General features: G+C 35.6%; 1 protein-coding gene and 2 long non-coding RNA genes across 3 annotated transcripts; 2 read left to right on the top strand and 1 right to left on the bottom strand.

The window, feature by feature from the left end:
* Positions 1-14,469: 14,469 nt before the first annotated feature.
* On the bottom strand, positions 14,470-17,980 carry LOC115951436 (inositol transporter 1-like). The gene is made up of 3 exons (XM_031068645.1): positions 17,849-17,980; positions 17,639-17,731; positions 14,470-15,321 (listed from the first exon to the last, which is right to left on the bottom strand). Exons 1-3 carry the CDS (start codon positions 17,978-17,980, stop codon positions 14,470-14,472), a joined length of 1,077 nt encoding a protein of 358 aa, XP_030924505.1.
* Positions 17,981-24,399: 6,419 nt separating this feature from the next.
* Positions 24,400-27,564, top strand: LOC115954169. Its single transcript, XR_004083834.1, has 5 exons — positions 24,400-25,001; positions 25,827-25,998; positions 26,101-26,422; positions 27,045-27,243; positions 27,368-27,564. It is a non-coding gene; the product is annotated as an uncharacterized LOC115954169 (long non-coding RNA).
* A 134-nt stretch (positions 27,565-27,698) lies between these two features.
* Positions 27,699-30,312, top strand: LOC115954168. Its single transcript, XR_004083833.1, has 4 exons — positions 27,699-27,887; positions 27,982-28,826; positions 28,926-29,117; positions 29,842-30,312. It is a non-coding gene; the product is annotated as an uncharacterized LOC115954168 (long non-coding RNA).
* Positions 30,313-72,089: the final 41,777 nt, after the last annotated feature.

Genomic DNA, 72,089 nt, shown 5'->3' on the forward strand with positions numbered 1-72,089 from the left:
TTAAAGAATTTTGGGTAGAGTAATTTTAAAAAATCAAGAGAATCTTCAATCATTTTTCATATTTTTTATTAAAAAAAACTATTTATTTACTTGCAAAACAAGTTGAGTCCAACACTCCAACTAGGTAATAAGATTACCTTGTTTTGTTGGATTGATGAGTTATTGATTTGGATATCACTGTTATCATTTTGTTCTTCAATTTCACAACTCTTCCTAAGAAAAAAAAAAGAAGAAAAAGTCAAAAAGGTCACATTTAGAGGATCTATATGCCAGAGAATATACCAAGGAACTATAAGTAATATAGGTTGTGTGTTGCATCGACTTGGTTGAGTGAAATGACCAATAAGTTCTTTAATTAATTGTTTTTTGGGGCAAGTTTTAGTTTCTCAGTTAAGCTCTCAAACTTCTAATTTATTTCATTTGAACCTTTATCTTTTCTGTCATTAGCTTTTATATCCTACATTATCTTCCTTTCTCATCACTTGTATGTATACGTACTAACTATAATAAGAAACTAAAAAAAAAAAAAAAAAAAACTCAAGCTGCCTTGCCACAAAGGCACAAACAGATTAAGAGCTAAACTGGTTTTAATATCTCTGTCAATGAAGATTAAGCTGTCTTAATCCTTAAAAAATGAATAGACAGTTTCATAATTTCAATTCTATCATAGCCGAGGGCCAAAATGGCAATAAGTTTGGGGTAGAAGATGTTAAACTTTCTCAAGTTGACTAATAAAAAAAGATTCATTTTACTTAAAAGACAACATATATTGTACTATAAAGTAACCTCGTACTTCACATAAATAAAATAATGTTTATATGAAGTAAAAGACTTAAAAAGTCATGTAAAAAACTAACTTTTATGTAGTTTTTATTTATTTATTCAATTTGGAAAACTTTCGTATCTAGTTTGAAAGTGCTTAATAATTTTCAATTTATGATATTAGTGTATAATATATATATATATATATATATATATATATATATTTGAGAAAAGTGTGGTGTATCAATATATGATACACCCATCTCTATTTTTGTATATTGTCAAAGTTGGTTTGCGAAGCACTCATTAGATTATAGTGTTCAGTTTTAATGTTAGCTTTTGTTACTGCTATTTTATGTTGCTACTTCTTGAAGTCAAAAACCATCATAAAAGAGCCAGAAATCATAATGCCAGGAAAGGTAGCACTTAACTACCAAAATAAAAACTTCAACAAAAACAATTAGGATTTGTTGGAATTAATTAAATAGTTGGAGTTGGAATGGATTAGAATTTAAACAAGCTATACTGTTGTTATTACTTTAGTGTTTGAGTAGATTCAATTTTAATTTGAATGTACATTTCAGTATGACGATAGGTACCCCATTGCCTCAAGGTGATAATTAGTGGATACACATACAACCCGTAAAGAAATCATGTAAATATCAAATACATATAAGTGGAAGTGTGATTGAATTTGAATTGAACTCATGACTTGTCCCATAAGACTTAAATTTTAATGTGGTTGTTTAATCCCATTAGGGATTGGTCTAATGGTTCCCTATGCGAAAAACTCAATATTTTTTCAAGATTAAAAACAAAACAAAAAAAAAAAACAAAAAATCTTTTATAATGGTAAATGATAGACTAAAAAAAAATTCTTTTAGTGGATACAAAAAATTATTTTCACAATGATAAATTGTCAAGCTATAAATACTAAATAATAAAATGATATTAATGGTAGACCCAAATAAAAATCAATAATAGTTGTTACATTTGTTGTGAAAAATATTTTGTCTTTAGCATTACTCTATGTTTTGTTTTTGTTTTTTCTTGGATTATTTGATAGTTAGGAGAGAGAGGATTTGAATACTAGATAAGCAGTGAGTGACAATTCATGTTTACATGTCGGGTTCATGTCTTATCAATGCATGAGTATTCAACCATATGTCAACACGAACAATACACGTTTTTAATTGTGACAGGATCCCTACCTTAACACAACATGTTTATTAAACTAGTAACATGCCAAAGGCTTTGTAGCTGAATTGGCACCTCCCCATGTACAAAGTGCTTGGGGGTATAGGGGGGAAAGAGTTCAAGTTGCAGGATTAGCAGCATATTGTAATTATTTCTCAAAAAAAAAAAAAAAAAAACTAGTAACACGACATGTCTTGTATGACTTGTTTAATAAACATGATGTGTTACGATCGACATGACTTGACATGACCCATTTGATTAATAAGCCAAGTTGACATGTTTACCTAATGCAAATAACTTGTTAATAGCAATTCTCATGTTTAATAACATGTATACATTACAACTAAATTCTAAACAAAATCTCCAACAACAAAAATATAATTACAACCATAAATTTAAAGGTGGCCTAGAGAAGATGAAATTAGATGAAAAAATATGTTTATATAGCTCAAGTTTTAAAGGGTAAATTGGTAAAATGATGCTCAGTTAAAGGGGTTAAACAACTGAAAACGTATTTCATGTGGTAGCTTTTTTGTGTTGACTTGAATATTACACGAACCTGCTAAGGCTCAACCCTATCTTGTTAACTTTGTATGTGTTTGTATGTCATGTCAAAAATTATCACCTTAAATCTTGAACATTTTTGTTGAAAAATACTAGAATCAGGGCTGGCCAATGCTTAGGCAAGTTAGGCCTAGGCCTAAGGCCCCACCAAAAATAAAAAATTTTCCTTAGGGAAAAAGGCCTCACTTCCTATGATTAAAGGTCCAAATTTTTATAAGATTATATATATTTTAAAGGTACGTTGTACATTTTTTATTATTATTAGTAATGTTAAGGATACTACAAATTTTACTATTGGTTTACAAATTGTCATGTTATTTGTAAGGACATAGTTTGAGTCCTAAGCCCAAAAGTTAAAAGGATTTAGGCCTAAAAAGCCCAATACAATGAATTTGTAGAGAGTGGGTTGGAAAATTAGACTCTAATGAGTTGGATAATGATTATAGTGGATCCAAATGACAATAAAGTAAAAATAGACTGATTTTATCTAAGAAAATCGTCCTCGGCACAATCCGAGGAGATCAATTCTTATATATAATTCTTGAAGTTGGTCACAAGTATAGTTCTTATTGCTATAGTATTTTTCTCTTAATTCTCCGATCTCTCTCTCTCAGGACCTTTCTTCTATTTTATACTATCTTTTTCCTTTCATCTCTACCCTCCACGTGTAGATTAGATTGTTGGTGTTAATCCCTGTCACATCAACACCTTCCTGAAGTCTCTGGGGAGTAGCTGTAAGGCTAAAAACTACTGTTCAAGTATCACTTCCTCATTAATGCGGTCAGAGAGTTAGCTGCAGAGCATTCAATGCGGTGGTAATAGCTTTTCCTTAGATATTTCACAGCTTCCATTTGTCTTGTATGTTCATAACGCATATCTCTATCAATAGAATTTCATGGAATGTCACCTTGGATGATCGAACACACTTTTTGACCTCTGCTTCGTTTAACCAAGGAGAGACTCCTCCTCGGCTTACCTTCCCCAGCCTTCTCATTCGTAGCTTACTCATGGAGTCTTGAGTCTTACATCTTCATTACTGTTTATCTGTCCTCGGACCACAAAGTGTCCTCACACAAGGCCCAAGACCCAACATATATTCTTGGGCCATTTATCCCTACAATAGCCCCTTAAAACTCCGATTTTTTCCCTCCTGTCCGAGGAGAAAAAATTGAGTTTTGACTTTGGATAATTAATCCCATATGTTTCTTTAGAATGTTGCTTCGCATGTCTCGTAACTGTTCTTGACGCTTCAGAGCCCGCAATGTCTCATTAAATGCTCCAGGCAGTGCTTTGCTCCTTGCATCTTATAGTCAGATGTAGATCCTACGGCTGACATTTCTCCTTGAATTTTGAGCGGGATAACTCTCACTTAATTCTGCCTCCTATATAAGACGCTTGGTGGGTTTACTTTTTTCTTTACTTCACAAATCTGCAAACTCTTAAGAAGCTCCTGAAGTGTCACCTGTTTTTATTTTCTTAAGTCTTTACGTTCTTAAGTTCTTTTCTTCTCGGCCAACCTCCTCGGCCTTCTAATCTTTAGTTCCTTTTCAAAAACATTTCCCTTACTTCCCCTTAGCTTGCTTAGATGGGTAGATTCAAGCACCTTGTAGATTCTTCCATTGGTATAGGGGCTTTAGGGCCAAGTACCACATTCCCCAGAGAGTTCCCCTGCAGTATTGTGCTCCAGACCAAGTGCTCACACATAGAAATGAAGGGAAGGTCGTCATCCCATGATCATCATAGAAGGAGGAATGACGCTTCTTATGGGTAGGGTAACTAGAGATTATTTAATTGCCCATAGGTTATGTCCTCACCAATGCGCTCCTAACCTGTTTAGAGTCTTAGGTAGCATCGATGCTCTCAACGAGCAAATGGGTTTGAGACTTACCTGGCACGACATCGTATATATGTACAAATGCCATTCGCTTACTGACTCGGGGTATTACCTCAAGTCTAGGTCCTCAATCGTTAGGCTTGTATTGTGTCTTCCCAAGTCCAACAAGGGCATGAAAGATGACTGCCTAATCGCTTTTAGGGAATGGCATGACGGTCTTCACTGCCCAACTCGGGAGGGAGAGCTAGGTAGGGTGCCCTAGGATTAGGTCCTTGGCACAAGATTTAGTTCTTTAGTTTTGCTATTCTTATCTTTAGCACTTCATTTCTTTTTTATGATAGGTTTTATCGGTCTGACTGTGATTTTTCTCCTTGGCTGTTTTTTTTGCAAATAAAAGGCACGTAGCACCTAGCCTCAATTTGGTCAACGTCGCAAAACTCAACAGAGTCCTAAGGTCTGAGGTGTTTGTGAGTGAAGATAGGTAGCAGAGAGTGGTAAACCTTATTCTAGACTTCAAGCCACTATCGGACACTTTCCAAGACGTAGGCAACGCACTCAGGGTAGGCGACCCTCGGTTTCGCAGGATAGACATCTCTGTACTTAAGTTCGTTGCCTGAGAAGACGTTGTGCCAGTTAAGTTGCCTCCCAAACTTGCTCTCCTTGAAGCAGCTCCGAGGGAAGAGACTGCTTCCTTAAGCCTATCACTCGAGGAAGAAATAGACCAATTCCAACTCGAGGAAGAGAGGGAAGAGCAGGGAGATCCTGTCATCCACATATCGGACCTAGAGGACGAGTTTGACAGGACTTCAGGTGTTCGCACCCCAAGCCTCGTAGTTACAAAAATAGACGACAGCTTCATGGAGGAAGAAGAAGAGATGGCACTCAACCCGAGGAAAGACCTGAAAGATCTCCTCGCGGGGAGGAACAAGGGGTCGTCCTCTAAGGAGGCCTTAAAGTCTCAACCCCTTCTTACTCTTCCCCCCCTCCTCCTTCTACTACCGGCCTGCTCCTTAGGCCAATGCTTATAAGGCAAGGGTGAGAGGCGTCTCTCCCCAATGTGGGATTGAACAAATCCATGAGGGTCATACCTGAACCCAAAGCGGACAATTCCTTCTTGGGGTAGATTCGTTCCTCCCACATTATTAATCACAAAAAGTGATATAAACATTCATTAGTTAAATTGATGAAGTTCATCAATGAGAGTCAAAGTCACATTATATTTTGAAAATTTTATAGTACTTTTATTTAGCACATTTTTCTTTTTCATTTCTATTAGGACTCTCAAAGTACAAGACCAATAGAACCTTAACCCAATTGAAATCCTAAAATGTTTCAAAAAGATGTTGCAAATGTGTTAAATCATCAATTATAAATTAATCTCTCCTAATAGTTTGAGACCTTAATTTTTGTAAACTGATATCCTACAAAGCCACATATCAAATAATATCTATCTCTCTCTCTCTCTTAAAAACAAGACATAAAAATAAAAATTAGATTACAACTTTACTTAACTATGCATAATCATATATCTAAAATAAAGTATTTTTTTAATCGTAATATATTTTTATTTCTTTTTATTACTATTTATGGTTCAACTATGATATTCAATTCTTTATATGAAATTAACATTAATTTAATTGGTATTATTCATCAAATTATGTATTTAATGTATCAAATTAACCTTGATTTTTTTATAGAATTGAATTAACCTCGATTTAATTAGTGTTAAATCATTTTATTTAATTAATATTTACATATTAAAGGTCCCGCATAAATTTTTTGCTTGGCTCCAAATTATATTGGGCCGCCCCGGACTAGAATACTTGAGTTATGTTCCTTTAAGACAAATTGCAAATGACAAAATCCATGGGGGCCTGATCAAAATTATGCTAAAAACAGGGGCATCATAAGAGCAACCACATTAGTTCATGCAAATTTTCTGTCTATTTTACAAGAAAAAATCTACTTTTTCTATTTTACACATCTATTTTTACAATACACCCATATCGGTTTATCTATTCTACACATTTATTCAATAAAATATTCATTCTTTTTACATTTTTTATTATTTCTTTCCCTCTCCTCCTCTCTGGAACCCTTTCACAGACCCAACACAAACCCAAAATCACCCACACCCAGCCACGAGCCACCCAGCCACCACCATCAAACCTACCCATCAACCCACCCACCCAACCACCACCATCAACCCACAATCATCAACCACCATCACCTCACAGAAAATCCAAACAGAAATTCCAAACCCCATAGAAAATCCAAACCCCTAAACCCCATCATCAATGACTCTCATCGTCTCGATCCTCGGCGGCGCTGGAGTTCGAGACCTCGGCCCCACACAAAACCCCCATGGCATTAGAGGAGGAGCTGGAGCTATCCAGGTAGTAATGAGCTTCACCCTCTATGTCTGATCAATTCTCCGTCACCGTCTCCGTTTCCAAACGGATTGTTGGATCAAAAAGGCTGATTGATGTTCCCAACTCACTTGTCACCCAAACTTGCTAATCGGACTCAGTCTGTGGCGCATGAGATCTCTGCCAAGCTATCGTTCTCTTCGTCTTCGAAGCCTGAGATTTTGATGAAGAAGGAGAAGCTGATCGGCTTTGCAAAGTTGAGATGAGAGAAAGAGAGAGCTGTGATGAAACGAGAAAGAGAGAGTTGAGACGAGAGTTAGACGTAGGAGAGAGAAGAAATTATTAAAATAGTAAATACACGAGCTACAGTGACCGTGCATCTATGCACGGTCACTGTAAGCGTTTGTATAATTATGCACAACTTTACACAACTTTAAACTCACTGATGTGGGTGTTTTTTTGGCAAAAATGTGTAAAATGAAGGAGTTTTTGTATTATAGAAGAGTATCTACCAACTGATGTGAATGCTCCAAGAAACCAAAACCATCTCAATTAGACCAGGGACAATTTCGTCATTTCATCCTCTTTCCCACCAAAACTCACCCCATCACCACCATACCCTCCCATAGTATCACCTCCTTGATACCAAAAAAAAAAAACCAATATATTTGCACCCAAATTCTCTTCTCTTCTCTTCTCTCCTTTCAATGGAGTTGAAGAGGCCACAAACTCAGACCCAAGTAGCAATCTTATCCTTCACCTGCTTCTCTCTTTCATCCTGAGCTCATCCATCCTCTCTATTTTTGAATATTATCAAAGTTGATTTGCCAAGCACTCATTAGATTTTAGCGTTCAGTTTTGATGATTAGCTTTTGTTATTGTTATTTTATGTTGCTACTTCTTGAGGTCAAAATCCATCATAATAAGAGATAGAGAAATCATAATGCCAAGAAAGGTAGCATTTTACACATATACTAACTCAGTATCACTTAACTACCAAAAGAAAAAACCCAAATAAACAATTAGGATTTGTTGGAAGTACATAGTTGGATTGGATTAGACAAGCTCCAATATTACATATTTTGAATAGGTTTAATTTTATTTTGAATATATATTTCAGTAGGTGGGCAATTCAAAGCTCCAATATTACATATTTTGTCAAACAATAATTAGTGGATACATGTATGACCCACAAAAGAAATCATGTGTATTCCAAACACATATAAATGGAAGTGTGATTGAATTTGAATTTGCCTCATGACTAGTCCCATGAAACTAAAATTTTCATGTGTTTGTTTCAAATACTAGGGATTGGTCTAATGGTTCCCACTTCTCAAAGTTATGAGTTCAAAATTCCTAAGTCCCCATATTAGGTGACTTACCATGAACAACACGAGATTATTGTAGTGGGCCTTTTTGGTCAAGTCGGGCTGGACTGTGCCTCCTGCTTTACTGGGCCCAAATATTCTGAGTAAGGGAGTTGAGACTGGTTCAATTGCAACTCAATTTGGCCTGACTTATGCACAAACTATGCCTCGTCTGCCAGGAGCACGCTTATGGTGGGTAGAACTGTTTTAGATGAGTTGCGGTAGGCAGATATGATAATAACAAGATAAAATAAAGTACTTTGACATCTTTATTAAGGTAAACATATAATCCCTACTTAAGAAAAGATAATCACAGTTTAACAACAATTATTTTATAAGAAAAGTAAGGGAAACAAGTGGGTAGTATATGGGTTGATTGAAAGAGGAAAGAAATCAAATTAAATCTGAACCGCAAGACCAAAACCAGAGAGGGAAGAACACCTCTTCTCAAAGTGAATAATCTCCCAAGGAGGTCCTGCCATGGAAATTAATCACTTTAAGGGAAGCGGACCCGAATTGTTGGTACATAAGAGAACCCTTTGTTTCCGGCAGAGAGCAGGACTTTGAGAGGGAGAGAGGAAATCAACCTATTGGTGCATGCCCGCCGTTCTAACTCTCTATCTTTTTCTTTCATTCTCTTCTAATATTCCCCTTTCTTATCTTTTTTCTTACTACTTCTTTTTCTTAATACTTGTTTTCTATTTCCTGGTTTTCAAATTCAGAATACCATAGTGCTTGTGTTGTCCTTCCTCCTGTACACAGTAAGAGCCTCTTTATAGTGCTTGCCGTGATCGGATTTTACTATTTTAGCCCTTAACCACCTTTGTCTGGTCTGAGTGTACTTGCCAACCACCATTGGTTCGTCTGTGTGCCACTCCTCATCGCCAGACAAAAGAAAACTATTTTATTTGTTTGTTTGCCGTGGCACCCTTTCCTACTATGGTGTGGGTGCCTTCTCTCTCCTTATTCCTCATGGCATGCAGCTAGTGGTTCTAACTCAGCTTTGCTTTTTTGGGTAGTATGTCATCGCAGCAAGACACTTCCCCCAAAAGAGCCCGAGCAGGAACCTCAAAAATAGGTTTTTCCCCTCTCTTCACCGCCAAACCATGCCCTCTTACCTCTGACCCATGACCTCACCATGTCCTGTATTGGCTAGGTACAGGCTGGTGAGGTCTGGGCCTTGCGCGTGCCTCTCTTCCATGTATATCCAAAATCTGCCTGCTGCTCATGTGTTTACTGTGGTTGGCCTGCACAGTTTGCTGTTCGTTTTTGACTATTTTCTGGTTCCCCTTTCTTTTATGACTTGCCCCACTTAAGGGCTGGGCCTTGCTTGACGGTGGGCTTTGCTTTCTTCAGCCCACCCTTTTTCCTGCTACCATCTCCTGCCACACCACTCTATAATTTTTGCTACAAAGTTGTTTGCCTCAATCTTGCTAGGCCTCTTTGGGCTTGCCGCTTATTCTTCTTCCAATGGCCTAGTACGGCCATTGGTTCTTTTATTACATCACTGATGGGCTCCTGTGTCCCCTTTGTTTTCCCTTGGGCGTCCTAGGCCTGTCTGCTTTCCTTGGGCTTCCTTGGTCCTTTTCTTAACTTTGCATTTCTATGGGCTTTTACTGAATTCTTTGGGCTTCCCCGGCCCAATTACATTATCCTTCATCCTTGGGGTTCATGGGCTTGCCATCAACCCCTTACTTTCTTTGCTTTCATTACTTTGGGTCTGTTGTGGCCTATTCTTACTTTTCCACATCATATATTGCCCATGGTTTGCTTTTTTCCTCTTTTCGGGCTCCTATAAGCCCATCTACCCCTCAAGACCCATTTGTTTATCTCATGGGCCTGTGATCCATTATTCCTGTTGCTTGGGCTTAATGGGTTTTCTATCCATTTGCTAACTTTTTTCTATCCGTGTTGCTGGGCTTCTCCTTTCCACTTAGGCTTCAAAAATGACCATCAACAATTATTTCATATATGATGTGTATAGGATGTGAGACTACATGATATACACACCCGTAAAAAGATCCATATTATATCATAGGATTTTATGGCCTTAGGTAGTGGCCCTTGATAGTAGAGCAAACACAACTCTGCAACCTAGAAACCCTTAGCTTAGAGAGAGAATTGAAAGAGAGATTTTTCTATTTAATCACCTCCATAATTTCATAGAGATTGAGGAGAGAAAGGGATGCAGCCTCTAATCTAAACAAGCTATTCTGAGTAGGCCACCAAATTGGGCCAAAATGGGTCCAATTCCAAACTTTAACAACCCAATTTTCCGCACATGCTTCTTTGGCTACTAGGCTTTTTGTTTGGTAGCCATTTTTAAAGTCTTTCTTTAAAAAAAAAAAAAAAATACAACATTTTTACCAAGATCAAAAACAATTGCCACGCAAAAAAAAAAAAAAGCCAAAGGTCTTGTAGCTGAAAGTGCTCGGAGGATTAGAGAGAAAGGGTTCAAACGGTGAATTAATAGCATATTGTAATTATCTCCTAAAAAAAATCAAAAACAATTTTTTATTTTTATTTTAAAATAGGTCTCCTCCAAGCCTCATTCCAGAATTACAATATTGCCATCACTAGCAATTATCTTATTTTTCAAAAGCTTGGCCTTGGCGGCACGTTGAAAAAAAAAATTTGGGAAAAAGGGTAAAATACAACAGCTATTCCTAAGCTTTGGGTTTATATATTACAATATATTTTTTCAAAAATATTTAATTTGCTTCCTAAACACAAACGTTCCAGATTTGAAAGATCTTGTACTCTCCCTAATTATTATTATTGTTATTTAATCTATCTATCTATACTATTAATAACAAAATTCTCTCTTTGGTTTTCAATATTTTGCATACTAAAATACCCGCACACAAATTCTTAAATTCTCTAAAATACTCCTATCTTTTAGTTAAATAATTTTAAATGAAAACAAAATTGGTTAAAAAAGTAATTTATTATTCCTAAGTTTTAGGTTTTGTCATTTATCTTCTCCATTCGGCTTAAAATTTAAGACACTATTTTTATCTCATTTTTAAACATTATTCCATATTATCTTATCTCTTTCATTAAAAAAAAAAAAAAAAAACGCAGTTATTTATATATCACTTTTAAATATTACTAGCCTTGTCACACGCACTCCGCACGTGTGATGATGCTTTTTTTATTATTATTTTGCGTTTAATGTAATTTTTCAATTTGAATTTATTTATTATAGAAGAGATTTTTAAGAAACTAAAATTTGGGATTTGAAATAAAATAAACTGCTTGGTTTAGTGTGCGCTAGTTTTTAGGAAAAAAAAATGTATCAAACGTGTGTGAGATATCTCATGTACAAAAAGAAAAAAAGAAAAGAAAAAAAAATCATTATTCTCACTACCCATTTGTATTCAAATGTCTGATTCTTATCTATATTTGTTATATATTTGAATTCAAATATTTCAATTATCTTTGTCAAAGAAAAAAAACAAAATTACTTCTTCCAAAAAAAAAAAAAAACCCCACTAACTCACGTAAAAATTACTCATTCTTATATTGAAATTTCTATGGTATTCTTTTATAATTCTTTGAAACATTCCAAAAATTTTGTTATCCAAATTCTATACAGTTATCACAGATCCCCATCCATCCACGCTAACGTATATCATCTTTCTTTTGTTCAAATCTCAAATTTTTTTTTTTTTTTTTTACTTCTCACAATTCTTATCTCAATCAATAAATTCAAATGGCCTGTTGATTTCAACTTCTTACGATACACGCGATTATTTATATATCACTTTTAAGCATTATAACACTAAAAAAAAAAAAAAAAAAACATTATTTCACATGCAAAGCGCGTGTGATGAGATTAGTACTATTAATAACAGGATTCTTGGTTTGGTTTTCAACTTTTTGCATACTAAAATATCCTCACACAAATTCTTAAACTCTCTAAAATACCTCTATCATTTAGTTTAATAATTTTTAATTAAAAAACACAAACTAGTTAAAAGGGTAGTTTACTTTTCCCAAGTTTTAAGATTTTTCCTTTATCTTCTTTATTCATCCTAAAACTTAGGACACTATCTCTATATCATTTTTAAGCATTATTCCACATTACCTTATTTCTTTATTTAAAAAAGAAAATATACACAGTTATTTATATATCACTTATAATCATTATAACACTAAGCTAAAAAATAAATAAATTAAAAAGAAAGTTATATTGCCCGTACAAAACACGTGTAATGAGCCTAGTCTTTAAGAGCTATTTATCAATTATTCACTAGTTATAATATTCATTATTCACTAGTTAAAACATTCATTACATATAGAATTTCCATTATACAGTTAGTGTATGACATAAAACCTGTACAATCAAAACAAGTGATTGGAAGGAAGATGAGGATTTAGGAAAACAATGAACTTTCAAACAATATTAAATATTATTTATGTTTAGGGAGTAAATTGGATATTTTTTAAAAATCTTGATAATATACATGCTTAGCCCAACCTCATCAGTGGTTTTAGACTTTTTGTATTTCACGGTAATCACAAAATCATTTTTCTTCGTGTTACACTGCAAAGAACATTTTCTTCTAATTTTTTAAAGAATCTTTTTTCAAAATAGTTGTACCAAATGGACCCTAACGAATTTCAACCAAAAAAGAAGAAGAAAAAAGGACCCTAATGAATGTGTGATGTGTGTAGACAAGAAACGAAGGATGCTTGGCCTATTTTACAATCAAAATTTAATTCAGGAGAGTAGACAAGAAATGAATTTGATCTAAAAATGAACAAAGTTTTATTAGAATGTACACTTTGACCACAAGGCCATATAACAATAGTTTTGTTGAAATATACACTTTGTTAACGAGAAACAACTCTTCCCATTATCATAAATTCATAATACATTCGATAACCTTAGATGGCATGACCTGCTCATTAAGTTCTAGTTGGTGTGGCTCCTGCTTCTTGACTGTACATTATAAATGTAATTATAAGTTTATAAATAAGCCACACATCACATGCATAAACATAAGCAAAGTAAACCTTTTAAATTTAAAGGAGCCTAATTTCCAGTTCTTAAAGAGATTTGTTCTTCTTCTCTTGACAAAGAGCCCCTTTTACTTCCACCCATGGAGTCAAAATGGAATTTCAACAGGCATGTTGTTCATGTATATATGCAAGAATCTAGGGAAACAAAAATCACAATGTGGCCAACAACTTTATTTTAACCATTGGATGATCCTTTAACATAAAAACCAAAAATTTGATTTCCATCTCTGTGGGTGCATTTCGCACAAATTATCTAGAAACTCTTTTGACATATAGAAGCTGCTTCATGAGAAATGCAAATTCACGAGGAAGTCTCAATCCATAAGATTCACTAACACGAACCAGTGGAGCAGTAGTTTGAAACAGTAATAAATGAGAATATCTGTAGTTGTGCATCTCTGCATCATGTTCTAGTTCTGAGCTAGACTATAGAGTTCTAGATTAAAATTCAACTTTGAATAAAATTTGCATGGAGTTCTAGTATCAAAGTGAAATTGGAATTTCTAAACTTACACATGGGAATTTCAATAATAATTCAAAGTCTCAGTCATAGATAAAAAATAAAAATAAAAAGCATACATACAGCAACAAATATATTTCTCAATAGTAACAAATTCCAATTTCAGAAATTATTATTAAACTAAGAAGCATAGTAATGTTTCAATGAAAGAAACTAAGAAAGTCATAATCTTTATTGCCTATAAATGAAAGAAAATGATGATCTTTGGTAAAAAAATCAAGGGAAGAAAAATAAAATTCATAAATCTAATATCAAAATGTTTAAATGGCAAAGCCAAGAGACCCATACATACAGTAACCTACAAGCATGCCACTTTTCATGTAATCTAATACACTATTACAATCATTATAAAAAATAGTGCTTAACAAATACCAAAATGGTAAAAGATATGTCGCATTACAGACATTTATTATTTAACAAAGAAAGAAAAAGGATTTAAATAGAATAAATCCTATTGTTTTCCAAACATTTCCCAATCACTCCCAGCTTTTAGTAATTGGTACTCTTCCACATCCTGAGGAATATATCAAATTTTGCATTAGACGTGGATGCTTAGCCAGTCATGCACGTAAACAAATTTGCTAAACCATATTTTATCTTCTATTCAGTTCATAAAACTTTTTGTCTTGCCTTCTGTCAAGTTAAGTACACATATAAGCATGCATATGTACATGCATATGTACACATATAAGCATGTATATTCATCTGTAAATATACGCACATAACATAAATTCATGTAAGATGACTTATCTATAAGCAACAAGCATATGCATATATATACATAAAAAGGTAGACGTCCCTCCATAGATTCTGGATCGAAATTGGCAGTCACTCAATATGTTGATGCGGCTGAACATCATGCTGCAGGGCCTTGTAAAGGTGGCTTTGAACTTTGATCCGTTTACCCATCCTAATTTTCAAGCCCAAGGCCCTTTTCTTTTCTTTGGGTTTTTTGTCCTCTGGGAGAAGAAATGATATTGACATTATCCCAAGAATCGACAACATACATACCATAGATAACACCTTAACTTGACTAGCATCCTTCGCATGAGGCAACACGAACAACAATATCACTCCGTGGATGAATTTATTCGCTGCTCCAGCAACTGCTGATCCAATTGGTCTGAATTTAAATTGAAAGTCTTCAGTGTTCACTAGCAGTGGAATGACTCCGAATCCGGGGCCATACATAAGCAGATAAATATTTATCAGGACTGTGGCCATCATGTTCCTCGAAGGAGTCTCAGGAAAGACGTAGACCAAGCTGCTCATTAATGCTAAATCCGTAGAGATGGTCCAAAGGGACAATAGAAGGACCCTTTTCCTCCCCACTCCTTCAATAAACATAGACTCCCAGGTGAAGCCTATTACAGAAGCACTAACTGATATTCCAACTTCCACACTCTTTGAAACTTTAGCATCCTCCAGAGCCAGTTTTTTTATGTATAGTATATACTGTGGAAACACCATTTGAGAAACTATCACCGGAACTAAACCTCTCAAGACAGCTCTTCGGAAGATTGTGCTAGAAAAGGCCATTTTTATCTTTTTCCAGACAGAATATCTAGACCTGAGTTTTAGCTTTAAGACCAAAGTCTTCTGAGTCTGTAGCTGTTTATGTGCTTCCTGAACGGTAACAAACTTTCTTTCCAGGTCTCTCAAAGCCTCATCTTCTTTGTTCTGTAATAAAAGAAGGAAAGGAAAAGAATGTGATTCAGAAATAGAATTCAACTATCAGGTAGAATAAAAAAACAAACAAAACATCAAGAAGCATAAAGACATTGCCAAGCCAAGAAAGAAAAAAGAAAAAATAGCTAAGATGTATAATGGGGAGACCGGGAGAGTGTTATGTATCACATTTGGTAGAAACCTGATTCACATAAAGAAACCTGAAACAGATTAGAGCTCAAACCAATAGTAATACCCCTCTCTCTCTCTCTCACTTTTTTTTAAAATTTTTTATCTGAATCGGTTTGTAGGGTTAAAAGGGTTAATAGGTTTTTTAAATAAAAAAATTGGGTTGGGCTTGGGGTCTCGGTCAGGGTTATAACTATTTTTTTGGGCCAAGGGGGCCCGGGCCTCCTTGGGCTCCTACTGGGTCCGTCCCTGTCATAAACACATGGGTGCCAATCAAGCACACAAACCCACAACCATGTTAAGCCACGCCAATCTCAAGCTCATAAACACAAACCCATAAACACATGGCCGTACTGACCAAACACACAAAAACAAACCCACGACTAGGGATGGCAAAATCAACTCAAACCCACCCACTTAAATGAGACTCAAATCCACTCAATTATTAATTGAGTTAAATGGGTATTAACTAAATTAAACCCAATTAATATTAATGTTTATTTAACTGGGTATACAATTAGACTAATTATGATATAAATATCATTTTCACGAATCACTCAACTCTAAAATACCTAAAACCACTAAAAATGACCAATATATATATAAAAAAAGACCAAAATATCATCTAAACCTAAAAATGACCAAAATAACCCCCCAAAAACCTATAAAAAAAAGACCAAAATACCCCTAAAACCTCCCCTAAACCTAAAAATTGACCAAAATAACCTTAAACCTAAAAAATGACCAAAATACCTCTGAAACAATAAAAACTGACCAAAATACCCTCTAAACCTAAAAATGACCGAAATACCCATGAAACCTAAAAATTTATCAAAATACCCCCAAAACCTAAAAATGACCAAAATACCTCCGAAACCTAAAAATTGACCAAAGTACCCCTAAAACTAAAAAAAAAAAAACAAAATACCCCTTAAACTTGAAAATGACCAAAATACCCCCTCGAAACCTAAAAGTTGACCAAAATACCCCCGAAACCTAAAAAACGATTGAAATGCCCCCCCAAACCTAAAAGTTGACCAAAATACCCCGAAACATATAAAATGACAAAATATCCTTGAAATCTAAAAAATGACCGAAATACCAACTAAACCTAAAAAAATGAATGAAATACCCCCTGAAACCTAAAAATGACCAAAATAACCCCAAAACCTAAAAATTGACCAAAATAACCACGAAACCTAAAAATTGACCAAAATGGCTCAACCTAAAAAATGACCAAAATACCCCCTAAACCAAAAAATGTCTAAATTACCCCCTAAACCTAAAAATTAACCAAAATTCTCCCTAAACCTAAAAATTGATTGAAATATCCTCGAAACCTAAAAATTTTATGAAATACCCCTGAAACCTAAATATGACCAAAATAACCCCTAAACCTAAAAAATGACCAAAATATCCTAGAAACCTAAAATATGACCAAAATACCTCGAAACCTATAAAATGACAAAAATGCCCTTTAAACCTATTAGATGATAAAAATACACCCTAAACCTAAAACTTGACCAAAATCCCCCCTAAAACTCAAAATGACCAAAATACTCCCTAAACATAAAAAATGACCAAAATACCCACTAAACCTAAAAAATGACTAAAATACCCCTAAAACCTAAAGAATGACCGAAAAAAAAAAAAAAGACTAAAAGACCTCCAAAACTTGGAAAATTACTGAAATAACCCCAAAATCTAAAAATTTACGAAACACCTCTAAAACCTAAAAAATTAGTGACAATCCCTTGAAACCTACAAAATTACTAAAATACCATTTGGGTGTATTTTGTTCATCTTATAGGATTAGTGGTATTTCGATCATTTTATATATTTGAGTGGTATTTTGGTCGTTTTGTAGGTTTAGAGCTATTATGGTTGTTTTAGAGGTTTCAAGGTATTTTTGGTAATTTTAGAGGTTTTGGGTTTATTTGGGTCATTTGAAAGGTTTATGGGTATTTTCGTCATTTTATAGGTTTGAGGGTATTTTTGTCATTTTAGGTTTCAGGGGTATTTCGATAATTTTTGTTAAATTTTACTATTGTTAAACATAATTTGATAATTTTTGTTAAATAATGTTTATCAAAAATGGTTAATTAACAACTATACATGCGTTAACGTATTTGAAGATTACCTGGTAGAGCAACCAAACAGCGTTTTCCTTGATGAATATCAACAGAATCAAGAACTGGATTATTGGCAATGTCGTCACCACCACACCGATCAACTATTTAATAAAAAAATAAATGAAAAAAGCAAATTAGATAGTATTGATATATATATATGTATGTATATAGTAAAATATAAGAGAGAGAGAGAGAGAGAGAGAGAGAGAGAGAGATACCTCCTGTCTCAAAATCAACCTCAGGAAATAGAGAAACGGGGTGCCCAGTGAGTTTCCTAACCCGGACAGTACAACTAATCCCCCCCTAAGACTCTCTGGTGATGACTCCACCACATACAAAGTACTAGTCATATAGGTTAAACCCGTCCCAATTCCCACACAACCTTTCCCCAGAATATTAAAAACATTTAAATTAGACACAATCAGAATTGTACCAATTAAAAAAACCACATCAGAAAATAGGAGGGTCCATCTGGGACCCCTCTTTTCAGTGAAATATCCTCCTAGAAAAAACCCAAATATTGTACAAGATGTACTTATGATTATTTGGAGTTGCAGATTGTCCACCTTATCAGAAATCAGACCTGTCGCAAACATATGTTTTAGTTTTCAAAATTGTAAAATTCATCAAATAAAGAAGCATCTATAACATATTATAAAAGTTGAATCCCCACAACTAAAGGATGCATGCAATGATGACATATATATCTTTCTCAAAACTTATTACAATGACACCTATCAATTATTCTTAAAGCTAAAGATTCACAAAAAAAATATGATTCAAATGACTATTCATTTATTACTAAAGGTGTGTGTTAAAAATACTTAGTATTTTTTTTAAAAAAAATCTACTACTAAATCCATTCATTTTCTTCTTAATTAATTATTTTAGGCAATGACCATTAATTCTTTTTAATTCACATTTTTTGACCAATTAATATTCTTAAAATCTATATATATATATATATATATAGAGAGAGAGAGAGAGAGAGAGAGAGAGAGAGAGAGAGAGATTATATCATACTTTTAAAATCATATTCAGGTCATACCTAATTATATATCTTTATAAATATATAAATAAACATTTTTTTTTTACTTCCTAATAAAGTATGAAATAATATTGGCAATTTAGTCTCCTAAACATTTTTTTTAGTATGGGTGGATACCGGTTTCAAGATTCTACTTAAAAAAAAAAAAAATATTAGGATTCACAAAGAGAATAGGATTAAAATGACTATTAAATCTATTCATTTTCTTCTTAATTAATTCTTTTTAATTCACTTTTTTTTTTTGTAACCAATTAATATTCTTAAAATCTATTTTTTGTCATTTCGCATATTAATACCCCTCTCTCTCTCTCTCTATATATATATATAATCTATATATATAATAATTGGTAAAGCTGAAAGAAAATCTAATTAGATTTTAAATTGGAATTAAATTAGTGTCAAATTTTATGTCATGTGTCCTATCTAATCTGAGTTTTTAAATTTTTGTGTCAAGTGAGTTAATTCAATGTAAAAATTGGATTTCAATTAGAGTTTAATTTTGTGCCATGTGTCCCATCTAATTTAAGGTTTTTTTTTTTTTTTTTTTTTTTTTTTTTTTTTTTTTTTTGTGTCAAATGAGTTAATTTAGTGTAAAAAAATTAAGAGTCCAATATAAGTAAACCATAAAAAAAAAATTTTTTTTTGAATGATTTTATATTTATGAGCCTTTTTTTTTTTTGTATAACTAAAAACAATTCAAGTTAATAAGTTTATATATATATATATATATTTTTTTTTTAATAGTCAAAACTAAGAGAAAATCTAATTAAATTCTAAACTAAAATCTAATTTTGCGCCATATGTCTCATCTAATTTTAAAATTTTTGTTTCAAGTAAATTATTAGGTGCAAAAATGAAAGAGTGTAAATTCAATTAGATTCTAAATTGAATTTTAATTGGAGTTCAATTTTGCGCATGTGTTCCATTTAATTTTTGTGGTAAGTAAATTATTGAATGAAAAAACAGAAGAGTCTAGATCTAATTAGATTCTAAATTATATATATGTAATTGTGATTGTTTTTAAATGTATCTGTGCATATGCACAGAGTTACACACTAGTAATAATAATAATAATAATAATAATAATAATAATAATAATAATAATAGGTGAAACTGAGAGAAACTTAAATTAGAATTTCAAATTAAAGTTCCAATTTTGAGCCATGTGTCCTAAATTATTTATTCTTAAAGAGTTTTATTTCTTAATTTTAGAATAAAATGTGAGATCACATCATTATATTTCATTCAAATGAGTTATTAAGTACAGAAATAAAGGAGTCTAGAATAAATGAATCGTAAAAAAAAAAGTGCTTCACAATAATTTAAAAAAAAATTGATAATTTACATTTTATACCTAATATTATCCTTACAATTTTTTTTTAGAGAATTAACAAAATATAAAAATGACAATCAATAATATTTAAATTATATATATAGAAATTATATTATGCACCTTAATACAGAGTATGATTGGAATTGAAAGTTTCGATAAAGGGATTTTAAGGATTGCAAAACTTTAATATTAGGGGCTATGCAAATGTTTACAAACTAGAATTAGAATACCTGTCAAAATGGCCTGGATAAAGCCGCTCATGCCGCTGGTCAAGGCATGAATAACGTTAAAAGGCTTATGCCAGCAGTAGCTTAAAAATGGGTGGTCAACCATTTTCTCGGACAAAAAGGATTTAGAATGTGGAAAAAAAGAGTGTACCCTTCTCTCTCTTTTTTTTTTTTTTTGGAAGAGTGTAGCGCTCTGTTAATCAAGCTCTGTCTCTCTTATCTTTTTTGGGATTGATATGTCGATATATAGAGTTGAATAGAACCATATTTAAACCCGTTTAAAAATAGCTATACAGCCCTCTACATCTATATATAGAAATCTTCTCCTGTTTGATGGCCTAGAACACTAACCGCTATAATGCTATTTTATTACACAATTTTTTTTTTTTTTTTTTTTTTTGGGACAAGAAAAAGGGGACTCGCCACGGTACAGTTGGGTAAGCCTATGGGTACCACCAACTCACACACACCCCAGGCTCTGGGTAAGCCTATGGGTACCACCAACTCACACACACCCCAGGCTCTATTAGTTTCTGGGACTTCCAAAAATTGTAATTACAGTCCTCGTGAGAACTCGAACATAGAATGTGGTGAAAGCCTTAGCAGTCACCTACCAGTTGTACCACACCCGTTGGTGGTTTTTATTACACAATTTTAATTACTCTTTTTACTTGAAAAAAGTGTTGAAGTGATTATGAGTTTTATTAAAAAATGCTTACAAAAACTAATGTGACAAAAAAAAAAAAATTGGATAATAATTATACTATTATATATGTATTGAGTACACATTTCATCAAGTAGAGAGGAAAGTTTCTATTAACATTTTCGGGAATACACTAAAAGTAAATAAACTAAATATATATTAAAGCTCATAGTAATTTCATTGAACTTTCTTTCCTACTTTTTTTTTTTTTTTTTGTTAATATTAAGTATTTTAACACATATACGGAGAGAGAAGAGAATATCTTAAAGAAACTGGTAGTGATGTATATATATAATAGAATAATTATTATCAATTTTATTACAAAATTTTAATAGAAACTTTCCTCCCTACTTGATGAAATGTGTACTCAATACATATATGATAGTATAATTATTATCAATTTTATTACACAATTTCAATTACTCTTTTTACTTGAAAAAAGTGTTGAAGTGATTATGAGTTTTATTAAAAAATGCTTACAAAAACTCATGTGACAAACGTATAATTTGTGTCACATCAACCACATATTAAATAAATTTCTTAATTGTAGGGTAAAATCAGGACAAGTATATTAAGGCATATTGGACTCTTCAATTAAATTCAAACATATAGTTAAACCATTTAATGAAGTATAAATAATCTTCTCTGTTTTTTTTTTTTTTTTTTTTTTTTTTTTTTACAAATAATTAAAGTTAATGAAGTTTTGCATTTGAATTTAATTAGTGTAATGTCAACCAGTCAACCACGTAATCTTTGAAGCTATTGTAATAAAATATGTACTAACTTATCTTTTTTCCCTCCCTTACCTTGATTCTAGAAAGATGTGAAAAGTTCAAGAAGATTAAACCGTTGAGTATTGCTTTGTCATGCACATAAAAGATCCAATAGAATTCAAGATAATTTACTTTTTAGACCCTACAATTTAGAAGATGTAACAAAAAACCCAAAATTTCAATCCAAAAAAAAAAAAAAAAAACTTTTGCATAAGGTTTGAAATTGAACATGTGTTAAAACATAGGGGTTTAATTTACTATACTCATAAATTATGAGGTTTAAAACATAAAATTTTCAAAGAATTTATTAATCTCTTAATGGTGAGGGCCCACCTCAACTTCTCCATTACACTTAACAAATTCTAGATTAGTTAAGACTTAAGAGCCTTCGTTTGTACTCGTGTGTTTCTGGTCGTGCAAAAAAATCTGTACATTTTAGTATAAGAATCTATTTATTTTACACTATATTTCATTAAAATATCAAATTTTCTTGATTTTTTAAATTATTTCTCTTTCTTCATACATAACAACCACTATTCACTCTCTTCCTTAGGAGCAGACCTAAGATTTCAAGCTAGGGGGGCCAAAGTATAAGAAGAAAAAAAAATATCCAAATAGGTATCCTTATAGTACTAACAAACTATCAACTAAGATCAATACACAAAATCGTTGTTTCTTAATATATTAAAATGCAATCATTTACCAACAAAGACAAAAAAATACAAAATAATATTGTTTTTTAAGAGCTTCAACTGTTGCAATATATATATATATATATAATTTTTTTTTTCGCAAACCAAAACTTACTTTTGCTACTTTAATATAGCATTTAAAATGATATATTAATTCCAAAAAAAAAAAAGGTTGGCCACAGTTTTACTTACCTTTCCAAAAAAAAAAAAAAAAAAGGTTGTTAACCACATTCTGATTTTTGTTTCATCCTTGTATATGTTCATGCTTGTTTGTATATCTTTTACTTGCACTTATATAGACTTGAATTTTAATTTTAACTAGACATATGGAGGAAAAAAGGGCATTATCAAGAGAAGAATAGCAGACCTCCTTAAGAACTTGAAATTTCAATGTTAGCAAAACCTTTGAAGGGGGAGGAAATTGTAATTCCCAGATTTGTTATATAAGTTATTTTTATATATAAAAAAAAAAAAAAACTGCATTTATAGATTGGACCTCTATGGCCAAAGCAGGTTATAATCTTGGCTTCTTTGCCATTGTACATGAACATTTACTTACAAAGTTTACGTGGGAATTTGATGTATGATGGTGGGAAAAGTTGTTTCTTATCAACAAAATATTCATTAATATTCTTGTTATTATGGCCTTGTGATTGAAGTGGACATTTTAACAAAATTTTGTTCATTTTTAAAATCAAATTCCATCCTTTCTTGGCTATTCTCCTGAGGTCAAGTATTCATTGGAAGACTTTATATGTAATCCTTGTTTTCACAAAAATAAAACCCATGTGAAGTGTGAACACCTAGATGTAATTCGTGTTTTCAAGTTATCCAAAATTTTCGTACATGGTCCATGTATTTTCATAAGCAAAGAAGGCTAATAACAAAAACAGAATTGTATACATCTATTCATCAACACAAAATTAGCTACAACATGAAGATGGAACTTGCTCAATGATTCAATTACATAGCAACCACAAAAGGCACAATAAAATGACTGGGACAAGTCCATTACGTACTTCATTTTTCCCCCCTTTTATACGATATATGATGATAAATACAAAAAACTTGTCTGTTCCCATTATTATTATTTTTATTATTTTTTTGCAGCATGTCCTTATTATTGTTGACAAAGCTGTCAACTAATTCTTGCATTCCCCACAGCCAAAATTGAAATTAGAATTTGAATGGCCAATTGAAATTGAAAATGCAAGAACTTGACCATCTTCCTGCATTCTATTCCTCATTTCAGCTACATCCTTCTCTTCTGTGAGTAGTAGGAAGTGAAAGGAACCAGCCCATTTAGAGAGTATCTTGGTGCATTTCTCAATTTGATGAATTGTCCTCAAGACTGCATAGTATGCATATAAAATAAATTAACCTCACATAAAAAGTTTTGAACATAAATTTTCACAAACATCTTATGAGCATTTCCAAAATAAATATTAAAATAAAACAATGTACTACTGTGAAACCCAAACCATAGTAGCAACAAACAAAAGGGAATGAGAGAAAGCTAATTCAAACTTTTTTGATGAATGAAAACTAAAAAAAACTAATTCAAACTAAGACATATATTATTAAGCTAAGAAGCATAGGAGTATTTCCATGAAAGATACTAATAGTGATAATCTTAAAACGCGCTTCCCATACGCATGTTTACGTTTCACCATTTTTTTTTTTTTTTTGTCAAGCCGTAGCTTTTTGACTTTTCTTGTGTGAATAGTGCTTTTATGCACTGTTCATGAGTCCCATAAAATACACTCTTCAGCAATTTTTTTATTAAAAATAGATCCCACGATACTATTCACACATTTAAAAATTATTTTGCTACAGTATTTTTCAGTTTTCAGTTTCAATTTTCAATTTTCAGCTGTATCCAAACGGACCATATAACATAAATGAAAGAAAGGAATGAATCTTTGATAAAGAAATCAACGAAAGAATGATAAAATCCATAGATCTGATGTCAAAATTTCCTCGAGGCCAAAGCCAAGAGATCCATACACAAGCATGCAATTTTCCATTCAATCACAGTACATTCTTGATTCTGCCATATCCATTTTTCAAACCCGAGCAAAATCAAGCTTTTCGTCATGTTTAAAAAGCAAACAAAATGAGAAACAAAAAGAAAAAGAAAATAGAAAAGACATTAGAGGGAAAGAGAGAGGCAACTCGGCAACCACGAGAGGTGGTGATGCCAGTGAGAAGCGCTGCCAGCAGCGGTGGCGAAGGTGGAAGCAGAAGCTCGACTGGGCTTGAGAGAGAGACTCGGTGGTTGTTGGCTGCAACCATGGAGATTAGGCAACGAAGAGAAAAGGGATTTGACCACAAATTTTTCCGGTTGAAGAGAGATATAATCATATAATTCTCTCTGTGTTTGGTTTTTGAGAAAAAAAGAAGAAAAGAAAGGTGCATTTTTGTTACATTCATCAATCATCACGGAATCAGTGAGTCTCTGAAGCACAGAGTCTGTGGACTTTGTTTGGTTCCCCAGAAAAAAAAGCCAGTTTTCTATCAAAGGATTCATTTTCAACGTTGAGCATTAAATTTGAAAATTTATGATCTTGGAGTGCTTCGTTGATCATAACAATTGTAAGTCACTTAAGCTATATAAAAATGATAGATTTGATTAATTAAGTAATTATTTGCTGTTATTGTTGGGAATTCTGTTAATTTTGATCAATTAAGTTGAATATTTACTTTTTTTGTGTGACTCCCACTAAGTTGAATTACCCTGAAACTTAATTTTTTTTGGGTTATTGCTTAAGTATTCGCTCTTGATCAATAATTGCTTTAGACATTGCCTAATTTTTTCTTACTCCTTTGTTGAGGAAGAGATGGTTTGTTTACTTGTTAATTTTCTAATTGTATAGGATGCTAGATTAATTTAAATTTTTAATACCATTTTGTCAAGTTCTTCTTATGAATTTTTTTTTCAGGGTTTTACTCTTCTCATCAAGTATATAGCTTTTGCTTAAATCCCACTAATTTTATTACCCTGACCCTAATTAATCTGGTTTATTAGTTGAATATTTGCCATTTATCTTTTATAAATGTTTGCTAAATACACGGTTCAAAGTTTTTGTCTTCATTTGTTAAACTAGTGTATTGTCTAACACACACGGTTGAAATAAATTTTTAAAACTAAGCTACTGAGTTTCTTGTCCTGATTGTGGAAATTTTTATAATCCTGGGTTGAACAGCTTTGGTCAACATAATTTTAGAATGAAATATTGTTTCCCATACTATTGATAAAACTAGTTTATCCTTGGACCAATTTTGCTAAATAATTGAAATTCAAGGGGGTCATATATTTCATTGTGAAACCTCCATTTTTCTCTGTCAATTATTTGAAATATCCATATGCTCTCTTGTATTAATGGGTGAATCACAATGTTACCATTATTTGCATTTCAGGATAAGGTTCTTGAAAATCATGGTTTTCAACCTATGGGGCTTGTCATAACAACCAGGTTTACAAAACCTCAGCAGTCAAGTTTACCTTTTGATTTTGTATAACTGTTGTTTCAGATTGAACTATTGAAGCAATCTGGATGGCAGTGCGACTTTTACTTTGGTTATGGATATGGTATATTTATGTTCCTTCTCATCTCTGCACTCTTATTGGTGTTTTTTCTTGTTAAATCCATGTTTTGCCGACATCTATGCTAATCATTTCCTGTGGCTGTAGATGTGATAGATGAAGATGCTTTGAATGAGAAATCTTGTGTACGAATGTTGGGGATTTTGATCACTAAGGCAGATGGTGACATTCATGAACTTGAACAAGTATCCCTTCAAGGTGAATTAGCCGGGGGAGAAGATTACGAATGTTCTGAATTACGCTGTAATGCTTTGACAGAAAAGATTAATTACCTTTACATTTCAATATGGAGTTTGAAAAAATACCAATGAGAATGATGTTGAGGTTCAGTTGCTAATGCATAGAGGACCTGCTGAGGGAGTACATGAAGTAGTGAAGGCTCTACTCAGATATTGTTTCCAAAATAAAGGTGAGCAGGTTTGAGGAGAAAATTCTCATTATTTTTTCCTTAATGTTCTGCCCTCTGTTATTTTGTTTCAAGAAAATATGCTTATGAAAATATACTGGGTTCTTTTAGTTTTGGCCCCTTTTCAAGTATTTGTCTTTCTGTGCATGTGACTTGCTCATAGAAGTTGGGACCAGATTGTCCCTCATTAGTTGGCTGCAGTGCAATGAGATAATGTGGATTACATGTTCATACCGGTTGGGTTTGAGTCGTTGAATTGCTGTTTAGGCAGTGTATCATACTAAGGGATGGGTGGCAAAGAAAGTATAGTTGACAAGATCAAATTTGTGAACATTATTCAAAATATCTTTGAGTATTAGAGAAGTGATCAGATCTTAAAAATCCTAATTGTCTGTAATATAGAATTTAAACTAAAGCAGATGTCTTTTTATTGGTTGTCAGCAGCAACATAATGTTTTCATCTCATTTGTTTATCTTTTTAACTTGTTCTGAAACCAAATTTGATGCTACGAATTTGCAGATTCTCCCACCCTCAAAATTCTATGTAGATTATTTTCGCAAACCTATCTTCTATTTAGGTAGTGGTCAGTGCTTGTTGTGAGTTATTTTTGTTGTCATTGGTCAGCCTGCAGAAATTGCAATAAAAGATTCAAGTAAAAATGTTTTGCCAATTGCGCCCAACAAGAGGGAAATGTTGAGCGACTCCAATTTGAAAATCACTGGTGAGAAGGTTGAAGAACACAATTCCATACCTACAGCAGATGAGAAAATTTTAGGCTCATCATCCATTCCTGAAAAAAAGAAGAACAGATAGTGATGAAAAGGTCAAGGCACTGCTCCCTCTCTCTTCTGCTCTTAGGTTACATGTGCCCACGTGTTCTCTCTCTCTCTCTCTCTCTCTCTCTCTGACACCCCTTCCCTCTCTCTCTTTATGTTGTCAATGGTCAGCCTGTAGAGATTGCAATAGAAAATTCAAGTGTTTTGCCATATGAAATTGGCCACTCTGACAAGGAAATGTTGAGGGACTCCATTTTGAAAATCATAAGTGAGGAGGTCGAAGGACACAATTCCAGTCCTACAGCAGATGATATTATTTTAGGCACATCATCCAAGCCTGACAAAAAGGGAATCATGGTGAAAAGGTCAAGAAGGTACTGCCTCCTCTCTCTATTTTCTGTACATGTGCATATGTCCTCTCTCTCTCTCTCTTTGACACCCCTTCCCTCTCTCTCTTTTTGTTGTCAATGGTTAGCCTGCAGAAATAGCAATAAAAAATTTGAGCAACAATGTTTTGCCACATTCAATGGGCCACTCCAACAAGAATTAAATGTTGAGTGATTCCAATTTGAAAATCAAGAGTGAGGAAGTTGAAGAACACAATTTCACTCCTACGGCATATGATATTATTTTAGGCTCATCATCCAAGGCTGACAAAAAGAGAACAGATCATGCTTAAAAGGTCATAAAGGTACTGCCTCTCTCCATTTTCTGTACATGTGCCTATGTTCTCTCTCTCTCTTTGACACCCCTTCCCTCTCTCTCTTTTTGTTGTCAATGGTCAGCCCGCCGAAATTGCAGTAAAAAATTCAAGTAACAATGTTTTGCCACATGCAATTGGCCACTCTAACAAGAAGAAAATGTTAAGTGATTCCAATTTTAAATTCAAGAGTGAGGAAGATGAAGAACACAATTCCACTCCTACAGCTCATGATATTATTTTAGGTTCATCATCCAAGCCAGACAAAAAGAGAACAGATCATGGTGAAAAGGTAAAGGTACTGCCCTTGTGTTGTTATGCTCTTTGTTTACCTGTGTCCATGTCCTCTCTCTCTCTCTCTCTCTCTCTGTTGTCAATGGTCAGCCAGCGGAAATTGCTGTGAAAACTACAAGTAAAAATGTTTCACTGCATGCAATTGGCCACTCCAACAAGAAGAAGATGCTGAGCAATTACAGTTCCAGTCCAACAACAGATGATATTATTTTTGGCTCATCATCCAAGCCTGACGAAAAGAGAACAGATCATGGTAAAAAGGTCCAGGGTAACAATGTTTTGCCACATTTAATTGGCCACTCCAACAGCAAGAAAATGTTGAGCGATTCCAAATTGAATATCAAGAGCGAGGAAGCTGAAGAGCACAATTTCACTCCTACAGCAGATATTATTTTAGGCTCATCATCCAAGCCTGACAAAAAGAGAACAGATCATGTTGAAAAGTTCAAGGGTAGCAATGTTTTGCCACATGTTATTGGTCACTCCAACAAGAAGAAGATGTTGAGCTATTCCAATTTGAAAATCAAGAGTGAGGAAGTTGAAGAACACAATTTCACTCCTACGGCAGATGATATTATTTTAGGCTCATCATCCAAGCCTGACAAAAAGAGAACAGATCATGATGAAAAGGTCAAGGTACTGCCCCCTTGTTGCTGTTCTCCTAGTTTACCTGTGCTCCTGGCTTCTCTCTCTCTCTCTTTAACATCCCTTCCCTCTATCCTTTTTTGTTGTCAGTGGTCAGCCTGCAAAAATTGCAATGAAAAATTCAAGTAAAAATATTTCACCGTATGCAATTGTCCACTCCAACAAGAAGAAAATGTTGAGCGGTTACAAATTTACAATTCCAGTCCAACAGCAAATGATATTATTTTAGGCTCATCATCCAAGCCTGATGAAAAGAGAACAGATCATGGTGAAAAGGTCAAGGTACTGCCCTCTCTCTCTTTTGCTCTTTGTTTACATGTGCCTATGTTCTCTCTCTCTCTCTCTCTCACACACACACACACACCCCTTTACTCCTCCCCCATCTTCTTTTTATAGCAAAACTGGACCTAAGACCTTCCTTGACACCACCCCACACATTTACTAGTTGAAAACTTGGTGGAACCTCTAGCTTTAATCGTTGGATTACTACACTGAGATTGAGATTAGGTGGTCCTAGTGACTTATCACCACTGAAGTGTCCTTAGTCAATGTCGATCCAAATTTTCTTTTTCATGTCTTTCCCTCCTACCTGAATAGCCTGCAATAACTATTAGGAAGGATTCTAGCTCTGATGCTGTTAAAGATGCAGCTGGCTTCTCCCTTGGTAAAAGTGACTTGAATGTTGGTGGAAATGAAGAAGTCAGACAATATGATTCTACTGCTGCTGACAAAAATAAAACCTTAAAATCATCTTTGAGTACCGAAGGCAAGGGAAATGTTCCAAAAACATATGAGGTACTAGAAGCTCGTTTCTTCACTTAATTTGACCTTGGGGCAGGTCTAAGGATCAAATCTGCCAATTAAAAGAGGTAGAAGAAAAAGGAAAAGAGAGAGAGATGGAGAGGAAGCTTGTGAGTTCACATGTTAAAGTTCAACTTTAACTCTTTTCACTTGTTTATACGGCTATTTATTTTTATTGTTGATATCTTTTTAAACCATTGAGCAGCCTGCAAATGCTATTGTTAAAGGGAGCAGTGCAGACGCATCTAGACATGCAACTGGGTTCAAGAGAAGGGCAAATGATTCTGATTCTGAAATAGGCGCTTTCAGACAAGCAGGAAGTGGAAATCCTGATTAAGAAGTAAAGCTAAGTGACTTGGCAGTGAAATTTGCACGAAAAGGGTGTGGCAAAGGATCAAAGATTGCTCCAACTGACAAAGTTGATGCTTCAAAATCATCTGCAAAAGCAGAATGCAAGAGGAAAATCCCTCCTTTAAGAGTGAAAGTTAAAGAAACTGGACTCTCTTCCTTAACTTCACTTTCAGAGATGCCAGGTCAAAGGAGGCAAGAAGCAAGCGAGCTGCAGTAGATAGAGGGGAGGAAATCACAAGCAGAAGGCGATCTGGAGGTTGAAGTTGCTTCTAATGGAAAGAGACCAATTTTAAATTTGCCTCTGAAGCCACAGAAGCTGAAGAAAAAGAGGAAAATTGATATAGTTTTTTATTTTTTATTTATATAGAATAATTTTAGATAATTATAAAATCTTTTTTAATGATTTTATGCAACGTTTATGCTTCAAGTGTAAGTGATTGTTTTATTTTCGTACTCCCTGGAAAACTTTTTGCAGTCCCACATCGAAGACAACTCCCCCCACTTGCTGCCTTATAAATTGTGAAGCTGAAGGAGTAGTGTACCATCAGTTATTCTCCTTTTATTGTGGGCTACTTTTTTGTTGTCCCAGGGAAACTATTTGCAGTCCCACATCGAAGACAACTCCCCCCACTTGCTGCCTTATAAGCTGTGAACTTCATTTTATTGTGGGTACTTTTTTGGAGTTACTTGGTAGCCTTTTGGCTTTCTGTACTCTCCTTTTTGGTATCCCACATCGAAGCAAACTCCCTCCCCCCTCTGCCTTATAAGCATGAGCTGAAGAGAAAGGAATACCATTAGTCCCACATCGAAGACAACTCCCCCCACTTGCTATCTTATAAGCTGTGAACTTCCTTTTATTGTGGGTACCTTTTGGAGTTACTTGGTAGCCTTTTGGCTTTCTGTACTCTCCTTTTTGGTATCCCATATCGAAGAAAACTCCCTCCCCCCTCTGCCTTATAAGCATGAGCTGAAGAGAAAAAAGTACCATTAGTTATTACAAGTAACTCCAAAAAAGTACCCACAGTTCCTATATTACATTATGATTTTTCTTATAATAAATAAAAATATAATTACGAAATACATTACTCATTATTAGATTAGTTTAAATTGTAAAAAAAAAAATTAATAAAACCACCATAAAAATAATTATCACGCGTAACGCGCGGGTTCGTGGCTAGTTCTAAATAAATACAAAATTGCATCACTTGTCATCGTTGTGTGCATCCATAGTTGTGAGATCCAACTTTTATAATATACTAGTTGCAAACTCACGCAATGCGTGCGAATAAATAATTATTTTGTAATTGTAATATAATGTATAATTTGTTCTCTAAATTTTTTTGAAGATAATTTGTTCTTCCTAAAAATCAAACAATTTTTATTCAGTCCAATTAGGTCTACTTGGGTCCAATTAGGTCTATCTTGATCCATTTTGGTTCACTCAGTCAATTTTAGTCCCATTCGTTCCATTTTGGACTAATTGGGTCATATATTGATTCTTTTTGTATGTTGTCTTCTCAAGTTTAGCTCAAATTTTTTTTTTTTTTTTTTCATTTTTTGGATTGAAAAGTATGATTTTTTATTTTTTTATTTGGGCTAAACTCTTTAATTTTGAGTTAAAAAAATATAAACAAAATAGACATTAGAAATTAGAAATATGAGCCCTAAAAATGCAATAAAAATGATAAATATTCAAAAGTTCTAGTCAATCCACTTTGGTCCTATTTGGTCCATTCTATCCTCTTTGGTCCAGTTTGGTTCTATTTGGTCCACTTTCATCCTATGCATTCCATTTGGTCTACGTTGGTCCTATTCTATCCACTTTAATCCTATTCGGTCAATTCTGACCACTTTTGTCCACTTTAGTCATATTCGGGAAATTCAGTCCATGTTGGTCCTATTCGGTCCATTATGTCCACTTCGGTTTTATTCAGTTGACATTGGTCCTATTCAGCCCACTTTGGTCCTATGCAGTAATATTTGTTCCTATATGGTCCATTATGTCCACTTTGGTCTTAATCTGTTCATTCGTTCTTATTTGGTTCACATTAGTCCTATTTGGTACACTTCCGTCCACAGTGGTCCACTCTGTCCTATTTGGTCGGTCCACCTTGTTCCCATTTAGTCTTATTATGTCCATTTGGTCTACTTCGTTCAATTTGGTCCAATTCAGTATATTAAGACAACTTCGGTCTAACTCAATCCATTTTAGTCAACTTCAATCCATTTTTGTGTACTTATATATAAGGAAAAAATATGTTTAGGTTGAGAGTACCTATTCTAAATAAAAATTTATTAAAAAATATTTAGATCTCAAACTCGTAATATTTAAAATCTTAAGCATAGTATTTATTGTTGCTGCATTTTGTTGAGCCACATTAACATCACATTTCAGTCTATTTTGATATGGCTAAATTTAAATGAAAATCTTTCTAAATATGAGTGCTATGAATATACAATCTAATCTTTATGAAATTTACTTCATTACTTTTAAATGAATTCCTTGAGTTTGATTATACATTTGAGAATATACATATATATATATATATATATATATAATTTTTATTAAATAAATCATTCAAAATTTTCATCATCTTAAAGGATATTATTATGATAATTAAAAACTCGTAACAAACTTATACTGAATATGTATAATTTATTCTTTAAATTTTATTGTAGACAATTTGTTTTCCCTAAAAATTAAGCAATTTTAAAAAGTAATTTCCAGCACTATATTTTTACAAATATATAATTTTATAATTTTTGATGTTTTTGTTTGATATTTTTCATTTCCAAGATGATCCATAATTTCATGTTCTTCTAATTCTTCTAATTATTGTTATTATGCATTATATTTTACTAGTCTCTTTTGGTACAATTAAAAATTTTAAGTTTCAAATTTATTATTCAAATTCTCATTTTCTTAAGAAGATTATTTTGATAACTAAAACTTATTATACAATTACAATTGATATTACTCAAATAAGTGATAGTATTCTTCATCCAAACTTTTATTTTTCCATTCTTAAGTAGGTACATCGAATAGGGCTAAAATGATCGGAAATAGACCAAATGGACCAAAAGACCAAAGTGGACCAACTTGGATTGGATAGACATAAGTGGACCAAATAGCCGGAAGTGGACTGCATGGACCGAATGGACCAAATCGACTGAAGTGGACTGCAAGGACTAAATTGACAGAAGTAGATCGAATGGACCGAAGTGAACCAAATGGACTAAATTGGATTGAATAGACCTAATTGAACTGAAGAGGATTGACCAAAATAGCCAACCAAATTGAATAGATGAAGTGGACTGAAATAGATCGAAATGAGTCGGAATGCCGATTTGTAATTAGCATAGCCAAGATTGTGTTTAGATGTAAACTCAAAATCTTACTTCCAAAATAATCAAGTATTAACTCAAAAAAAAAAAAAAAAACCGAAACTGTGTGAGAGAGAGAGAGAGAGAGAGAGAGAGAGAGAGAGTACTTGTAATGGGGAACTAAAAAATACAACACCAAAACGTATGCAAACAAATTAGAGTTTTAAAAAATCAAGAGAAAATAATAAGAAGTCTATAGAAAATAACATTTTTATTTTTATGCAGTGTCATTTAAGCTTAAACTAACCCAATGGCGGCTATACATACAAGCCAGGGTGGTCACAAGATCACCTTAACTTGCAAAAAAATGTATATATACATTTGCTAAAAAAAAATTATATGCTAAACTAACCTATTTTGACTACCCTAATAAAAATGTTGAACATCTTAACTTGAGAATTACAAAAATTTAGGTTCAACAAAAATAAGAGTATGTCTATATTCACAAAATTTTCATAATTGTTTCATAACAAATCCAATGTGGTAAGTTGTTACTGATTCTAATTTGGGCTCAATACTAATATTATTTTTTTCCACCAATAGCAATTTTTTTGCATAAGATTTATTATAAAAATATTATGGATGTAGCAATTACTCCAAAATTAATATCCCCCACACCCCCCCCCCAAAACATGATCCTAAACCCTTTTTTTAAAGGCTTAAATAACAATAAATATTAGTCCAAATAACAACAAACATAAACCAAACAAAAACAAGACAATACCAAACAACAACAGATGGACAAATTATTCTACAAAAAGTCTATTATAAAACAAGAAGATAAAAATTGCTAATTATTTGAATTTGTAACTCGTTCCACCTATTTAATAAAAATAATTCATAATTTCATTTTTCTTTAAAAATTGGTACCAAGAAAATTATTGTGATAGTGAGTTCTCCTTGATGGTGATGATAGTTATATTCTTTTTGGCTTTGCAGTCACAATAATTTTGCCCTCCTTATTGATTGGACTCGCAGTTGTAGCAAATATATATATTTGTCTTATCTATCATCATTTCAGACTCTCTCACTTAATTTATTACTCACATTTCAACATTATCAGTTCCCACTTTATCTGGTATCAGTCTGTTATTTATATATTTTTTTTGCTTTTCTCTTTGTTAGTAGAAATATATTGTAATACTTTGTGTATTTACATGTTTTTTAGTGTGATGTTGATATATTCAAATTATCATTTTATTAGATTTTGTATACTTAAATTTCTTAATGACCATTCTAAAAATACATTCCTAGAGCCACCGCTAAACCAACCTGCCATGGGTTTGCATTCCAAAATGGGTTGAAAGGTTTATAGTCAGAATAAGGTCAATGAATCTGTGGGTAAAAAATTAAAAATTTAACTATTTTTAACATATCAGCTGATCAACAAGATACGGAAGGGTATTATAAGATAAATAATTTCATGTCTTCCAAAATCATTAATGTTTCTCAAAAAAAAGTATACGAAGATACATCAAATTGATAATTTTGTATTCAAAAGACTTTGAATTATTATTATTATTGTAACAATACTATAACTTGGCCCCCAAAGTGAAAGTTTAGTTCTTGGCTACGCCCCTTGACTGGCAAACCACAAGGAGAAATCCTGCACAGAGCCCATGAGCCGCTAGATGAGACCAAGGTTCAGAAAGTATTGATATATCAACTTTTAAAAGCAATACAAAAAATTATTCAGAAATTTATTTATTATGTTGTTGAAGACCGAATATGCATGGTATCAATAATATTCATTATCATGAAACACTTTTATAGTAAATGTGATAATAACTTTTAACATTTTTCTTATTAGATGCCATAGATACATTCCTGCATATGATGTAGATCCTAGCCAATATTATGTAAACCGGTTCAAACACAGCAGTTTTTGTTATTGTTATTGTTATTTGTGGGCAGACAAAAACTAGCTTCCGTGGTGTTCTCCACAGATTACTGCTAAAATGTCGCACGCAACCTACTTAAAAGTGAACAATAGGGAATAAAAACTCCACAATGGAAAACTCAAATTAAACAGTTGATTTCATTGACCACATGTATTTCTTGTTCCCGTGGTGTTACTCACGTTCCCTCTCTCTATTTCTCTTTCAGACTGTTCCCTCTTTCTCTTTCTTTCCAGAAAAGATCCCCTTCCATTTGCCTGTCCGCCCCTCTTTATAGTTACATTCCTTGTTCTTATCTCTATAGCTATTTGTTGCCAACCAAATTCTCAAGGATATTTTTCTTTATTTTATCGGTTTCCTCCCCTCCCTTATCTTGGAACTCTAACTTTTGGGGGGGTGTTTGTACTGTTCCAGTTGTCTCATATGCATTCAATGTGGCAGAGGTTAGGTGAGAACTCCCTCATTAATGCAAAGGTAAAAAATCTCCAATCTTCTTATGTGTTCTGGAAATTTCCCGTGGTTCTTGGCATCTCCTAGAAACCCTACGTGGATTATCCATGCACCTTACTTTGGGTAAGGTTTGCTTCCTGCCTTTTCCATGGGAATTACTTTCCCGCGCGTTGCTCTGCTCCTTCTGGGTACTTGGGATGGTCCAATTTCTTTTTTTCCATAGTTTATTGCCCTCTGGGCCTTCATTCAAGTATACATGGTAGGCCCAATTCGTTCCCCTTGACCCAATTACTTCTTGGGCCTGGATGGGGACTCTTTCACTCCCCCACATTATTGTTATTGTTTTTGGTTTTTTGAACACGAATCTAAACTGTTGAGACATTATTAGAAAATTGATTTGATAGATCCTCAATCCACTCATTCCATAACGGTTTGTCCTCTGATGGATCGTTAGAGAAAATGGATTTATTGTGATACAAACTTCAACCCTACACTTTGTAACCGCTTGTATAAGATGTTAAAATCACGTTACATATGGTTGAGAGGCAATATGTTACTCAATAGAGAGGGGATTTATTTTATATTATATATGGTTTAAATCTCAACCCCATTCCTTCCATAGCCAAGAAAAATAAAAAACCACTGGAATCAGGAAGGGGGACAATAAAGTGTTTCCTCAGAGAGACCTCCTAAGGTGAGATTTTTTTTTTTTTTTTTTCCTTTCTTATATTTGATTTATTTATTTTTTTTAATTATATAATTCGATTATTACAATAAGGATGAGTGTAGCCAAAATATATGAGTATTAAAAAAAATGGCATTACAATATTGCCAGTGTTACTGAAAGTTTTTGTCATCTAACTTTGTAAAAAAAAATAAAAGTCTCATTTTAAACTATAGTTTATCGTAAACCATCATCTAACTTTGTAATTTTCCAAGTAAGACCTTGAAGAAGAAGTGCCCAGCACCTTATGGTCATTCTAATTTACAATGAGAAACAGAAAGTTTAGAGATTATGCAAATTGAATTCTATCTCTCAATGTTTTCAAATTTTGCATTGCGCTGTAGGGTTCACTAATCATATGACATTGCCAGGTTAACTCTAATATAACTGGTCACAACATGATAATACATTAGCCATATTTACATGATTGTAGAAGAAAAAAACTAATCACATTTAAGGTTCTACGTGATTGCTTATATAACCTAAATGAACTTAATTAATACACACTTTTTTTTTCCCCTGGAAACTTGATTTACACTAGTATTATGCTAGCGTGACTGCGTGAGCGTGATGCACTGTTTAATTGAAAATAATATATAAGTTAAAATTATATTAATAATTAGTAAGACACAATACCAATACGTATTAATTTTATGACATCAAAATCCTAACCAAGAAAACACATCCCAATCCGATCTATACGCATAATCTTGCCCAAAGACCTTTGAAAACCCGAAACACAAAAATACCCAGATGGATCTAAACCAAACCAAAATCACACAAAAGCATATCGGAGAAGAAGCAAGCACAAAAAAGTGAAAACTAGAACAAAATTGAGTGAATAGTGCTCAATATATAAGTGCATTGAGCATGCTATTCGCTGTTAAGTTTTTCAGACAAATTAAATATTGGGCCTGATGTATTGAAGCCATCAGCTTTGGGTGAGTTTAGTTATGTTTTATGACTTAATGTTGTTTTAGCTAGGCCGATGGCAGTGCTCGAATGTATGACTTAATGTTCTTTAATATCTGTTAATTCATAATCTTCTGTCATCCATATATATATATATATATATATATACACACACACACTTTTGTTTCCCTTTAAGATACCTTTCATGAGTATAGTCCTTCTGGTTTGTGCATAATGATATCAATGTGAAACCAATCACAATTTTTTTTTTTTTTTCACATCCTTTTATAAGACTTGTATTAAAATTGATGGTACCTTTAATGTTAACTAAAAGTCTTACAGCTCAGTGTCATTATTTAGCATAAAGAATGAATAGAAACCAAGGTTTGAATACCCCTATCATCAGAAAAAGGTTTGAAATCCCCTAACAAATTATCCTTATATATATAAATATATATATATATATATATTATAAAACAGGTTAAGAAATAAACAAATACCGCCAATGAAAAGCCTTTTTTAAAAAAAAAAAAACCTTTTTATTAATTTTTAAGAAAGAGAGAAGCGTAAAAAAAAAAAAAAAAAAAAAAAAAAAAAAAAAAAACTCAACAAGGACAAAGATTTATTAGTTTGCAGAGTACTAGATTTTGTTTTGCCTGTTTTGAAATCTCTAAACATATCAGGGTTGAGATCTTTTTTTTTTTTTTTTTTTTTTTTTTTCTAGATAGATATATCTATTTTTTACTTTGGATAAAGGGATAGACTTATTATTTTTTTTTTCTCTTTAATGTGATATGATTTACTATCTTTGACTAGTTTGTGTAAAAATACATTCACTCAATGACAAAGTCAGGATTTGATCTAAAAGAAAAAAAAAAAGTGTAAATAAATTTGCATGTGAACACAAACACGTACACTATTTGTGTAAAATACCTCTACTCAATTAGGAAGTCAGGAGTTGACTTTAAGAAGAACCATATACAAAAATTTGCATGCTTAGAATACTTTTTATTTTTTATTTTTATACATCAGTTGTTGGGGGCTGAGAGAATTTGAATATTGAATGTATTTGTTAGAAACACCAAGAGGTGTTAATTGATCAAGCTATATGTCTCCTGGCACACATAACACATAATACCAATTGGAAAAATAAAAGTTATTTATATGTGAATTAGTTGATATTTTGATGTAAGAAACTAAAAATGATGGCATATTTATTATATTTTGTTTATTTGTTAAGGACATTTTGCATGAATAAGTTGTTTTACGATTTTATTTTAAAGTCAAAACTCTGCTTAAGATTGAAAAGATTTTCAATAATTAGATAAACACCAACTACAACTTACGTAAACTTCTGTATTATGTTATAAGAAAGATTTTCTTTCTTATTGTACTTTGACATATAAAAGAGATAATAGAATATGGATTATAAATATGATAAATAAATAAAAAAATCATTCAAATTCTGTATTATTTCAAAGGCATCCATAGTGGAATTACTAAAAAAATCATCTTTGCAGGATTGATATGGAAAGAAGATCGGTGGTGTTGGTTCTGGTGCTTTGTCTGGTGGCTGGTATTCTCACGGGGCAGTCCAGAGCGAGGAAAACAAAATTTCAGATATGCTATGATAATTGCTTTCAGGCATGCCTTGCTAACTCGATGGGTACTTTTACCCTCATGGACATATGCCCGAACTGCCATGACAATTGCGAACTTAAGGAAAATGGCAAAGCTTGTATTTTATTTTGGTGCTGGCAGACAGGCAAGAAGAAGTAGTCACTGCCGGAGATGTAATAAAGATTACGCGTTATTAACACAAAAGAATAAAACTTGAATTCTTGGACTACACTTTTCACTAGGTTTTTTTTTTTTTTTTTGGACTACTTTTCTCACATGTCAATTATGAAGACCTACTGAACAATAACTGTTTTAAACAATTCAATAAACTACAATTATAAGACTTAGAAAAAGTCAGTTTTCCTGGATACATTCACATGTCAATTGTGAATGTATCCAGGAAGATGTTAATGATCGTAGTAATTCCACTTCAGCGAAGCTAAAGGAAATTCCAAATAGCTGATTTGTATTTCAGTTCTGGATTGACTGCATCATAGGCGCAAGGTTGAAGATGATTGAATTGGGGATGACCGTTGGTTTACATTCAGCTGCAACGCACCGTTTCACTAATATAACATAAGCTCAACGCACCGTTTTGTATATGTTTGTTATTTAAGCTTCAGCAGCTAGAAACGGTGTCGTTTAAAGCTTGGAACAGAATTTAAATACAATGGCGCGAAAACTCTGTCAGTTGGAGTTCGTTAGCTCTCCTAAATTCACGGAGATTGATCCGGATGATCAGGATCAATTCTGTTACTCAACACCATAGGCAGATTACATTATATATATATGTGATTGTACTCTCAGAAGATAATCAAGAAAAGAAAATTCATTTTTCTCTCATTCTCTTCTCTCTCTCTCTCTCTCTCTTCTTTCTCTTTTCTGTTACATCCTTTCTCTGAATATTTTCTCTTCACACAAACAGATATTAATCTCAGTTTAGATTACTGTTAACACTGAGATTGTACTTTACAATCCATTAAGAAAATCTTCAGGGATTGTTAATGCTACGTCTTGAACTTCTGTACAAACATATCTCAATCCTACTAGTCAAACAAGCCTCAAACTAAGCATTGCATCAGGTCGTGAAAAAAATTGTCTATTTTGGTATATGAACCCGTTTTCTTTTTCGATTTTATGCAATCACTTTTTAAAAATACTTACATCAAATTATTTATTTTACACTACATTTTATTGAAATATTATTTTTTGGAAAATTATACTTTATCCTGTTTTACACTTGCTCCTTTAATTATGAGAATATGACATTTGCCTTCCTAAACTACGATAGTGCACATTTACCCTCCTAAACTATTACTCGTATAACACTTTGCACTCCATCCCATGGGTAATAGTTTAGGAAATAAGTGTGTATTTTCATAATTTAGGGAGATTAATATAGAAGGGGTATAGTTTCGGGAGGTAAAATGTGCATTCTCGTAGGTTGGGAGTAAATTTAAATGGGTTATAGTTTAGGGGGTAAAGAGTAATTTCGCCATTCTTTCTTTATCATTTTTTTATTACCCTACCAAATTATTTCTCCCTCTCCCTTGTGTTGTGTATAAGAGTAAAAAATTTATTAACAAAATGGATTTGCATGTGAATAGTAATCGTATATATTTACATGGTTAGTGTAACAATAATGTAAACTTTCTCACTTTTAGATTGACTGATGTGGGTAATTTTTTTGGGTTTAAATGTGCAAAATTAACAACTTATGCTATTTTACACACAATGATGTGAGAGCTCTAAAAGTTGAAAAAAAACCTAGTCATATATACAGTGTTCTAGATACCTCATTTTGCAACTTGTATTTAACCTCATATGGGGGATAAAATGATAATTTTACATCCTAGTTATAGGACCATAATTTTGAATATTTGATTTCCAAATGCTTCATATAAAATAAACCTTGAAGTCATAAAGATCAAAACAACATGTTATGGGCTTCAATCAGACCACCATATTAAAAGATCACATCAAGTTTTAATGATTATGTGGACACAAGCGCTCGCTCCCATGTGATTGTAGGGCAATGTTCAACTCCCCTTGCTATGCACAATCACTGTGCTCTAGGGAATAAGCTTTAGTTGAGTGGACCAGAGGCGAAGGGTTTGATAAAGTCGCCACCTAGATTGTGTCCAGGAACCAAATTTGTGCCTTTTGTAGTGGGCCTTGTTTATCTAGAGTTTGTGTCTGGAGTTAAGGTGTAGGATTAGGAAGGTGTTAGGCACCCATTCCCGCCCAACTCATGGTTCGGCCTCTATTCATTATGTTCCATATCTTGATTCTATAAAAATGTCCTTTAATAGGCCATCCTCTACACACACACACTCTCTCTAATTCTATCCTAAATGCATCTAAACATACAACCTAGCATTCATCTAAACATGCCAGATCATATAACACAACATCATCATCTAAGCATGGTATACATTCATCTCATCATACATGTGTCCTAGCATTCATCTAAGCATAACATACATATAGCATAGCATCATACACCATCATAGCATCTTATATAACATAGGGCAGCAAGCATCATCATATTATCACAAGGCAGCGAGCATATGACATATGGCATATGGCATCATCCTTCACATATCATTATCAAGTCATTGCATCATAACATGTTCATATCATGTTCATCATCATTCAAACATCCATGTTCATGTTATAATTGTGGGCACAAGCACCCGTGACAGCCCTTTCAAGATGTCCTATCGAGAAGTATGCCTCAGTTGAGTGGACTGGGTGAAGGGTGAAAAATGAAGTCGCCACCTAAATTTAGGTGTAGGAACCATAAATATAACGCCCTTTTGAGAAGGACTGATCTTACCAGAGCACATGCCCGGAGTTTACATATGGGGATGGGAAGGTGTTAGGCACCAAACCCCACCTAACTCGTGGGTTGGCCTCCACTCATTGTGTTTCACATTCTAATTCTATCAAAGGGTCCTCTAGATTACTTTATACACACACATGCACTAAGCCTATCCTAACATGCATCTAACAATCAACCAAGCATTCATCTATCATGGCATCTTATAAACATCATCAACTCATCGCATCATCATCAACATGTGCATCACATCATAACGTAACATACATTTAAGCATTGTAGACACCTTATTTTGTACCTGTTAATAATCTTTGGTTCCTAGCCCCAATGTTGAGTTTGACATACATCAACCAAGGGTAATTAAAGAGTTTACAATAGTTCATAGGCAAGCACAAACCAAAAATTCTTAAATCGCTTTAAAAAGGATGCTAAAAAATGACATTTGCTCATTGTTTTGGCCATAAATTTTGATCCACATAATTTTTTAGTGAGGTTTATTTCATTGGAAAGTAGACATCTTAGGATTCAAATTGAGCATAAATTTTGTGTAATTTGGATTTAAATTGAGTGCATTATGCGTACGCATTAGTTAAGCATGCATATGCATATGATTCAATAACATGCATACGTGTAGATGCCTCATTTTATACCCATTAATCAACTTTGGTTCCTGACCCCAATGATGAGCTTGACATATGTCAACCAAGGGTAATTAAAGAGTTCACAATAGTTTGGAAGTAATCACAACTCAAAAGTGCTCAATCGCTTTTAAAACGATACTGAAAAATAACTTATGTTCACTGTTTTGACCATACTTTTGATCCACAAAGACTTTTTGAGTAAGATTTATTTCATTGGAAAGTATACATCTCAGGCTCCAATTTAAAAATAAATTTTGCATGATTTGGATTTATATTAAGTGAATTATGGTTGTTTGAAATTAGGCCAGCAGTGCAATCAAAACTATGGTTATGCACATGCTTGAGTATGCGTGTGCATACTTGATTCAAAAACCTTAGAAATCTAGTTTTAAAGGCCCAAAGCTTCATTCTTTGATGGGGGATGGCCTTTAGACCCTTAAGAATGTCTGAAACCCTCTAAAAAGGACTACATTTCTTAACATGATTCACATGAGTTTCTTAACATAGTTTTTATAATTGTTATAATTGATATGCTTGATATTCTTTATTCATTTTGATATGTATTAATATGATTTTGGTTTTATATAATCTATTCTATTTGTTCTTGTATCTTTATTTAATTCTCATGTTATATTAACATGTTCTTGGTGTGATGTTAGCTTAATATTAATATTTTGTTTTGTTCATTGATTATGATATTTGTTTTCTGATATCACACATCATTCGCACGATTTAGTGAAAACGGCCGGGTATGCAAAATGCTAATATTTAATTACACTCCATTAAGCTAACCACTAAGGCATTCCCTGTGGCATACAGATATATGGCATTTTGTGAATGGAAAAGTGAGCTTTGAAACTACAAAGCTAGGATTTGCTATACAATCAAAAAGGGGTGGGGGCAAAGTATAATAAAAATGCATGGTGGCATTAAGGCAGTAAAAAATGAGGTTAACAAATGACAATCATAGTTGCAAAAAAAAAAAAAAGAAAAAAAAAAAAACCCATTTTGAGAATTAATCTCCATAGCGGCTACCATGTGTAACATCAAGAAGCTAATGCCAGCTGAAAAAAGCCACAATGCATAGAATGCAACATAGCCTCAAAGTTAATCATTGGATTAAGCAATGCCGATAACAATAAGTGGTAAATGGCATCAACTCTGCAAACATTATTCTCATAAAATTTGATGGAATAATATAACAAAAAAATCATAATCTGGAAGCAGCATCAGTGAGGTAAGAGAGTAGATTCAAGTATTGGAACAGATAAGGAAAGATAGAATTACATGAGCGATAAAAATTAAATATGACAAAAGTGTCTCCCGTTAAATGTAAATTTTGGTTTTGAGGTAAGAGAGAGGAGACAGCAGAAAAACCTTTTTTAATTCAGCTTCGAGATCATCCCTCTGTCTTTCGAGTTCTGATATCTCAGCTGTTAATTCCTGAAAACATATTTGTTAACAAGAACTTAAAATTTTTCTCCTAAAACAAATGGGAACAGCAAATCATGGGCTTAATACCACATGTATATCATACAGCCTAGGAAGATCATCAACCAGAAAGGAAGCTACCCTCCTGTTACAAGACCACGCAGTACTATTAAGTGTGAAACATTACCAAACCAAGCAACAAGATGTTTTGATAGTGGCAGATGCATGCACATAGATGAGGGTGTTCTTAATGATTACAAAACTACATAAACCATTTAACTGTCAGATTTAAATAATAATAATAATAAAAATAATAGCGGACATCAAAGGACAAATCTTCACAATAATTTCTGTACAGTTAACATCCAAGCCACTTAGCAAACCTTCCTATAACCATCCATAATTTCCATAAAATTTGAAGCAATTATAGACACATAATTGAAAGAAGTTGAGAAAATGCCTAGCCTTCTTTTAAATTAAAAAATAAAAATAAAAATCATCATACCAGGTTTTCATGTTCCTACCTATAACTGCAAAAGAATGGTGCGTTTTTATTTATTTATTTTTTTATAAGTAAATATTTTATTGATTAAACGCAAAGAATGATTGAACTATAGTAGACAAGAAAATATGCCATTATTTAGATAAGAAAAGACACCAAAGAATGGTGTCTTTTCTTATCGGCTAAAGTTTACTCACTAGTCACTACTAGTACCTGACAAGACAATGCTTGTGGGTGGGCATTACCTTTTCTCTTTCACTAACTTCACTTGCTTTGGTCACCCAAACTTTTAATGCCTCTTCTTTTTGCAATATGCCAACAAGGAAAGAATATCTATAAACCTAACATAAAAAATGCAACAGTAAATTAAGCATAATGTACATGCCATTCATTATATTTAAGATATCATGTATCCATCAGTGAAACCCAGAAGGAAATGTAATGAGGTTCAGATTTTCCTTGCATCCAGGTTTCCATCTCTGAAACTGATATGTGGTTGACTCATTCTCAAATCAGCCTAAGATTGTTAGCAAGCACCAGTAGCTAGTAATCCTCGAGTCCATGCGTAAAAGACTGACTGAGAGCATAATGAAGTAAATTAGTGATGAGCTACTCCAATTGTAAAATGACACCATGTTATTTACCAAAACCTTGGGGAAGCACTTAATTAATAATACAATGTAAGGAGCCAGGCATGTTCATGTCTCAATAAGCGTTTGACATGAGGAAACGCTATGCTTGTTCTTTTGGGAGCAAGTGATGACTTGGAAGCCTTAAAGAATCTTGGTAAAACTGATGGGACTGACGAAATCAACTGTAGACGAACCCAATAAGACAGACGAGCTCATTCTCCAAGACGAGCCCAAACCAGTGCCCACGTCACCGACGAGGATAGCAGGACCATTCAATACCGCCAATAATGCCTCCGACGGTTACAAAACCAGCTGTACAGACCGTTGAGAGCATATTGAAGCCCAATTACTAAACAAGAGGCATTACCAAGAAAGGCATTAACACCACAATATCAACCACAACGGCTAGAATCCAAGGCGATATATATAAAGCCCTCACATTGCCAACACAAGATACACAGACACTTTGAAAGATACTCATTGTAATCTTGCTATTTTGTTTCATTTTACAAAGCATTTTCCTGTTTTGACTTAGGCGTTGGAGATGTTGTGGTAGGCACCACACCAGTGACCACTTTGAAAGGAGTAGTCTTCTCATTTACGCAGGTATCCAGGGTAGAATTTGGATCCATCTGGGCACGTTCAATTTGACTGACGAAGTCACGCTTCATCAGTTTGGCGCAGTCTGTGGGGAATCAAACATTTTTGTATTCAGATTCGAAAACGTAGTTCCCGATCAACTGTAACATCCAGATGGAGTCCAATCAAGATTTCGTAGCCTTGGCTCAACAAGTCCAGGCCTTAGCGGCCACCGTTGAAGAGCTTAATAGACAAAATCAGGAAATGAAGCTACGGCTTCAACAGGAGGAAAATCAATCCAAAGGAAACTTGGAGGACGAAGGAGATAGCCATAGAAGAAGTGACCATCGAAGACCTACAACTCTAGACGAACAGAATTCGGATTTTCTTCAAGAAATGAGGAAGGAGATGGACGAACTTAGGAACACAATCAAGGAGAAAACAGACCGGAGTGTGGATAGAATGGTCAGGGCAACAGACTCACCCTTTACTACGGCAGTCCTGGAGTGTCCAGTGCCGTCGAAATTTCAACTACCCTAACTTGAACCATTTGACGGGCTTAAAGACCCCCAGGACCACCTCAACACCTTTAAAATGACACTAGGCCTTCAACAGCCACCTAACGAAATACTGTGTTGTTCCTTTCCCACCACCCTTGAAGGAGTGGCAAGAGAAGGGTTCACCAAGTTGCCAACATCATTCGTCGATAGCTTCGAGCAGCTGAGTAATGCCTTTTTACGTCACTTCATTGGAGGACAATGCCCTAAGAGGCCAGCGGACCATTTCTCACCATTAGACAAGGAGAGAAAGAAACCTTGAGGTCGTATGTACAATGCTTTACTTGGGAGACCTTGGAGGTAGACGAAGCTGACGACAAGGTGCAGCTGACGACCTTCAAGGTAGGACTGAGGTCCAGAGAGTTCGTGGCTTCACTTGCGAAGAATCCTTCTAAGACGATGGCAGAAACACTCTTGAAAGCACAGAAGTATATGAATGCTAAAGACACATTAGCAGCCATAAGGGATGCAGAGAGGCCAGGAGATAAGGGAAGGAAGGAAGATGATTGTAGAGGACAAAAGAGGGAACGCCCAGATCGTCGAAGCAATGACGAGGGAAAAAGGAAAGACGAAAAAACTCCTTGAACAGTAAAATTTACCCCTTTAGTTATGCCTGTTGACAAAATTCTAACGCAGATTAAGGATGAGCACTACCTTAAATGGCCGAGACCATTACATTCATCCCCCAACATCCATGATAAGAATAAATACTGCCGGTTTCATAAGGATTATGGCCACTATACAGAAGATTGCCGGGACCTAAAGGAGTAGAGAGAGGAGTTGATACGGAAAGGGAAATTGCAACAGTATGTGAAGAAAGGAGAGTCTAGCAGGTTTAGGGACGGTAACAAAAACCAGTGTGACTCCTAGTCAAGAGACGAAGATAACACGTCTGAGCCCCCACAGAAGGTAATTGGGGAGATAAAGACGATTGCAGGAGGACCATTCACAGACGGGTCATTCAGATCCCTCAGAAAAGCATGTCAGCGGCAAGTGAACAGTGTCCACATGATACCCCCGTTCAAGCAGAGATGGACAGACCAAGACATGTCTTTCAACGAAGAAGATGCTAGGGGAGTGAAGCAGTTTCATAACGACCCCTTGGTCATAATACTCACGATAGAAGGATTCAATATCAAGAGGATCCTTGTAGACAACGGTAGCTCCGTAGACATCATCTACCTCCCCGCCTTCTAGCAACTGAAGCTAGATCCAGGAAGACTACTCCCATTTGACTCCCCCCTTGTTAGTTTCAGTGGAGACAAGGTATATCCCAAGGGCATAGTGACGTTAATGGTAATTGAGGGGACCTACCCGAGGCAATTAACCCGTCAGCTAGACTTCTTGGTGGTAGACTGCCCTTCATCATACAATGTAATAATTGGGATGTCCACACTCAACAAATGGAAATTAGCCATGTCCACCTATTGCCTAAAGGTGAAGTTTCCAACAAAGAATAGTGTAGGCGAAGTAAGAGGAGATCAAATCCTAGCTAGAGAATGCTACCAGGCCGTGTTGGCTACGAAGGAGAACCATACGTGGATGATCGAAGAAAAGGAGGAAGATAAGATAGAAGCCCTGGAAGAAGTAGAGCTGGTAGAAGCAAAGTCAACCATGACAACAAAGATAGGGACGACATTGAGTCCCGAGATGAGGTCAATGCTTGTTTAGTTCCTTAAAGAAAAATTTGACGTCTTCGCATGGAGCCATAAAGACATGCCTGGCATATCCCCGAAAGTTATTGAGCACAAGTTAAACGTGAATCCCGAAAAGAAGCTCGTCTAGCAGAAATGACGGGTCTTTGCCCCAGAACGGAACCAGGCTATTACAGACGAGGTTAACAAGTTACTGACAGCAGGCTTCATACATGAAGTGTATTACCCAGAGTGACTCGCAAATGTTGTCTTAGTGAAGAAGGCAAATGAGAAATGGAGAATGTGCGTGGACTTCACGGACCTGAATAAAGCTTACCCAAAGGACAGTTTCCCCCTACCAAGGATAGACGAGCTAGTAGACTCCACAGCCGGACATAAACTACTGACGTTCATGGACGCATTCTCGGGGTACAACCAAATAAAGATGACTGAAGAAGAGCAAGAGAAAACTACTTTCATCACAAGCCGAGGGCTCTATTGTTATAAGGTAATGCCCTTCGGATTAAAAAATGCAGGGGCAACCTACCAAAGGCTGGTGAATAAAATGTTCAATGAACAAATTGGGAGAAACATGGAAGTATATGTGGATGACATGCTCGTCAAGAGCAAGGAAGAACTGACACATCTGGACAATCTGAAGGAGATGTTCGCCATGCTCAGACAATACTAGATGAAGTTGAACCCAGTAAGTGTGCCTTTGGTGTAGCCTCGGGAAAGTTTTTGGGATTCATGGTGTCCCACTATCCCAGAGAGGGATAGAAGCGAACCCGGAGAAAGTGTAAGCCATCCTCAACATGATGTCGCCCAAAACCGTCAAAGAAGTCTAGAGACTCACAGGTAGGATCGTGACACTTAATAGGTTCGTCTCTAAAGCGATGGACAAATGCCTGCCCTTCTTCAAAACGTTGAAATAGCCTTCACTTAGACTGACGAATGCGAGGCAGCATTTCAGGAACTCAAACGATACCTGAGTAATCCACCTTTCCTAAGCCCGGCCAAACAAGGAGAAGACTTATATCTGTATCTGGCAGTATCAGCTACGACAGTGAGTGCAGCACTAATTCGAGAAGAAAACAAGAAGCAGCTCCCAGTTTACTATGTTAGTCAGGCTTTCCAAGGGGCTGAGGCAAAGTACCCAAGGAATGAGAAGATCGCCTTTGCGTTAATAGTGGTCTCGCGCAAATTGCGACCTTACTTCCAGGCAAACTCCATCTTGGTAATGAATTAGCCTATAAAAAAATCCATGAACAAACTCGAGGCGGCAGGAAGAATGGTCCAATGGGCGATTAAACTTAACTAGTTTGACATCGAGTACCACGCCAGAACAGCCATCAAAGCACAAGCTCTTGTGGACTTCATTGCCGAGTTCACCATTCCAGAAGAGGATAACCCTACCATTGAGACAAAATGGTGGATGATCCAGACTGATGGTTCGTCAGCTCAAAAGAAGGGAGGAGTAGGGATTATCATAGTCTCCCTCGATGGAGAAATACTCAAGTACGAGGTTCAACTAAAATTCCCAACCACTAATAACGAGGCCGAGTATGAAGGAATACTGACGGGGCTGAGACTAGGGAAGGCACTTAGGGTTAAGAACCTGCTTATCCACAGCGATTCGAAATTAGTGATAGGGCAAATCAAAGAAGAGTATGAAGTAAAGGAGGAAAGAATGCAGAAATACCTCAAGATGACGAAGCATCTAGCCCAAGAGTTTGATAAATTGGAATTCGTACAGATCCCAAGAAGCCAGAACATGGCAGTAGATGAGATCGCAAAAATGGCCTCATCAGAGGAAGAGCCAACGAGCACAGAGTTAAACATGGAGGTTCAGAAGCGCCCTAGCATCGAAGAAGTCCCAACATTTACAATCCAGAGCATAAATAGCTGGATGACACCGATCGTGTCTTTCCTCCTAGACAGACGTCTTCCCCAAGACGTCGAGGAGGCCAAGAAGATCAAGAAGAGGGTAGCAAGATTTACGATCCTAAATGACACCTTATACAAGAGAGGCTTCTCCATGCCATACCTGAAGTGTGTGGACGAAGACGAAGTCAAGTACATCCTAGAAGAAATCCACCAAGGAGTTTGTAGGGACAATGTTGGCCCTAGATCCCTGGTAAGTAAGGTCATTCGAACAGGTTATTTCTAGCCTACTATGCAGGTGGACGAAGTAGAGCTTGTCAAGAAGTGTAACAGGTGCCAAAGGTTTGGGAATGTCAAGCGACTTCCAGTAGAGAAACTGACAACGATAGCATCCCCGTGACTATTTGCACAATGGGGAATCGACATCGTCGGCCCGCTGCCCCAAGGTAAAGGCCAGGTAAAATTCCTACTAGTTGCTATTGATTACTTCATAAAGTGGGTCGAAGCAGAAGCACTAGTAACCATCACCGAAGCAAGAATCTAGAGCTTCGTGTGGAAGAGTATAATTTGTAGGTTTGGGATTCCAAGGACGATCATATCAGATAATGGGCGGCAGTTCGATAGCCAAGGCTTCCAAGACTTCTGTTCGGGCTTATTCATCAAGAACCAGTTCTCCTCCCCAGGGCATCCACAGGCGAATGGACAGACTGAGGTGATGAATTGGACGCTGCTCAGGATTATCAAAGCCAAGCTAGACGATGCGAGGGTGCTTGGCCAGAAGAATTGCCCAACCTTTTGTAGGCTTACAGGACCACAGCAAGAACCCCAATTGGAGAGACTCTCTTCAGACTCACCTATGGCACTGAAGCAATAATCCCAGTCGAAGTAGGAGTAGCCAGCATTAGGCGAGAGGTATTGCGCAAAGAAGACAACGACGATCAGTTATGGATCAACTTAGATTGTCTAGACGAAGTAAGAGAAAAAGCCTCCAACAGATCGTCGAAGTACCAACATAAGATGGCTAAATACTACAATAAGAGGGTAAAGCTTAGACGACTTGATATAGGCGACCTCATCCTGCGTAAGGTTACTTTAGCGACTAGAGAATCTGTCCAAGGGAAGTTTGGCCCCACATGGGAAGGACCCTACCGAGTCGTCCACTACTCCAGGCGTTACAGCTATCACCTGAAAACCCTAGACAGACAGAGCCTTCCACGACCATGGAACATTGAGCACTTGAAGAAGTACCACCAATAGATGTAACAAGTAATTGTATTCATTCTTGAAATCAATAAGAGAATTATTCAGCTAATGTCTTCATGCAAGCAAGTCTAGTCAGCTGTAAAACCAAAAATGGCTAAGTAACAAGATTCCGCCTTGACGGATGTAAGTTACTGACGAAGCCACAAACATGACAAGATCCCTTAAATGGGTGTAAGTCACAAAACAAAAATGGCTAAGTAATAAGATTCCGCCTTGACGGATGTAAGTTACTGACGAAGTTATAAACATGACAAGATCCCTTAAATTGGTGCAAGTCACGAAACAAAAATGGTTAAGTAACAAGATTCCGCCTTGACGGATGTAAGTTGCTGACGAAGTCATAAACATGACAAGATCCCTTGAATGGGTGTAAGTCACAAAAAGAAAATGGAAAAATAATAGAATTCTGCCCTGATGGATGTAAACTATTGACGACAAGATCCCTAATAGGATATAAGTTAAAAAAAAAGAAAAAGAAGAGAGACAAGAACCTCGCAACAAATCAAAACAAAGCTTAGGATGAATTTGAGCTCCCAACCAGTTCACCAAAACCCTTGACGAGATCCCTTGAAGAGGTTCAAGTTGCAGGGAATCAACTAAGTAACAGAACCAGCAAAGACAAGAAATGTGACGCTGATGAAGGAAAACGAAAAGTCATAACTGAAGATTTTACCAAATACAAGGCAAGACGGATGTAAGACATCACAAGCATGCCACGAGCCAATAAATATGCAATCACAAATGCAAGTAAGTACGTAGCCATAAATGTAGTTAAAGCCTAAAAACAATGGGCAGTTACCATTGTTTTTACATCCAAAGACCCATAAAAGCTAGGCTAAAACTACTGTTCTCAAAACAGATTAAAAGGAAATTAGGTTTACAAAAGCCCAAAACATAACGGGCATCCAAAAAAAAAAAAAAAGAAGAAAATTTTTATAAGTGTCAGGTCTGGGCATCAGCAGGGGCGTCATCAACATAGGTGTCATTAGCAGGGGCGTCATCGGCAGGAGCCTTCTCAGGGGCGTCACCCTCACGAGCCGAAGATTGGGTAGCCTCATCCATCATCATCTCCTGGTCCACCACTTCGAGATCCAGGTTTTGCAAGTCAACTTTAGTGGGATGCTTGACGAGGTACCTCTGCAGAAGCTCGAAGCCCTTAAAATACCAACTGAAGAGCACTGTGTTGTACTCGTCAGTTTGCTAGAAAGCCTCGACAGACCTGGCAGCAATAGTTTTGAGCTTCTTCTTGGCACCCAGAAGTTGATTGTCCTTTTCTAGGATCAACTGACGCTCAACTCTGAGGTTGTCACTCAAGGTCTTCACTTTTTCCTTTAGAGTGGCGGCCTTGCCCATAGAGTCAATAAGATTCTTCTTCGAAGTAGAATTCTCCGCCTCCAAAGCGTCCATTTTAGATGTTAGAGATGCCACCTTGGCTTCTTGAGTAAGATACTCAGAGGTAATATGAAGACTTTCCCCTAACACCTGGAAAGAAATTTGAAGCCGTTAGTAAAAAAAAAAAAAAAAAAAAAAAAAAAAAAAGAAAAAAAGAAAAAAAAAAGAAAAGAGGAATGGGGTTGCACGAACATTTTACCTGGACAAGCTTATAGACGTGACATTTCACCTGGACAAGCTCATAGACGTGGCGAGACGCAACCTCGTTGACGGGCACGCTAGAAAAGATCTTCAAATCCTTAGAAGTCGCGACCCCGTCAGCCCTGTCCATTGCCAATCTCTCATCGTCCTATATGGTAGACGAGTGAGACTTAACCTTCTCCTTCTCTCTGTCAGATAAGCGCGGCCTCTTTGCAGCGGGAGAAGGGATTTCTTCAACCGAGGTGGCAGGAGAGGCCGTCCTTGTAGTCTCGGTACCAATGGGAGTGACAGAGGCAGAATGAGTGGCGGAGGGACCCTTCCCTGTGATGCGCACTAACTTCTTCCCGATGTTGGATAACGGCTTGTCCTTCTTTGATCTCATCTTCGCGTACATGTCCTTGTTGAACTTGGTCGTCATTTCTGCAAGAAGGAAACACTTGTAAAAAAAAAAAAAATGTATATGAGAAAGCTAGTACTGATGAATTCAATACTTACTCTTTTTTCCCTTAATTTCAAGGTTGCGTAGGACAAAGGCAGAAGGCTCCGGTCTGAGGCAATAAAAGGCGAGAGTACATGGGTCCACAAGATCGTCCCAGCTTTCAATAGTCTACGCGTATTTGATTGCCTTCTGCACACGCTCCTTATACCTACTCTTAAGTTTAGGCCGTCTCTTAATTGCGCAAAAAAAGAAGTAAAGGAATCAGTAGCGAGAATGGAAAACGCAACAAAACTTAAATGACGAGAAAGAAATAATGATGCACCTAAGGTCAGGGTTCCCCATCGACGATGCAACCTCGAGAGATCACCCTAAACCTCGTCGGAGGGAGTCTCAAAATCGTCCCCAGACACAAAGAAAAACCTGGACTTCCAATACTTGAAAGACGAAGGTAAACCCTTGACAATCCTAGTTCTCCTTTCCCAAGACACCAATTCATAGTACCCGTGCTCCTTAGACTCTTTCAGGCGGTAAAGATAGACAAGCTCATCTACCTTGAGCATATCCCTGTCATTAGCGGCCAGCCATATCCCCATACAACTGACTACTATCCTCCATAAGTTGGGCATAAGCTGCCCCGGAGCAATACCAAAATGATCCAAGAGCTCCATGAGGAAAGGGTGGACAGGAAACCTCAACCCACAGACGAAGGTAGACTCGTAAAAGCATACCTCCCCGGGGAAGAAGTGACAGGCCTGATCCTCCGCACTGGGCAAGCGAACCCTAACTCACTCTAAGAATTGGAATCTATCCTTAAATCTACCTAACGTATCAGCATCTAGCCCACACTCCTCCTAGAGGGCGTACAAAACCCTAACCTCAAGAGGGATAGAGACGGCAGTATCTCACTCCACTGGGTCATCGCTGGACGATAACCCAGTCTCGAGTTTGCTAGACCTAACTTCAGACCTCGTCTCTCGCTCTCTCACTAAACCCTTGAACCAATCAATCGATTGACGAAGCAAAGGCAATAGATCAGCTAATGCAACGCCCAAACTGTTACCCTCAAAAACAAAGTTCTCAAGGTGTGGGAAAACGCCCAAAGAACCCCCTAAGTGCGCGAAGAGGAAAGAAATTAAGGGACAAGCTACTCTAACTTCAGAGCTACTAACCATGGAAAGACAGGCAAAGCACAAAGGGAAAAGATACAAGCTAAACCACCAATAAATCCAAAACAAACACAAAAAATAAAAAAAAATAAAAAATCAGAAAATTACCATAGTTTATGCCTTCACTGAAATGAAAGAGAAAGCAGAAAGAAAGAAGAAAAACGTACCTCAGAAAGAGGAGAAGAAAAGCACCGCCATGCAGCACACCGATTTGGAGAAGAGTTGTAGAGCAAGGGTTAGCAAAGAAAGCACTCAGAACAATGATTGCAAGTTTTTTGAAAAAAGTGAGAGGAGAAGTTTCAAATTAAGGCTCAAAACAACTAAAAACCATCGGGAAACCCAATAGTCCCCTAAATTGGAGCATTAACTCCACCAACCGGGACGTGCCACGTGGCCACGACCTATGGAGCGCCGCCACTACGCATTTAAAACGGCGTGAAATCCCAAGAGTTGCTTACAGTCCCAAAAAACCTTTCATCTTCTATGGTCATCATGACGTGTCACGATGACTGCAGAATCCGGGGGCAGCTGATGGGACTGACGAAATCAACTTCAGACGAACCCAATAAGATAGACAGGGTTATTCTCTAAGACGAGCCCAAACCATTGCCCACATCACTGACGAGGATAGCAGGATCATTCAATATTGCCAATAATGCCTCCAACGGTCACAAAGCCAGCTGTACAGACCGTTGAGAGCATATTGAAGCCCAATTACTAAGCAAGAGGCGTTACCAAGAAAGGCATTAACACCACAATATCAACTACAACGGCTAGAATCCAAGGCGACATATATGAAGCCCTCACATTGCCAACACAAGGTACACAGACACTTTGAAAGATACTCATTGTAATCTTGCTATTTTGTTTCATTTTACAAAGCATTTTCCTGTTCTGACTTGGGCGTTGGAGACGTTGTGGCAAGCACCACATCGGTGACCACCTTGAAAGGAGCAGTCTTCTCATTTATGCAGGTATCCAGGCAAGAATTTGGATCCATCAATTCGACTGACGAAGTCATGCTTCATCAAAAACAATGCTAATCTTCCCATTAACAAAAAAGGCAACATGAAACCAATTATCAGTGCATAGTGGCTTATCAATATCTTCACTACCACATGCTATTCTCAATTTAGAGTTCAGCCCAATACAAACCCATCTTTAGTATAATACCACATCCTTTCTTCCTCATAATAAAAAGCCTCAAAAAATTAATTTTAGGTCCTTCCCATAGGATAGCATGGTACTTTTTAAAAGTTATTTACAAGCTGAATTTCTAAGAAGACGAAATAAAGTGTTTTCACAAAAAAAAAAAAAAAAAAAAAAAAAAAAAAAAAAGAAAAAAAAAGAAAGAAAAGAAATTGAATAGATGGTGAAACTAGGAATAGATATATTCCAACTGAAATTGGAGTTAAAGGCGAGAATGTGTACTTTCCCCCTCCTCTCCTGCCGTTAACTTTCCCTAAGATCACAGACATAGAGCACGCATGGGCCACCCCTTCTAATTCATGCATTCTTGCATCTCTCTACACAGTATCACGCCCATCTTCTCCTTAATTCGCAATTTGATCACAGAACCAATGCAAACAACATAATGCACACAGCATAAATATTTGCAAACAACCAATGCAATACCTAATTTCATTAAAGCGCATAAATTTGTAACAATACAAATGCCAAGGCTTCATCAGAGTACGCATAAACAAAATAATTGCAGACAACCAATCCAATACCTAATTTCATCAGAATACTAGTTATGCCAATTCTTTAATAATAAAAACTCTAAAGCTTCATCAGAATACAGATAAACAAAATAAAGATAAAATATCCGTATATACATTACCTTATCTTCCAAATGGATAGTGTTAACGTATATTGTGTTATGGGCTTTAGGCCCAACTAGGTTACTTGTATAGCACACTTGTACTTGTACTACACTTTACTTGTACCGCACACATATGCCTCCTATATAAAGGCACTGATGTATATTCTTTGATTTGAGAAATACAATACCATTACATTCAGTATTTCTAACATGGTATCAGAGCCATCGTTCTGACTTTTTCTTTGCAGTCTTGTCTCTCATTGGTGTTATTCCAGACTCATAATTGCTTCTGCTATTACAACTGCTGCAGCAGCCATTCGCCGTTAAACCTCTGACGCATTTCAATCATCGTCTCTAGTTCCGGACCTGCAGTTGCCGTCGTTTAGAGTCTCGAGACCACTGCCATACCGTCACCGCCGTGATCCTTGCCCCGATTGTGTTTTTGTAGGTACCACTAAGATCGTCCTTTGCCGATCTACTACCTCGTGGAATCTGACCACCATCGGAGCTCACACGCGCCGTCACACGCTACCTAAATATTCTGCGCCAAAGCTCACGCTTTCCACGCGCCTCCACGCGCCGGCAGCATTCCGCACGCGCCGACACGCGCCGCCATGTGCCGACATCCTTCTTCACGCGCCTGCACGCGCCAGATCTGCACCTGCTGACGTCAGCCCTAAGTGACGTCATCACTGCCACGTCACCTGCTGACATCATCGTCCACATCTGCTGACGTCACCCACCAAGTCAGCGTTGACTTTTCGTTGACTATCAGTTGACTTTGACCGTTGACTTTGACTGAGGGTTGACTTTTTGGCCAGAGTTGACTTTTGTATTCCAGGTGCTCCTTACCCAGTTTTTCGCGTAGATTTCATTTTTGCAGTCCATTTTTGCATATTTTGCTTCTAAATGAAGAATAAGGACAAGTCTTCTTCCTTTTGCAACAATCGTCGTCGACAATTCAGCAATCGTTTTTGCAATTTATGTAAACGATTTGGCCACAGTATTGGGACATGCTATCATCGCAACAAATCAGCTGTTTCAATTTCTGTTGCTACTGTTGCTAACACTGAGAGTGACCAATCAATGACTCCCGTCTTTGCATAATCTCAGTCTTTTGGATCCACTTTCACCATTTCCAGAGATGACCTTATAAACATCATCGCTAATGTCATTCGTATGGTTGGTAATGCATCTTATTCCTCTTCTCTCTCAGCTCTATCTGGTATGTCTCCTACCTCTTGGCTTATGGATTCTGCTTGTTGCAATCACATGACACCTCATTCGTCTTTATTTTCTAAACTTAAATCTGCACCACACCCTCTTAATATTCGCACAGCAAATGGTTCTATAATGTCTGGTCATAATATAGGCTCTGTTTCGACCTCTAACCTCTCGGTTCCTGGAGTCTTTAATGTTCCTGACCTTTCTTACAATTTATTTTCTGTGGGACAATTAGCTGAGTTGGGTTATCGCATTATCTTTGATTATTCTGGGTGTATTGTGCAGGATCCAAGGACGGGACAGGAGCTTGGGGTCGGTCCCAGAGTTGGGCGTATGTTTCCCGTGGACAACCTTCGTCTTCCACTTGTTGCTCCTGTTTCTGTTGCTGCAGCTACTATAGTTTCTTCTGTTCGTTCCCTTGCACTTTGGCATGCTCGACTTGGTCATGCATCTTCCTCTCGGGTACAACAATTGGCTTCTAGAGGTTTGTTAGGTTCAGTGTCTACCGAAAATTTTGATTGTGTCTCATGTCAGTTAGGAAAACAACCAGCTTTGCCTTTCAATACTAGTGAATCAATATCAACTGATATCTTTGACCTTATTCATTCTGATATTTGGAGGCCTTCCTCTGTCTCTAGTATTGGTGGGTCTCGATATTTTGTTGTCTTTGTTGATGATTACTCTCGCTATAGCTGGATTTTTAATATGAAACATCGTTCTGAATTATTGCAAGTATATTCTAATTTTGCAAAAATGGTTGAAACCCAGTTTTCCAAACGCATCAAAATTTTTCGATCTGATAATGCTCTTGAGTACACTCAATATGCTTTCCAAACTGTTTTGCATTCCTATGGCACTATTCATCAACTAACTTGTCCAGGTACCTCTCAGCAAAATGGTAGAGCCGAACGAAAACTAGGGATGGCAATTTTTGCCCGATCCGTGGGTACCCGGTCCGGCCCGACCCTAATGGGCCGGATTTTACCCGGTCCGATTAGAAATAGGGTCGGGTATGGGTTTCCAAAAAAAAATCCGAAACGGGTCCGGGTCGGGTCCGGGTTTTAATTAAAAAACCCGAGACCCGACCCGAGACCCGGCCCGAAACCCGACCCGTGTAAAAACCCGGAACCTAAAATTACAAAACTACCCCCCATATATATATACACCTTAGTCTAACCCTAACTCTCTTCACTCTTTCCCTCTTCAGTCTTCAGAGCACGCAGCAGCCTCCCTCCCACACCCTCAGTCCGACAGTCCATCACCCTCACTCCCACACCCTCACGCCGCCGTCCCACACTCCCTCACGCCTCCGTCCCTCAGTCCGAACCTCACAAGCCTCCGTCCCTCAGTCCGACGACTCCGACCCTCAGTCCGACGACTCCGACCCTCAGTCCGACGACTCCGTCCCTCAGTTCGCGTCTCTGGTACCGATCCGAAGATTCTGAACGTCGTCGCCTGCTTCATCACCTGTTCTCCATCACGTCGTCGCCTGCTTCCGAAGATTCCGAAGTACTCTCTCTCTCTCTGCTTTCAATTTTTCAATGTTGTTGATTTTTTATTTTTAGATAATTGACATTAATTCATGTCTTTGTGTGATAAATTCAACACCTATGGGCTTGTACTCTGTTCTGAGGCAGACTAGAGGAGTATACTTTTGATGTATTCTTCCCATTTATTCTTCAGGTTCAGGAAACAATAAACCTCGTTGGTAGAATCTAACTCTGTAGTTTGTATTAGTTATTATTGTGAAGGCTCTGATAATTTATACCCACTTTTTCAGTTGTAGCTTGTTGAATGCTTTGAAAATTTGTCTCCTGTCCTGTTTCTGGCTCTTTTTTTTTCTTCATCCGTGTATCTCTGAAGTGCCATTGCTGTTGCCTTTTTGATTGTTAGCACTTTGGTATTCCATTTTTTCTTCGATGTTTGATGTATGGAGAAAATAGAGAGTGATAGTGATAATGTAGGCAAAAATAATTTTGGGCTTAAATTTTTTTTTTGATTGGGCCCAAAAATGCAGGCTTAATGTAGGCAAAAATAAATTTGGGCCCAAAAATGTAGGCTTAATGTAGGCAAAAATAAATTTAGGTTTAAATTTTTTTTTTTTGATTGGGCCATGAATTCGGCCCAATTCCTAAACGGGGCCCGCGGGGCCCGGATGGGGCGGGTCTGGGCCCCGGGAAAAAACCCGGTACCCTAAACGGGCCGGGTCCGGGTTACGGGCCTTGTCTCGCGGGTCGGGTTCGGGTATGAAAAAACCCGGCCCGAACCCGACCCGTTGCCATTCCTAACGAAAACTTCGTCATATTCTTGACACTGTTCGTGCTCTCCTTCTCTCTGCCAAAGTTCCTGCTCCTTTTTGGGGTGAAGCTGCTCTTCATGCTGTTCATACTATTAATCACATTCCAAGTCCTGTTATCCAAAATCAAACTCCATATGAGCGCCTTTTTGGGTCACCTCCAGACTATCACCACCTTCGCTCCTTCGGTTCTGCTTGTTTCGTTCTTCTTCAGCCACATGAGCATAACAAACTTGAGCCTCGGTCAAGGCTTTGTTGTTTTCTTGGCTATGGCGAAACTCAAAAGGGGTATCGGTGTTATGATCCTATCTCTCATCGTCTTCGTATTTCCCGTAATGTTGTCTTTTGGGAACATCTTCTCTTTGTCGAGCTCTCTCACTTCCGTGCCTCCCTATCTTCCTCCTCTGTTTTAGATCTTTTTCCAGATGAGGCATATGTTCCTTCTGTAGCTGCTCCTGATCCTCCTGTGGTTGCTCCTGATTCTCTTGTAGACTTCTCTGTCCAACCACCAAATATCACTGATCACTTTCCTAGTTCACCCTTTAATGAACAGGTGGAAGATGAACAGGTTGAAGACGAGCTACCCAACCCCAACCTTGAGCTTGGGTCCCCTGCTCCTGCTCCGCCTGAAGATCTTGCACAAGACATTCCACCTCGTCACTCAACTCGAGTAAGATCTATTCCTGCACATTTACTTGACTATCATTGTTACACTGCTCTTGTTACACTACACGAGCCTCACACCTATCGTGAGGCTTCCACTGACCCTTTATGGCAGATTGCAATGAAAGAGGAACTTGATGCATTATCTAAAAACCATAATTGGGACTTGGTGACACTCCCCCCCGGGAAATCTGTGGTTGGTTGTAAGTGGATATACAAGATTAAGACTCGCTCTGATGGGTCCATTGAGCGTTACAAAGCTCGTCTTGTTGCAAAAGGTTTTACACAGGAGTATGGGATTGATTATGAAGAGACCTTTACTCCAGTTGCTCGTATCTCATCTGTTCGAGCTCTCTTAGCTGTTGTTGCTGCCAGAAAATGGGACCTTTTTCAGATGGATGTCAAAAATGCATTCCTTAATGGGGATTTAAGTGAAGAAGTTTATTTGCAACCTCCTCCTGGTCTCTCTGTTGAATCAAATAAGGTTTGTTACCTTCGGCGTGCTCTTTATGGCCTTAAACAAGCTCCACGAGCTTGGTTTGCCAAATTCAGCTCTACCATTTCTCGCTTAGGTTACATGGCCAGTCATTATGATTCTGCCTTATTTCTTCGTCGTACTGACAAAGGCACTATTTTACTTCTCCTGTATGTGGATGATATGATCATAACTGGTGATGACCTCAGTGGCATTCAAGAACTCAAGGATTTTCTCAGTCAGCAGTTTGAGATGAAAGATCTTGGCCATCTCAGCTACTTCTTGGGTCTTGAAATCACTCATTCTACAGATGGACTTTATGTTACTCAAGCCAAGTATACTTCTGAACTCTTGTCTCGGGCTGGACTCACTGATAGCAAGACTGTTGACACTCCAGTTGAGCTTAATGCGCATCTGACTCCCTCAGGGGGGAAACCATTGTCTAATCCCTCTCTTTACAGACGATTGGTTGGCAGCTTAGTTTATCTCACAGTTACTCGTCCAGACATCTCCTATGCTGTTCATCAGGTGAGCCAGTATCTGTCTGCTCCACGATCAACTCACTATGCTGCTGTTCTGCGTATTCTTCGGTACCTGAAGGGCACCCTCTTCCATGGCCTTTTCTACTTAGCTCAGTCTCCTCTTGTACTCCGTGCATTCTCTGATGCTGATTGGGCAGGAGATCCCACTGATCGCAGGTCCACTACAGGTTATTGCTTTCTCCTTGGTTCTTCTTTGATTTCTTGGCGAAGTAAGAAACAAACTTTTGTGGCCCACTCCAGTACTGAAGCAGAATATCGTGCCCTTGCTGATACCACATCTGAGCTCCTTTGACTACAATGGCTTCTTAAGAATTTAGGTGTGTCCACATCCTCTGCTACTTCCCTTTATTGTGACAACCAGAGTGCCATTCATATTGCTCACAATGATGTCTTTCATGAACGGACTAAACACATCGAGATTGATTGTCATTTTATCCGTTATCATCTTGTCCATGGTGCTCTCCAGCTTTTCTCCATCTCCTCCAAAGATCAACTTGCAGATATCTTCACCAAGTCACTTCCTAAGGGACGCACTCGTGATTTAGTTGACAACCTCAAGTTGGTCTCACATCCACCTTGAGTTTGAGGGGGGCTGTTAACGTATATTGTGTTATGGGCTTTAGGCCCAACTAGGTTACTTGTATAGCACACTTGTACTTGTACTACACTTTACTTGTACCGCACACATATGCCTCCTATATAAAGGCACTGATGTATATTATTTGATTTGAGAAATACAATACCATTACATTCAGTATTTCTAACAGATAGGATAACAGAGAGGGGAATAGCGACATGAGGTTGGATTTTGAGAGAGGAAGAGGGTTAGGGTTAGCGTTAGGGTTAGGTTTACGGTGAGAGGAAAGCTTCTCCGGCGGACGTGTTAGGTTCTAAAGACTTAGGATTTATGTATTTAGAACTCTAATTTGTATTGTTGGCAAACCATGATCAAAACAATGTGTTTAGAAGTGTTTAAGTCTAGCTCAAAGTTGTGCATTTATGTAAAGTTGGAATCGAGTCAAAGCAGGAAAGGATTGTGCCTTTCGGCCTGGCTCGATCGATCGAAAGACAGGCTCGATTGATCGAAGCTCGGGCAGAATGTTTTTCTGTAGATTTTTCCAACTTAGCCCTAAGTGTTTTAAAACGTTTCTAGGGTTTCTTATTTGTCCTAAGTATAAAAGGCAAACCCTAGCCACGTTTTAGTGTTGCTCATAATTGCGGTTTGTGTAAATCTCTTGTGAGATCTAGAGGAGCTTTCCTTTACATAAACTTAGGGTTTTCAAGGAGAAGATTTATCTACACCTTGATGATCAATTCAGTTGCTGCCATTGAAACTTAAAGAAAACACAAGCGGGTGTGCTTGTATCTGGTGGTGAATCCAAGAAAGAAGGAGTCCGTGGATTCGGAGCTTGCACATGATCGTGTCAGTAAGTTCTACTGGTTGGTAGCAATAAGAAGTCGAGCGTGGGGGCTTGTAAGTCTTATTGTATGAACTTCGATTCTTTCAAGATAGTGGATTCAAGTTTACCTTAAGGATAGCTAGGTCAAATCCTTTCTAGGGTTTTACCTATTTGGTTTCCTGGGTGATTATATCTTGTGTTATTTATTTTCCGCTGCTTTGTTTGATTTGATCTTTGTTATTGTGATAACCTAGACTTGTTAATTTGGACTAAGTAACAACTTGGTCAATTACCTAGGTTAAATCAATTGTTTTTAAGGGGTCTAAAAACCATCAGGACGGATTTCAGGGGTTTCATTTGGGTTTTGGTTTTGGGATTTCACGGGGAGGTAACTGAGGCTTCGTTTGGGAGTTCATAAGGGAAATGAATGGAATGATCACAAGGGAATGGAAAGGAAATGAATGAAATGTATTTAAGCAAGGGAAATGAATGAAAAAGAATGGAATGGAATGAGAAAATGTGATTTTGTATACCGTTTGGCTCCACAAAATCAGCATGTTTGAATTTTCAAGATCCAGATTTTTCACCTTTACAAAACATTGCAAAGCTATGCCTTTTCAGAAACGTAGATTGGTATACTGCTATGTTTTTTCTTCAGAATATCAAAATAGTGCCAATACGATAAGAAATACCAAATTTATCCATTCCCCCCATGTATATCTCCTCCTCTATTTTCTCAGTCAGTCTATACTCCTCCATGTATATCTGCTACTCTATTCTCTTAGTCTTCACAGGCTCTCTATTCTCTGTTCCTCTTTCTGCTTTGTTTATGGTCTTCATTCTTCATCTCGCTTGCTAGGTAACAATTCTCCATTCCTCCTCTGCTGAATTTATGTTATAGATTTGGGTTTTTTGCATGGTGGGTTACATGATTGTTTGAATTTGAAATCAAAATTTTGAAACTTATTTTGGCTAAGAGATTTGTTGCTGCTGTTGTTTTTGTTTCTTCATGGGTTGGGGATTTATTTAGGTTTTTAGCTGCTTTTGAGACTTGCCCATTTTGGATTTTGATTATAATTATTGCTTTATATTTGTAGGCACATAGATATCATTGGAATCAAACCCCGTGTTTTTTTTTTTTTTTGGTTGGATGGTAATAAATGGATAAAGAAGTTTTCTTTATTATGTTTCTCATTCAAGAATTAGGATTCTGTTTATGGGCTTTTGATAAAAATTCAATTTTTAACATTCTTCAGTGATAAAAAGCTTAATGGCTATTGTAAATGCACTACCAGTATAGTATTTGTGTGTCCTCTCTATGCGAAGTGCCTTGCCGAGTTTGACAGATTTTGGAATCTATTTATGTGGGCTGCTGGGGAGTTGAAGGCCGAGTTAGAAGTGTCTATCTTTGTGTGCTTGTAGTGGGCCCAATTTTGATAACAAAGGGGAAAAAAAAAATCAAGAATACTATTTATTGAAACAAACAATTTGCTGGAGATTCTGGATTGTGGTTGTTTATAAGTGGTGGGTAGAGAAAGTATGTTGGGCTTTGTCTTGTAAGCATAATTGTTCATGCCTCTTGGTCATATTATTATTCATATGTTTCAATCTTGGTTTTTGGCTATAAAAAAGGGGCATATAGACGTCTGTCAGAACAAGGCCAAGTTTGGCCTTCCTCTCTTTAATAGCCTCTATCGCTTTAGTTGGCCTATCATAATGAATAATTGATATAGACACAAAGAAAAACGTCATGACCATGGGATCAAATGTTGGCAAACTTTTATAACTATATATATCTACTGGCCCCTCAATTATCAATATGGGATCTTGTTTGATTTTGGTTTCCATAATGACATCATATACAAAGTTTATAACATTATGAGTATCTTTCACTGACATTGTATATCAGTTTTTTAGGACTACTTAGGACTACATCCTCAATGATGGGTTTTTGCCCCAAAATGCTGTAAGAAACAAATAGAATAATGTTTTTATAGGGGGATGATAGAATGTAATGATCTAGACTTCCTAATTTATGTGGTTAAGTTAAATGGCAAGATTGCTACCATAGTGTTTTGTTTAAGCTAGCATCTGATGATGGCATGTGTTAGTGTCTCATTTTGCCAAACTAAATGTAGCTCAGCTCAACTCAACTAAGGCTTTGTCCCAATTAAATTGGGGATTTCATGCAGCAAAAGCAAAAATAATAAATTTACTTGTCATTACCATTTTTTCAGGTAAATATACCCCTTAATACAAATGGCTTGAAGAGGAACTACCAAAAGTTAAGCAGACTAAGAAACCTTCGTTGATTGTTCTAATGAATTCCCCTTGGTATAATAGTTGCAACTATCATTTTTTGGAGGGTGAATCCATGAGAGTAATGTATGAGGTGTGGTTTGTGAAGTACAAAGTTGATGTGGTGTTTGCTGGTCATGTTCATGCCTATGAACGATTTGTAAGTCCTTGGTACTTCCTATTTATTAGTTTCTGAAATATGATTTTTTTATTGTGGTGTTGTCTGTGTAACACTTGTAGTTGTCTCTAATCACTATTTGAACCTATCCTCCATTAATTGATTAGTATCATGCTCTGTATGATGAAAGCTTGCTTATTACGTTGACTCATGACTAAGTCTTGTTATCTTATTTGATGCATTGTTTAATCATCGTGATTAATTTGATTCGCTTTTGGTTATTTATTTATTATTTAATTGTTTTTAATATTCTTATTGGAGCTTACTATATGAGTTGTATATTATGGCCCTCTTAAAGCTACTTGTTGTTGGTGTAGTATTTCTTGGTAACAGAGAGAAGATGCTACTCAGCTGCATTAGTTCATATTACATGCCGCTTTGGATATTGTTCAGGACCTTGCATGGACTACTAGTGCCATGTGAGTTCTGTTCCTCATGATATAAATATGTCAATGTGATAACAACTATGCTTTTGCTCTATTATTCTTGTGTTGCACCAATTTTTTTCATTAATGTACCTCCTAACAATCTCCCTCCTTACATTCTTATGCAGGTTTTTGAAAGCAATAGACAGGTTTAATGATTTGGTGGTGTCAGTTTATGTTACAGTTGGTCATATCCTCTCTACTTGTGGATGCTTTATAGATGGCATAAAATTTGTGTTTCTATCATGAGAGAAAGTTAAATTTTAAATTTTCTTTACATCTAATTCTGGCATTATGCATTGGAGAGATGGTCACCATTGTTTGGATCCTGTAAACTTTTATGTTTAAAAGTCAGTTATTTAAAATCTAAACAATGACATGGTCCTAGTGGAACAGTTGTATCACAAATATGAAAAGCACATTAGATGGGATGGTAATAGTGCTTAATGTCTTCAAGGCTGATGTCACTATCGTATTCTCTTAGCATACTTCAAAACTGTGACAGTTAAATGTCTTTTTATTTATTCTTGTAGTTTGCTGTTGGTATACCAAGTCCTTGTACCAAACGTATGGTTCAGTGAGGGGTGGGTGGTGTACCGAGTCTATTAATGGGCCGTATGGGTTAGCTTATGGAAGTATATTCAGAGAGGGTGGACAAAGTTTTCTTGCTTCATTAAATTTGAGGTAGTTGATGGTACTAGAATAAAATTTTGGTTGGATGTTTGGTGTGGCTGCCGTTTCTTTATTGGTTGTGAAGTTTAAAAAAAAAAAAATCATATAGATGGGGTTGATCAAAACCATTTGGATTGGATGAAATTAGTTTTTTCTTGTTGAATAGTAGATGAGTTTGAAGAAAATATTGATTACAGGAAAAATGACAAAATAATCTTAACAAAATAGTTAAGTCATTTTTTGGAATTTACACTCAAAACAACTATTTTTAAAACAGCTTATCCAAACGCTTAATGTGACTTTAAAAATAGAAAATGCATATTTTCACATTTTTACCAAACGCTAATATGTGTTTTTAAAAATAATGTTTTCAAAACACACGTTTTAAAAATGACCTTTTGAAACAGCTTATTCAAATAGGCTTTAAGTAATCTTGATTGGAGGTTTTAAAATAAAGGAATGGAAAATAATGAAAATGAATGGAATGTAAGTAATCTTATTTAGGAGTAACATAGAGGGAATGAAATGGAATCATTTTATGACAATGGTACTATTAAACCCATATTTTAAAATAAAGGGTTGAATATATAGGGGTATTTTGTGAGTTTTAGTAAAAAATTTGTTAAATCTAATTCCATTTTCTCCAATTCCTCCTAATTTCAAGAGGAATGAAGGTTAGAAATGAGTATTCCTTCTTACCCATTCCATTCCATCTCACTTAAACTCTCAAATAAGAGAATGAACCTTCCATTCCTTCCATTAAAACTCTCAAACAAGAGAAGGGAAGAATATTATATAATTATTCTTTTCATTCACTTCCATTCCATTCTATTCCCTCCTTCCAAGTGAGGGTTGAGAGATAAAGGTTACTAAAACAAAACATTGGAATGAGATAGAGAATGCTAACTCAAGTTTTTATTAATTGAGTTCTACTTGGCTTTTTTAAATTGGGAATGCCACATCAGCTACGTCCACCACGGCAAAAATGACATGGAACTCGACTATATCAAAATTGAGTTGTATACAGGACTTGATTTTCTTATAATCGAGTTCTAAAACAAGGACATTTAGCTAAATAGTTCGAAAAGAAGGGCAAATTGCTACATTTGTTTACCAATTAGGAGTATTTATCTATTTTGGCCTTTTTTATATATAGATTTTTTTTTTTTTTATAGATTTTTTATATATAGACTAGTTTAAGTTGTTTCAAGTGAAAATGCCATATGATAATCTAAGAAGAATTTGGGTCTATTTGGTCTGTATTAGGACTAAATTGTTAGGAAAGTTAAATCTCCTATCATTCTTCTGGTTTATCTTGTAAAATAATTTTAAGTACTTGATAATGAATTATAATTCTTTGTTGTAATATTATAGTATGCTTAAAGATCAATGAAAAGTGAAAGCATCATTTGTGAGTCTTCTGGACTAATTATATCTAACACTATTGATAGTTTTTAGACCCCTTAAAACACAATTGATTTAACCTAGGTAATTAGCCAAGTTGTTACTTAGTCCAATTTAACAAATCTAGGTTATCACAATCATAAAGATCATATCATGCAAAGTAGTGGAAAGACAAATAACACAAAGATATGATCACCTAGGAAACCAAACCAATAAAAACCTGGGGAGGATTTGACCTAGCTATCCTTAAGGTAAACTTGAATCCACCATCTTGAAAGAATCGAAGTTCATACAATAAGACTTACAAGCCCCCACGCTCAACTTCTTATTGCTACCAACCAGTAAAACTTACTGACACGACCACGTGCAGGCTCCGAATCCATGGATTCCTTCTTTCTTGGATTCACCACCAGATACAAGCACACCCGCTTGTGTTTTCTTTAAGCTTCAATGGTAGCAACCGAGTTGATCATCAAGGTGTAGATAATATCTCCTCCTTAAAAACCCTAAGTTTGTGTAAAGGAAAGCTCCTCTAGATCTCAAAAGAGATTTACACAAACAGCAATATGAGCAACACTAAAACGTGGCTAGGGTTTGCCTTTTATACTTATGACAAATTAGAAAACCCTAAACGTTTTAAACAACTAGGGCTAAGTTGGAAATCTGCAGAAAAAAACATTCTGCTCGAGATTTGATTGATCGAGCCTAAGCTTCGATCTATCGACCAGACCGAAATGCACAATACTTTCTGCATTAGCTCGATTCCAATTTTACATAAAATATACAACTTTGAGCAAGACTAAAACACTTCTAAACACATTGTTTTGATCATGGTTTGCCAACAATACATATTAGAGTTTTAAATACATAAATACCTAAGTCTTTAGAACCTAACAACCATGTTTTGGTTTGTTTTGTTTGCTGTCCTAAATCTGCCAAATAGAGTTTTGATTTATGCTTGTTGGATTGGCAATTAGTGTTTTATATTATTTTTTGTGAAAAGCTAATCCCCCCCCCCCCCATTCACTCCACAAAGTATGAATAAAGCTAAAGATTTGGATTGCAATCAAGATAGGATGTGGAGCCCAGCCTCCAACAATGGCTACACGGGTTTAGGTTTTTTAATTTCCTCATGCCCTAGTATCATAAGAGATATCATTTATCATTTATCATTTTCTTGTCTTTCTCTACTTGTATGGAGTTACTCAAATGAGACTTATGTGTGTGTGTGTTTTATATGTTTATTCAAATTATTTATTCATATTTGTGGAAATCTGATCTTTTTAGCCCAACTGACTTTGAAAACTCTGGTAAATCCAACACTGTGAAAAGCTTAATGGTGATAGAAGTGGAAGACTACCAAGCAAGAGGTTGCTTTACCCTTCAATTGCTACTTCCCAATGTCAATTCATTTTGTAAGTTTTGAGTTTCATACTTCTAACATTGTCAGCTGACTCATCTCTATTGGAGGGAAGTGTATAGTCTCATAGTCCTAAGAGGATTGAGGATTGAAATTGTTATGACTTGTAGTAAAAATTCTTGGAGATACTAGTTAGGACATGCCAAATATAACCTTTTATCATAGTGATTAATATTGACAAAGGCATAGAAGATATTTAGGTATATGTAAATTGTTTCCCTCTTCTAGTTCTGCTCTTTTTTTTTAGGAAACAAAAATCTTAATATGTCACAATTTTATCATAATCAACTAACCATGTTAGCTAAAAAAAAAAAAAAAAAAAAAAAAAAAAACCAAGAAATCATCTCTACAGAGGATTTTTTTTGGGGTACATATTAGCATAATTAGAAGACATTAATCAAACTTACTTTCTAAGCTTTTCTTTATTTCTCTCTTTATTTTTCTCATTTGCATTCTTTTTTTAGGAATTCATCTTGCATATATTGGTGTACTAAGAATTCAATGACCAACGTGCATTTATCAGACTATTAATAGTGTGAATTGAGTCAAGTTATTTGAGTTGAAAATTTTGCTAACCCAAACCCAACCTATCTTGAATGAAAAAAAAAAAAAAAAAAAAACCATCAACCCTTGAAAAACCAATGGTTGGGTTTATCAAATTCATGGGTTGAATACACGCCCTAGTTACCATAATCACATGAACGAAATGAAGTATACTTGTCATGCTTGTAAATTTATAATTAACACTAAAATTACCCTAGGCAAGTATTTTTTTTTATTACACCACCAAGAGAGATAACAATTAGATCCAACACAAAATGGCCACTCATCTTGGGCTTAGTCTGATGGGCCTTAGACCAATGACCACAACCAAGGACCAAAGAGAATTAAGAAAATCTATTTTTTCTTTTATGAATGAAAAACAGGTAGAGGGGGAGGCGATTTGAGTTAGCGCCTTTCACTTGGGTGTGACTATAGTAACACTCTACCTGCTGGATGAGCTGTGAGCATGAAGTAATTTCCAGACACTTCCCATTGCGGGATTCGAACCTAGGACCTTCACCTTCCAAACCCTTAGGAGTGAACCCATGACTACTAGACTAACCACCCTTGGTGGTGCATAAAATCCATGATCTAGGTTTAAGTATCCTACCTCCATCTATATATTATTTATATCTATATATGTCTAAAAGCTGAAGCGTAACATTTAATGTTGATACGCCTGTTAAGCCACCTCATCCTCCATGTCATACCTTTTGTTAGTCCTTTTTTGTGATTTCTCTCTATTTTTTATATAATAATTAAATATAGATCATGGAACATGCTGATGCATTCTATTACTATTCAACCATTACTATTTATTTGTTTTAAATGCTAATGTTTTTGTTCCAAATTACAAACATTACTATACATTAGATACAAATATTTGACTATTCAACCACCCAAATTGATTACAACTTTTCGTTTTCTTCTTTCTAATTTCAAGTAATTGTTAAAATTGAATAGTTCATAATCTTTTTAGTGGATACAATTAGAATTTCAAGTATAATCTTCAGCCCAAAGATGAGTTTTGTGTCTCTTCGTTTATCTACCGTTACACTGTCTCCTCTTCAAAATTTTCAGTAATCACAACCTTATATCTCTCTCACTCACATATCAATTATTTAATTAAGTTTTACAGTGTTATATCTACCGATGTACATTCTTGATATGATCATCCCATCATGTACAAACAAAAAAATTTGTTCAATACTAATTGTTCTCCACATTTTTCAATCAAACTTTAGTTTTCACCAATTTGAGAAAACATCGATTGTTTTTGTCCGAGATTTTGAAAATGCACAAAATGAAAATACAAATGCTAGTAATATTGATTTTAAAGCATGACTTTGTGTTGTCCGACCTAGTCAAGGAGCCAATGTACAAGTCTAAAAAGTATTTAATATCAGTATTGCATGATTGCATCACTTTGACCAAGTAGGTATCGTATACGCACTACTTGTATCTCAATTTTCTACTTAACTTTATGTCAAGGAACAAGACTTGGAGCATCTGCAGTAGGCTCTTTAAACTTATCTTTGGAGAGCAAACCCAAAATAATCTGCTCTAACAGCCTCTCTAAGGTTGTGTTTGTTTGGAGGTGAAATAGGGTGAATGAAAATTTTTTGAGAGAAAATGGAAAAGAAAATTTTTTTGGAGTGTGTTTGGTTGGATGGAGAGGAAGGAAAATAAATGATAGGGCCCAAGTGTTTTCTCCCTTAGCCAACTAAAAAGTTTTATCTCCAAAATGGACAAAAAACTGAAAGGAGAAACTGGACATCATTTTTGGATGAAAATGGCCATGTACAATTGCACCTTCACCCACGTTGCTTTTCTTCACACTTTTTTATTTTATTTTATTTTTTACGTTGCCTGCCTCTTTTTTTTTTACTAGGCTGGCATTGCCTGTCTCCTTTTTTTTTATTTTTTTATTTTTTATTTTTTTATTTAGCTTGTATAGTATTTTTTTTTTTTTTTTGCTTTCATTTTTTGTTTTTTTTTTTTTTTTTTTTTTTGTGTTTAGATGTGATTTTTTATGGACATGATTTTTATTTTTTAATAAATTTAGGTGATTTTTTTTTTTGGGTGATTGTTTATCACTTTTTGGGTTTTAATTGGGCATTAATTTTTTTTAATAAGGGTATATGCGTAAATTTATATAAACCCATTTTTTCCATCCCTTCATTTTTCCACTCCCAACCAAACAAAAAGGAGGAAAATTAAGTTTGGTAACTGTTTTTGCTTTCTATTTTCATTTTCTTGTTTTCAAAGGAAAAAGAAAAAAACAAAATTTTTTCTGTTTTCAAAATGAAAAACACGTTTGGTTAGTTGTTTTGAAAAACACGTTTTTCAAAAACAAAATTCAGGAAATTTGTTTGGTAGTTGTTTTTGAAAAAGTTGAATTTTGTTTTCTTTGGTTAATATATTTTTTTAAAAAATTATATTTATTCTAATTCAAAAACATGTTTGCTCCAAAGCATTTAAAATCCTTACACCTAAAGAAATTATAAATCAATTGTTTTATATATAACATTCAAGCCTAAAACTTTAATCATATAAGTAAGACTGAAACTATAACAATTATCAAGT

The sequence above is a fragment of the Quercus lobata genome, chromosome 7 (assembly GCF_001633185.2).
Source record: "Quercus lobata isolate SW786 chromosome 7, ValleyOak3.0 Primary Assembly, whole genome shotgun sequence".
NCBI lineage: Eukaryota > Viridiplantae > Streptophyta > Magnoliopsida > Fagales > Fagaceae > Quercus > Quercus lobata.

What these genes read in the sequence shown, in the direction of transcription:
- LOC115951436 (XM_031068645.1), bottom strand. Translation starts at nt 17,980, where the DNA reads ATGACTAGTACTTTGTATGTGGTGGAGTCATCACCAGAGAGTCTTAGG. An exon ending in GGTTGATTTTGAGACAGGAG is followed by an intron (nt 17,732 to 17,848) that starts GTATCTCTCTCT and finishes TTTATTAAATAG; the next exon opens with TTGATCGGTGTGGTGGTGAC. An exon ending in CTGTTTGGTTGCTCTACCAG is followed by an intron (nt 15,322 to 17,638) that starts GTAATCTTCAAA and finishes CTTTTATTACAG; the next exon opens with AACAAAGAAGATGAGGCTTT.